This window comes from Protomyctophum bolini (genome assembly GCF_963924005.1).
Source record: "Protomyctophum bolini genome assembly, chromosome: 11".
Classification (NCBI taxonomy): domain Eukaryota; kingdom Metazoa; phylum Chordata; class Actinopteri; order Myctophiformes; family Myctophidae; genus Protomyctophum; species Protomyctophum bolini.
The window spans coordinates 27444774-27516862 of NC_137872.1; the positions used below are offsets into that span (position 1 = coordinate 27444774).

Genomic DNA, 72089 nt, shown 5'->3' on the forward strand with positions numbered 1-72089 from the left:
TGACACTTGCCAGTGTGCCAGTGAGCCTCCCATCCCGCCTTTAACGGGTTGATCTGATGCCAGCATGTGATCAATGAAATCGTCAGTTACTTTAATAGCCAAAGCAATCTAATAGCACACACACACACACACACACACACGTGCACGCGCACACATGTGCACACAGTCGCACGCTCACGTGGTCCTTCCTTGGCAACCACACAGTTACTAAGAGACTGATTGCAAAAGAGGCAAGGTTTCCATGGTAACACTGGTGGCTGAGTCATCTGCACTGCAGTGCGTGTCCTTGTGTGTCAGTACACAACTGTGTGTGTGTGTGTGTGTGTGTGTGTGTGTGTGTGTGTGTGTGTGTGTGTGTGTGTGTGTGTGTGTGTGTGTGTGTGTGTGTGTGTGTGTGTGTGTGTGTGTCATTCATCGCTATGATGCGTGACAGCGTGTGTCACCAGCAGTGATGGTTGAACTTCAAAGCGAGTAAATTGCAATGTTTTGAATGTACTGTAGCTTTTTGGGTTACACTAGTACAGTAGCTTGTAGATCGGCTATTTCTGGCAAAGAGATTTAGGTGTAGAAGGAAGCAAGAGCAGACCAAGTAAGTAAGTACTCATACTCTAAGTATGAGTCAGAGTTGCGACATTGAGGGGGCAGAAAACTGAGCACTCGAGCGCTGTTCATGCAGCTTGATCTGGGACAAGCTGGAGTTTGAAATTCGTTGTTTTCAATTCAACGAGGGCGGCGCAAATAAGAGCAATTTTAGGCATGTGTGCCAAATATTGTACAGTGACAACTAAAGTCTCTGTAATGTTTATATTGTATTGTTACTAAAACAACAATCTAAACTAAAGGGATTTAAGATCATTAAAGCTGGACTGTTGCCTGAGCTACGCTCTTCGCCAATACAATATAAGTCTATGTAGAAAAGCCGCCATTGGACTGGCCCCCATGAAGTGAACAGAGTTGTCAGAACTCTGTCTTACTCTATGGCTCTGGTAAATAGTAGTTGTTAGTCAGGCCTATTCCGCTAAGAAATAGAGGTTTTATGTGTGACCCTATAATCCCTTCTTCAGTGTGTTCAACACTTGAGATATAAATTAGTGGCACGGTGAAATAATTAGTGCGGAAACATTGCAAATCTACAAACTTGCTACGACACATTCTGAGCTTGTAAACTGGATATTTGTGCTTTTTTCCCCGCTTTTGTTTTGCACCATTGTACAACGACGTATAAAAATAGGTCTATAAGTGGTTTTAACTCCAGGAGTGGACAAAAAATACGGACAAAAGCGTTCATTTGTACACTGCGAGCGCTGTGGCTGAGCACTGTGTGTAGAAAGCAGTCATTATCTATCATAATGGTCCAAATCTATTTTAACTTAAAGCGTTGGCATATGATGTAACTTGTGCTATCTGTGTGGAAACCCACTTTATACGGTCCAGTTTACAAACTAAACCGCATAAACACCTCTGTACTTAGTAAAAATCACACCCGTGTGAACTGAGTCTCTCTCTCTCTCTCTCATTAGCAGGCAACAGTGCAGCACTATCTCTCTCTCTGTTTCTGGCACAACAGCGCCACTTTTGCCCCTAGTGGTACTCATAGTCACATAGGTAGGTTAACACGGACATTGCTGTTCTTTGGAGTGGTTGCACCACTCAAAAACTGTCCTGAGTTGTCTCTGTTTTCTCTTCTTGCTTCCTTCTAGACTAATCTATTTGCAGTGACGGAAGAAGCACTCACATTTTTTTACCTAAGTAAAAGTAGCAATACCCTATTGTAGAAATAGTCAGTTACAAGTTTGGTGTTTACTTGAGTAAAAGTACAAAATGATTGGCATCAAAATATACTTATAGTACCAAAAGTAAAAGTAAAATCATTTTGGAAACATCTACAAGCTTTGCGACGCATTGTGAGTGTGTAGATTTGCAAGTTTATGCAGGTATATAGGTCTGAAGTTGTTAGTGTATGTTTTGTAAAAAGTACAATATTTTCCTCTGAGATGTAGTCGAGTAGAAGTATTGAAAATTGGAAATTCTCCAAGAAAAGTAAAAGTACTTCAAAATTGCACTTGAGTACAGTACTTGAGTAAATGTATTTGGTTACTTTACACCACAAATAGCAGATCTACGAGCTCACACGCTTGTAGATCGTCTGTATCTGGCGAACACTCCCCCCAGTATTGGTACTGCTAGTGTTCAAGTGGTTAACCCATCGGTGCTGCGCTACGAGCTTGTAGATCTACTATTTTTGAAAAATCATGAAAATGTGGCACAATCTTATATTTTACATATACTGTATTTTTAAACAGCAAACTTTTTGTTTTTTTTACTCAAATCTTTGCTTCTGGGCGTCCCTGGTACAAAACATTTTCAGATGGGGAATGGGGGTCGGCAGGCCAATTACATATCATTTTGGGGTCCTTGACATTAAATAGTTTGAGGACCACTGATGTCGAAACTAAACTGGTCTCGGTCTCAAGTGGTTAATCGGTCCTCATGCTGCTAACACTGTGCTTCATTTATAATGCTGCTTAATGCATGTATGTATATAATATATGCATGTATAATATCTCACTCAGTTTATACTGCCTCGTTCAGTAATCCTCTGCTAATCTCAGGACAATCTTTTCTAATGTTCCAATTAGAAGCACGTTAATATTATATTGTAGGTTATTATGTGCTAATGGATAGGACGTGTTAGAATCACGGCATAAGGTCTGATAAGAATGTGCGCCTATCAGGACAATACATGGCCGCTGTCGGGTGGAAACCGTCTATGTCCAAAACTGTTACCTTTAAGAAACGACACGTGTTCCAATTGATCCAGTGTAATTATTATTTTATAGTCACAAGGCCTTGTTCATATTTTGTATATGTTCAGCATTCATAGAACCCACACACCTATAACCACTTTCACTTAGCAAAGAAAATACTAGCGTCATATATATTATATGACGAAGTAAGGCAGTGGTTCCCAAACTTCTTCATGTTAAGGACCCCCAAATTGACACTAATTGCATTTTCATAGCGCTTTTCTATGCACTACGTGCCTACTCAAAGCGCTTACAATGATTCATTCATTCATACATTGGGAGGTGAAGCGGCGAACAGTCGACGCCAGCGTCCTCACTTCCCACATTCACACACCAATGGTGGCAAGCTCACACCGACGGACTCATTGGAGGCAATGTAGGGTTCAGTGTCTTGCCCATGGACACTTCGACATGTAGACAGGAGGAGCCGGGATTCGAACCGCCGACCCATGGATCATTGGAAGACCTGCTCTACCTCCTGAGCCACAGCCGCCCCTAATATGCCAGGGACCCCCATAAGAGAATATTTTTACGGCTCTAGCAGTGATTCTCAACACGTTTAATTTCAAGGATCCCCAGTTTGACATGCATTAGTATTAGCCTACGGACCGTCCAACCCCCATTTAATGTAATTTCTATCTCTGGGACCCCCAATTTATATTGTAAAATCGATGTTAATTTAACTCTGAGAGTGTACAAATGGAACCAAATGGACCATAACAACCCTGTGTGTGTGTGTGTGTGTGTGTGTGGGTGTGTGTGGGCATGAATGATTCTGCTGACGTCACCGGGGGGTGCCTGACACAGAATGGCACAGAGAGGCCCCAGCCGCCACCAGCGCACACACACACACACACACACACACACACACACACACACACACACACACACACACACACACACACACACACACACACACACACACACACAGAGAGAGAGAGTTGAATACACCACCATGCATACTGGGGGGGTCGTGGGGGTTCCTCTTTGATCCTATGAAGCTCTACTTCCCAGTGGTCGTACTTGGATTGTTTTTGGTTTTTGTTATTAAAGGGATATAGTTCACCAAAAAAAAAAAAAGGTTCTATCGATTACTGATCTCATGGGTATTCATGGATAGACACAAAGAGTCTCCTTTGTGTCTCCATAGGGAACCACTACTGGTCATCAGATTATTGCCTCAGGAATGCGACAAAAACAAAAAAATATATATCCATGAATTCAAGCCTCCATATTGAGTAATTCATTTTGGGGGTGAACTCTCCTTTAAGTTATACCACAATGTATAAATGGTAACAAGTCCTGTGTTCAAACATTTATTTGAATAAAAGTAGGCAAAAAAAAAACCAATGATATACAGTAGTGACATCATAATATCATCCCCTCCCCTAACCCCTCCCCCTTTATCAGGCTTACTTAATGAACTGGTGGGCATGTCCACATAAAAACAATATTTTAACAAATACTGTACACTTTTTTTGAAAAGATTCTTCCTCCTCCTATAATATTAATACCTGATGATCATGTTTTAGGGTGGAAAAAATCACGGCACTCCATTCTCCTGTGAATGAGACTAGGTTTACAAATACAGTAGTGTTTTGTCCTTTTACGGCTGTTGCTCTAGTGGCCCACGATCCCAGGAGAGACATGAAGTTGGATCTATTTATCTCTTAAAACCAGCTCAGAGTGGCCTTCTGTTTATAGTGTCCGCCCTGAGATTGGGAGGTCACGGTTCAATCCCCGGCCGAGTCGTCCCAAAGACTATGAAAATGTGTCCCTGCTTGGCCCTCAGCATCAAGGGTATGGATTGGGGGTAAGTCCCTGTGACATACTAGTGTCATTTACAGGAGGCGGCCATAGCTTAATGGTTGAAAGCCCGCCTGCCGGGAAATATAATGCCTCAGGTTTGATTCCCGGCTTCAGCAATTTATCGAAGTGTCGTCCCTGAGCATGACACCTAACTGCTCCCGAGGGCGCTCGCTGCCCCCCTAGCACCCACTGCTCCTGTGACTATATGCAGATACCTCTTTTTTCACTGTGCATTCAAATAGTTACACTGTGACAAATACCACAAAGTAGTGTCAACTATTATACTTGTACACACCAACCCATGCCTCACACTATACAGAAACTGGAGATAGGCTTCTGACCTATGGGCCACATGGCTCAGCAGGCTACTTAATTATTTATTCTGATGAGGACTCTGTGTTGAATTGTTAGGGCCGATTCATACTCCTATTTTACCGCTGTAGTGCCGGGATGATTTCGGCTCGTCAGAAATTTTCAGTAGTACCGAAGAGACGACTTTATGGTACCCGCCCCCCCGAACCTCAAATGACGTCACATTGTAGGCTCTACAGAGCCGAACCGACTTTTATTCGGCTCTAAAATAGGAGTATGAATCCATTTTTTATATTACTTACTTAATTATCTCTCATCTAATTTTGTCTTATCCTATATCTATATTATCAGAAACATCATCTATACTTCATGAACCCTAGTATCCCTATTCTGAGCATACCATAATCACATTCTGGGAAAACATCATCTACTTCATGAACCCTAGTATCCCTATTCTGAGCATACCATAATCACATTCTGGGAAAAACAGGATCTATAAAATCACAACGTGTTGCAACGTGACGTGCATTTATTTTGGGTATAGGTATCTAAACTGATGGAGGGGAAAGGAACTGGTTGGAATAACGTGTTCCCACCACGCACTATGTTCCGACTGGGGAAACTCCTTCCTGTCAGGTGATCAGACGCGGCCTGCTCACTGCTAATGCATTGAAGGAAGCATGAGCTCAGTTCGGGGCTCTCCCCAGCTTGGCAGAGGGAGAGTAGCGCCCAGGATTACAGTTTAGGCATTGGCACCGGGTGAAAAATGGGTTAAAAATTATGGAATAAAATGTTTACCTACCTCACTGAAAAACACATTAAACAGAGGTCTACCTCATTGAAAAACACATTAAACATGAGGTCTACCTCACTGAAAATAACATACATTTCCTCCCTTAAAAAATATTTTTGACGACGCCCAAATTTAGACAAGGCTTTTTACGGGTGTGTGTGTGTGTGTGCCCCCCCCCCCAGCCATATCCATCACAGGGGACGCTCCCCCGCCTTCACTAAAACTATCTGAATTATTGATGAAGGGGGGTGTCTCCACCGTTGCTCACACACACACACACACACACACACACACACACACACACACACACTGCACACACACACACACACACTACTGTACGGATATGGTTTCTCCCTGTGCTCTGTAAAATTCTGATTTTAACCACTCTAGGGTAGCGTCCCTATTTGGGGGCACATTCACTGAAAATAGCTTACTATACGGCTATTTCCGATAAAGAGATTTGATGTAGAGGAGGGGGAAAAGGAGTCGACCAAGTATTGCACCCCGAGGTACCCCGGGCAACTAGGGTATTGGGCAAAGCAGTAGTTCAGTAGTAATTTTCTATTTTCTATTATACACCCCATGAAGCCTTGAATTCATTCACAGATTAATTGTCACACAAATGATGGGGATTAACGATGTATTCTGTACTACAGATTCAAGTACAGTTCTGTATGGAAACGACTATATGATGTACAATATAATCAGTATAGCATCCAAATCGGCCATATCGGCCATAAATATGCCATATCGGTATCGGATCGGTCTCAAAATAATCCAGAATGTTTTCACAGATGTTGATGACGCAATTAATAATGTGGCCATCAATGGCTCTGTCGCTTTTGTTTTGTGTATTTCTAATGTTTGAAGGCAGCATATAGCAGAAATGACCCTGCAAATAATCTGAGATCGGATATCGGCCATACAGTACCTGTAACTGTTGAGATAAACTGACACTGACAATTGTACTGCTTGAGTGCGTGTGCGTGCATGCGTGTGTGCGTGCGTGCCAGAGTGAGTGCGTGTGTGTAGTCTGTGTACACAATTTGGCTTCATGAGTTATCCTCTATTATGTCAGTTCTCTTCCTTGCACTAGGCATTCTATGCATGTGTTTGCATGTATACGTACAGTACAGTGCACCCATACGTACCCGTACGTACATATGTGGGTTGTTTACAAGCGCTCCTTTGTGTGCCCTGTCTCTAAATTTCATGCATGTCGTTTGTGTGGAAATGTATGAGCGAGTGCACACTGAAACGAAGAGTGTTCCTTTAATTCTCAGAGTCTAAAATTGGAAGCCCTCTTTTGGGTTCTTTTGTGTGGGTTCCTTCATCTGCACTTTTATCTCTCTCTCTCTGTGCGTGCGTGCGTGTTTATGGGTACACATTCAGAGCACGTGAATATTAATGCATCTTTGTGTGTATCTGTTCATGCACGCGATGCCTCCATGTAGGCTGTTCGTGGATGCTTTGTGTGTCTGTGTATGTGTGCACGTCCGGATACGCGCGCGTGTGTGTGCATGTGTCGAGAGGGGGTGGGAGTCTGAACAGGCGGCTAGGCCTCTATAAATAGAAAACACGCTCCCTGGATCTTTGGAAAGACACATTGAGATACAGAGAAACAGATGAGGAGAGTCAGAGGCTGTGTGTGTGTGTGTGTGTGTGTGTGTGTGTGTGTGTGTGTGTGTGTGTGTGTGTGTGTGTGTGTGTGTGTGTGTGTGTGTGTGTGTGTGTGTGTGTGTGTGTGTGTGTGTGTGTGTGTGTGTGTGTGTGTGTGTGTGTGTGTGTGTGTGCGTGCGCACGCCCTGGGCAGATGCATAACAAGTGCTGTAGAAGCAGAAGGTTTTGTGCATCTGGGATGATGTCCGGAATAGAACCTCGTGCAGTAAACATCCTGAGTGTTCATTTAACTCTGAGTGAACCAGTAAGGGTTGTATATGCTTTAAGGTGCAGTACAATACCATATCAGGCTCTCTATACTTATATGAACCAGTAAGGGTTGTATATATGCTCTAAGGTGCAGTACAATACCATATCAGGCTCTCTAATACTTATATGAACCAGTAAGGGTTGTATATATGCTCTAAGGTGCACAGTACAATACCATATCAGGCTCTCTAATACTTATATGAACCAGTAAGGGTTGTATATATGCTCTAAGGTGCACAGTACAATACCATATCAGGCTCTCTATACTTATATGAACCAGTAAGGGTTGTATATATGCTCTAAGGTGCACAGTACAATACCATATCAGGCTCTCTAATACTTATATGAACCAGTAAGGGTTGTATATATGCTCTAAGGTGCAGTACAATACCATATCAGGCTCTCTAATACTTATATGAACCAGTAAGGGTTGTATATATGCTCTAAGGTGCACAGTACAATACCATATCAGGCTCTCTAATACTTATATGATAGCTGAGCTCTAATAAACAGGGAGAGAAAAGACGGCAGCCAAAAGCCCAAATATATAAACTGTATAAATAGATGGAAAGGTGAAGCCACTTGAAGGAACAAGTACAATAATAGCTCAAATTGTGCACAGATTAGAAGTGCATTAACCACTTACACACCCTACTTCTTTGATGGAGTACCCCAGGTCTCTATTCTTGGCCTGCTCATTTTCTCCCCTCCTCTACACTACTCTGTTCGCCAACCAATCTACAAGTTCACCAAATGTACACCCAATAGGGACACAAGGGTGCATGTGTTTTAATAAAGGCAAAGAGCACGATACTGTGTACACAACAACGTCCTCACTGTTAATTTAACTCTGAGAGAGTACAAATGTAACCAAATGGCCCGTTACAGAGTCACTCTAGTCTAGGTCGCATTTTGAGCTTGTAGATCTGCTACTTTCAAAAGATTTGTATTAATTTGAAAACTTGAAGTTGGACATTCTGCATAATAAGTACTTTCTGCTTTCGGTCCTTTTGTTCTTTTACTTGAGTACATTTTTAATTCCGGACTTTTACTGATTGATACTTTTACTTAACATGTGAGTGCTTTTTTCCACCACTGGAAAATAATCAGTGCCAACAGACTGCAGCTTTCTTGATGGATTCAGCTCTTCCTTCTGTAATCATAAGCCCCATCGTGCCTTTGGACATATTCCCCCTTTCCCCTGACAGCGGGCGGACGCCTTTAGTTTTTCCGAACAAAGCTTCGCCTGGGACAGCCACTCAAGCTCTCTGCTGGACTTGCCATTCAAGTGAAGCCAAGTCAAGCTTAATATACTGTGTAGCATATTGCGTGCACTGGCAAATTAGTATGCCTGACATGAATTGAGAGAACTAAAACAAAAAAAGGAAGACATACCAAAAATACCAAGAATGTGTATTTCAAAACAAATGTAAGAGAAACTACAAGCCACCTCACTACAAATGTTGTAGGCCTATCTGCCTGTGTATTTGTGTGCGTGCGTTGCGTGTATAGGCCACAACCTCCCTGCGTTCACAGCTCACACACACCTTCCTCTCCATCTCAGGATCAGGAACATCTTTATTGCCACTGATACATTAGCTTTTTAGTAGGAGCTTGACTGACGTGATCTGGCAGCAGACGGAGCGAGAAGATGAAGAAGAAGCCTGGTTGAGGAGTGATTACATAACTGATGATGAGCCATAATGGGCAACAGTGGTACCGTGTGGCCCTGCAATCTCCCCCGAGGGCTTTATAGGAAGCAACACATGAAGACACAGATGAACTGCCTACACACCACCAGAATATTATGTGTAGACCAGTGGTTCCCAACCTTCCCAGGATCCGGGCCCTAGACTCTTCTCCCTTCTGGCTCCCAAACTGTGGAACAAACTCCCCATTGCACTTATAGCAATCCTACATAGGTTAAAATATAATTTAGAAAGCATGTTATGTAGACGGATGGCAGGGTCATTGTTGACCTGGCATCTTGGTATAGTTTCAATGTACAGATTATTTATTTTTGAGGGGCACTATCCCCTCCTATGTCCAGCTTTTAGTGTGTGTGAAACACAAACTTTGTCCTACTGTCTCCTACACAAACATTACATTTCATTTACAATGAATGGACATTTTTGAGTGTTTGAACATTGCGTAACACAATTGAAGACGAAGGTGAAGACGCAAATTGTGGTTGGCCGGAATGAGATGATTTATGATGATGTACGATGATAAGAGCGCCCCTCACTTCACACGGTGTGATTTTTGAGGGGTGCTAGCCCCTCCTATATTTATTTATTATTAGTGTGGTTGCCAGACTATAGTTATTGTCACACTTTATTATTATTCTTCTGGAGTAACCTACCTAACTTCCGCTGTCATTGGCCGAGCTTAATTTGCATAACGTTTGTAGCAAGCTAAGTGGCTGTTGTTGCTTAGTATAACCAAACTAGTCAAGAGAGTCAAGGAGTCAAGGAAAATACAACAAAGGTTGTAGCAAAGGGTCAAAAGACCAATTATTTTAATTATTATATTATTACAGAATTTGTACAGTAATTGGCTGACAATATCTGTGGGAGGGGCCTATGTAAGCGACTGCGGCAACCACACTTTGTCATTTTTCATAATTGCTTTTCTAGTCAGCTATTAGTGTAGATCTCTTACACAAACATTACATTTCCATTGACAATAAATGGAGAATTTACTGAGCAAATCGGCTTAGTGTCTATTTTTGTCCTATACACAAATTCCCATGGACAATTTTACGTCATAGTGTGTGAGCAAATAGGCATAGTGTCTATTTTTGCGAACGCAGTGAGCACTTACTATGAGACCTAGCAGATCATGTCTGTGTGTCTGTCTGTCCGTGTGTCTGTCCCGCTATCCAAATATGGAGTGTGTTGCATCAGCAATCACTCAGCTCCATATATGGGCACAAAAGGGGCCAGGTCCACTCAGCTCCATATATGGGCACAAAAGGGGCACCATATAAGGAGTCCCCAAAGCAGCTATACGTCCAAAACCCAAATATGTACGAGCTGCGTTCGCTTCCCGCGTTTGCGCGTCTTACTCATATATCATGTGTAGGACACAAGAAACACTTTCCTGTGGGTTTTATGTGTAACTAATGTGTTTTTAGGTATTTTAGTCATGGTGCCATGTTCATGACCATGACAATGTGGTCTCACTTCCTTTCTAACGCATGCAGTACAGCAGTACAGCAAAGCATTATGGTCATTGTAGGAATTCAACAATCCAGTCACACCCAATAGTCAAAAACACAAACTTCATTATTTTTCTGGCCATAGGCTATAGGGTACAAATTTGAAATTGCACTAGCCTACTGTTATCTACTACAAATTATATTAACACTGAGTGACTGCAGTTTCTTCCAGCAGTGAAATGTCCCTTTAAGCTAAATGAAGCAATTTTATTCAGTTAATAAGATTCACTAATCACTATAGGCTATACGAATCACACACCCCTGGTAGGCTATGAATCCGTTTTTTGTATTTGATCATAACTATCAGTATATCACCAACAATTAAATCAGTCTGATTGATGATGATTTTGATGTGCAGCATAATTATCAGATGAGCAGTTATAGTTTTGCACTGATTTCCAAATCAGACTATGTATTCTAGATATGGCTGACAATGACATGCAGTGAAGAGCTCAGCCAGTTACCACCAGTGTGTGCCCATCAGGTTACATAAGAACAGAGAGCCCACAGTTCCGATCGCACTGCGGACTTCAAGCTCCCTTTAAAATAGACGCCCAATTCAATGCTCAATAGCCCACAGCGATGCGTTACAACTGAACTGATATTCCAGTGAGCTCGTCTATACTATCTCTTTAAGTGGGACTGGTCTGCCTGTGCGTGTGTGCGTGCGTGTGTGTATGAGAGAAAGGGGGGTGAAATTACGAGACACACAGAGAGAGAGAGAGAGAGAGAGAGAGAGGCTGCTCTTTATACAGAAAAGGAATCAGGACTCAGCATCATCACACAGAGCAGAATATTGAAGGGAATTTTTTAAATACAGAATCTGGGAATAATATAATAATTTAGCCCTATTAAAACGCTTTGTGCACGCCTCGCTCTGAGCTTTCATTGGATTGAAGGCTATACGAATTTATATCCCCCAGTATGGAATCGGCAGCAGCAGTCTGTCGTCTCATCCCACTGAAGAGAACATAACGGGGCTGGGCGCTACTGTGCTGCTCCCTGGCTTCCTCCTTTATCATTTATTTATTCTCATAATATACGCGCTGCCTGCGCCTGTATAACAACGTTGGGAGAAGAATAACGTGACACTGGACGGAACACCGGGGACCGAAAAACACAAAACATCGAACCGATCATGGATTAATGGCTCGTGTGAACATCTTCTGAAAAGGTAATGGGATGTGCATCATGCCACAAAAAGGCCGACAGTGACTGATGATTATTATTGTTAAACCGTTCGTTTCTGTTGTAACGGCGGAGCATCTGCGGTTACAGTTGGAGTGGCTTGTGAGGTAACTAGCAGCGAAAATAGCCGATCTACAAGCTCACCGTGAGCTTGTATATCGGCTGTTTTCGGTGCGCGTATGTAGCCAGCCTACTATGGCTGGACTCAAGGAACCCGTTGCGCACTGGATCGTTTCTATCAACCGAACCGATTCAAGTCTAATGTGGAAAACATCAAATATAGCCAGGCCTGGCTAGAGCTTACACAGATCCTCCCCGTGTGTTTGTGTGTGTTTAATGGGGGGAACATTCAGTGAGAGATAGATGGCTCGATCACCGCATCGCTATAATATTATAGCAGTCTCAACGAGGAGTGCATTTTTGCAAATAGAATGACGTCTGACGTGAACGTGTTTCAATGACGTAACCCACTCTCTCTGGTTCTCATGCATTTGTGCAGCATCACTAGTAACAGCGTCCAAATGATCTGAGATGCAGAAGACATCATGTCCTGCAAGACAAGACAAGAACCAGGAGATATGGCTATTTAGCCTTATACTTTCATTGCTTTTTTTAGACAGTGTCATTCCTTTTTTATGGTTATCTCATGGATGGTTGTCTATTGTACAGTCAGTGGCAGTGTATTGTGGTCTAATTATATCCTGTGTGCGTGCGTGTGTGCGCGCGTGCCCGTGCACATGTCCAATCTATACAGTATAGCCTATATCTTATCTATCTGTCAATCTATCTACACATTCTACAGACATAATATATCTGCTATTGCTACTGCAAAGTACATACAGGATACAGGTATAACATTATTACATAATTTTGGCTAGTTGAAGACCAGGCGTGCAGCAGAGGCATGCTGGACTGGCTTAAAGGGAGCATGCCAGGAGGCTAGTAGGGATGGAGGTACTATAAGCATGGGGATGTTGGAGGCCTGGATAGCGGGGCAGACTCCTGGCTGAGGAAGGGTCTGGACCTTCAACAGGAACAAGTGGCCGTTGCAATTTACAATTTAGGGCGGCATTTAGCAGACGCTCTTTATCCAGAGCGACTTACGGCACCAGTAAGATGCCTGTGGGCGAGAAGCGTCGCGCCGTCGCGTGCACTGGCCATATGGAGCGTATCTTGAGTGTACAGGGTGTGATGAGGTCAGATCAACATATGGAATGTCAGAACATAGGTCAGCTCCATATATGGAGATATAAGGGTGGCAGCGGGGGCAGTGTATTGAATATGCAGGGTTTGATGAGGGCCCAGGTAGGGCCAGGCCTTTATTTTCTGGCCTGTTGAGAACTCGTTTCGCCGGCTGCCGGGCACGGCTGCACAAATAACTTTGGGGCAGGCCCGTCTAGAGTTTTAATGGACAGGTATCAGTCAAAAGGGAGAATGGATGGGGAACGATCAACATATGGAATGTCAGGTTCTGACATATATCCTATATCCATATACTAATATTGATGACATCAGGGATCTCCATGTATGGGCTTAATTGTGGCAGCAGGTCGCATTTACTATGACATCAGGGCTCTCCATCCCTGATGATGTCATGCGATGTCACGAGACCTGGGCACCATGTATGGGGCTTTCCCCATGTATGGGGATTTTAAGTGATACACTGACTGACTGACGGGAAATGCATGATTCAATAGTTAACTGTGACCTTTGCGGCAACCACAGTGGTTATCATGAGACTGTCACAATATGATCATATTGGCATTCCCATGGGCTTAATATTGATCTCCATATATGGGCATAACAGGGACAGCTGGGGGTGCCCATGTATGGAACTTTTTCACGTGATGTCACGATGATGTCACGATGACCTGGGCACCTGGGGGCTTGCCTGGGGTGAGCGACATGGATTTGAGTTAGCTGACGTGTCAGAGTGACAGGGATTGTGAGTGAGGTGACAAAAACGCAAGGTTTCATATAGTTATCTGCGACCTCCGGTCGCAATAAAGCAAGTTAAACACAACATCAAATGCATAGAGACAGATATAGTGATACAAGACTACGTCTAACGCATTGTGAAACAACTACATCTCCTCGAACAGATGACCTATTCTTTAAGACTGCAAAAAGAGCTGGGTGAAAGAAGATGGGAGAAATGGATAGAGTATTTAGCTGGGAGGGCGGATATGGAGTGAATATGGGTATGTGTCTTTCCTGTTAATGAATGTAAGGATTCCAAAAGTCTGTAATATGTATTGTTGTTGCTGTACATCCCATGACCTCTTTTTGTTTTTTTTGTTTTTTTTATTCTGTTTTTTCTGTTGATGTTTTTGTTTTATTGTATGCCTTGTTTGTCTTTTGTGTCTCGTCTTGCATATTCAAACATTCTAAAATAAAGAGTAAAAGAAAAAAAGACTACGTCTAACGTAATCAAGACTAGGATTATGTAAGAAACCATCAGCCCATCTGAGCATGACCTCGTCATACATAATCTCATTCCGGCCAATAAGAATTTGCGTCCTCGTCTTCAATGTTTACGCAAAGTTTGTGTTTACACAAACACTCAAAATTGGCCATTCATTGTCAATGGCATTCAATGTGTGTTGGGACAAATCTTGAAACTGGCCATTCATTATCAATTGCATTCAATGTTTGTGTTAGGACAATGTTTGTGTTTACACAAACTCTCAAAGCTGGACATAGGAGGGGCTAGCGCCAGGTCAATAAATGAACCATCTTTCTAAATAACACCTACCTTTGCCATGTGTGCCTTGAAGGACAGCAGACTGTCCTGTCAAGGACAACACCCCGGGGCTCTTCTTGGCAGTTGGAACAGACGCAAGCAGGGAGTTGTCAATGGAAATGTCCTGCATGGGGCAGGACTTAATTGCTGCTGCATGCCGCTGTTGTGCTCAGTAAATGGAAGATCTACAAGCTCACAATGCTTGTATCTGCTATTTACTGCATGGAACACCAGCATGTTGTTCCATATAAATCAGGCTTTACCTAGGAAGAAGAGAAGTTCAGTCGTATCTCAGTTGAGCTCGAGGAAGACATTCACTGTGAGATGTCAGCCCAGTAGGCTATTGTATTCTGGTGGGAGCAGGTCTAGTATTCTAGTATAGGATCACACTTGATGGGTTTGCTCAAATCAGTGAGTGGTTGAGAGACATACAGTATGCTCTATGACCTGCTCTATTCTCAGTTGGTTATTGCTCAGCCAAAAATATATTCTCCTACTGTACTTCTGAGGCTTGTAAATATTATGTAGCTAGAAAGTTTGTCAGCAGTGATTTATTTCCCCCCTTCTCTCTTCCCTTTGTGTGTTGGACTTACAATAATCTTATAAGGTTAAAGTCATTGACTTTTGACGTTTGTGCTTTGGTGCCAACAGTGGGAATATATATATTTCCACTGTTGGGACTGAAGCAGAAACGTTTCTTAATGTCACTGCCTGAAACTTTGCACCAATTTTCCCTCAACGACTATGTTACCAAGTCATCATCATCATTTTTCGACCGTGGTCGAGATCGTGGATTTCACAATGTCAGACTTCCCGGTCCTTCATTGCCACCCCCAGTTCCTGCTTACTGATGCATGTGTCCCTAGCGATGACATCAGGGAACGACAGTTTTCTACCTCTGGTCTGCTTTGAGGCAGGACTCCAGAGAAGAAGGAAAGATATAACCTCATTGTCAGCTCTGTAGCAGTGGCCGGCAAACTGTGTTCTTCTGGATTGGACTAGTGAAGAAACACAGGGAAGGTTGCCGTTTATTAGATTAGTCGGTGGGTGGCTCTTCCAAGACAGATTTTGCGCTCTCATTAGAAGGCGGTGTAAGTGCCATCAAACCGTTTCTCTAGTTTCTTTGAAGGTGTCCATGTCTCGGAGCCATAGAGTAGAATCGTCTCAACGATCGTCCTGAATATTTTTACTTTTAACATCTTACTAAGCTGGGATGACCAGATCTTATGCATGTCATTGCAGGCTGACCAGGCCATACACTTCCTAGTTTGTAAGTGCTTTTGGGAAGAAGATATATATGAACCCAAATACTTGTAGTCATCAACCCGTTTCAGAGGAGTGTTAAGTGTTTTTATAATGTGGTTATTGTTGGATTTTCATATATTTACGTATTCCGTTTTCGTCTCGTTGAGATAAAGACCAACTCAGTTGGAGGCCTGCTCGAGAGACTGAAGGAGAGTCTGAGCGTATTCCAATGATTGACTGATAAGCGCGATGTCATCAGCGAAGTCAGTGTCGGTTAGGTATTTAGCAGGATGACGAGAGCTTCTCCTAGGGTGTAGTTGGTAGCCCTTATCATTGATAGTATCAACTGACATACGAAGAACATAATCAACAACAATAATGAATAGAAACGGGGTGTGTCACCCTGGAGAATGCCAGCAAGGATGGGGAATGATGGTGTAAGGATGATCGCTGAGGTATTTGTATATAGAATTTTTATGGCATTGATCATTTTGTCTGGGATACCATATCATTTAAGAATTTCAAACATTTTGGCTATGTCCACTGAATCAAAAGCCTTTGAGAAATCAACAAAGACTAGTGTGCGATGTTACATAGCTGTGATTCCTCAATAACCCTACGTAAGCATAGGATTTGACTCAAAGTGGATCTACCTTACGTCTAAATCCATTTTGATTGTTTCGGAGTAGAGGCTCAACGAGGGGGATAAGACGATTAAGGATGAGTTTGTTGTAAAGTTTTGCAGCAATTGGCATTAAGGAAATTCCTCTATAATTATTGGCTAATGAGAGGTCTCCTTTCTTAGGTGTTGGGATGATCTGGTTACCATGTAACGTGACACATCTCGTTCAATGTCTGATTTACAAAAATAATATATATGGACCATTAAAGGCTAATAATATCTACATTGCTACTGTGCATAGCAATGCACATCATCCAACTGAAAATGGCAGAGCCGGTTACAAATTACTCACATTAGAGCTGGAGAAATGCAAACATTGGCTACAAATTCAAAGGAATGCAGTATTATCATGTGCCTATTTATTTTCTCAGTATCTCTCTCTCTCATCTCTGTAGTGTGCATTGTATATTACATATCGTAGAGTTTCTAGTGAATCTATTATAAAAGTAATATTGTAATTTGTAAAGTATCTATTGTCTCTGATTGTTGTTTGTAAAGTTCTGTCAATTACTTGGGCCTTATCATAGACTGCACAAAACTAGTAAAGAACAATGTGAATTACATTGTCCAGTAATAAACCTTCAGTAGTGAAAACCTTTGAGGCAACTAATTTACAATCTTTGTATTTTTCCAGTTTTTCATGTGTCTATGAGGTGACAGTATACTTCATTAGACATTATGTGCAATGGTGTATTAACATTGTATTTAGGGTTTCTTCCTTGACAGTCAAACGGGCCAATGAAATAAACAGTATTATATTATACCGGTAGTCACATCACATTATCAGCCCCTCCCCTAACCCCTCCCCCTTTATCATACAACTACAGCTGTGGGTGCGGCTTCAGTTCAGGTGGATCACCACCCATCACCACCCACCAGGCAAACCATGCATACTTAATGAACTGGTGGGGGTGTTCACATAAAAACAACATTTTAACAAATACTGTACACTTTTTGGAAAAAATTTATACCTCCTTATATAACAATAAGACCTGATGATCATGTTTTAGGGTGGAAAAAAGCATGGCACTCCATCTTTAATCTTTAAATCCTTCCACAGAGCATACTGTGATGAGAAGTTAATAAAGAAAGTTATTTTAGTTGTTTTAAGTATTAACAAGCATGCATGACCAAGTAAAATGCAATGATACATTTCAGCATTGCATAGCACTTATTGAAAGCTATTGTGTATGCTACAATAGCCCACAATAGCAACACCCAACAAATGACATGTGGGCTAAAATACTTGGCTAAACTAAATCACTAGTTGGCATGCATATATTAATCGATGGGAAAGGTTTCAATACTGTTCCAATCCTAGTGTTTACAACACCAAGGAACTCTATTAACCAAGATGCAACAGGAAACTCAGGTAAAGTCAATACTATAGTTTTGCACTCACGATGTCACATTGACTCTGCTCATATTATAATAAATCAATCATTCATTACATGAGATCGTAGACGTTGGCCATAAAATTCTTGGCCGTGAGTTTCATGGCATGAAAGGGCCCTAGTAAATGATCTGAGTCACTGCTGTTAGATAGGGGTGAAAGTTGACTTTTATTGCTGTTTAATACATATTTGGAGTGCAGTGTGAAACATTATGAGTCATTATTTCACTGAGCACCACCAACAAGTGGGATATGACAGATGGGCTCAGTCTGATAGCACTAATCACTCTTCCTAATCCCCTCCCCCTGCCATCCTGTCTGTCTGTCTGTCTGTCTGTCTGTCTGTCTGTCTGTCTGTCTGTCTGTCTGTCTGTCTGTCCAATCGTCTCCTCTCTTTGTCCTCTCTGAATAAGACAGAGTGAGAATACAGAGACACAGGACAGATGGAGAACTGGCCATATAGATGCCACTGCTACTGCCAATCATCATTAAGCCTAATCTTTAAACTGTCATTGTCAATCAATTCCCACAACTAAATGAAGTACAAGACTTATATCTCTCTTTCGTCTCTGGTGTAATACTTGTCTGGTGCGTGCATTGTATACTTGTAGATCAGCTATTGTTGGTGATGTAGAGTGAATAAATCACACCTGTGTGAAGTGAGGGGCGCTATTATCATCTTACAACATCGAGGAGGAAATTCTAACTCATGTTGCTATGATTAGGTGATGTAATGATGATGTAAAACAAACAGTGACAAAACAAACATTACATTCTCTTTATTGTTAACAAACATTAAACCTGTATACAGGAGGGGCTAGCGCCCCTCAAAAAGGAGGGGACCAATTATAGAACCCTGTGGAACCCCGGTCAAAAAGTATACTGTACAGTCGGTTTAACCGGTTTAAAACAAATCCATCCAATTTATCTATAAATCCAATAATCTCTGTCTGTCTGTCTGTCTGTCTGTCTGTCTGTCTGTGTGTAGCCTACTTTTTGACCATGGAGAGCTCTAATCTTTTCCAAGACAGACCGCCTCCAAATACTCTGATAACGGGTACTGCGCTATTTATTTAAGTTTATGACTGACTTTATGGCTGACTGGAGGCTGACAGATAATGAACTCTTCAAAGTGGTCAACAAACAAACCCAGTATAAATGGCCTAATCATCATTCCTTCACCAAGTCCTCTGTGTCTGAATCTGGTACAGTACTGGCATCATTATTAATTAATGTGCTGCATGCTGTTGACCCCGATTTACCCGACTGCAGTGGCAACATCTTTATGAACACCCTTCCCGTTTCACCAGTGACTCCTACATTATGCTGGCTAGGTAACATTTGCTAATTAAAAATTAAAAATAGACAAATGAATAAAGAAACAGTTGAAGATGACTATAACACGAACAGTTTTGACTCGGCACTCCCTCTACCTGACTTCTGAATCCATAGTACCATAGCATATGATGCTCTGACGGAATGATAGGTCACCTTTTTGAATAATATTACATTACAAATAAGAAATTGAGTTAAAGAGTTTTCTGATTTCTGAGCAGAATTATTTTAAACAGTGGGTGACCTTAATTTTCAGTAAGTAATTCTCAATGTTTTTTCAGTAACAGTAAAATACTTTCACCTTGTCTGCCCCCTGTAATTTGAGAAACACAGATCGAGTACTACACAGTGAAATGCTCAGTGTTAATTTAACTGCGGAAGCAGGTACAGTATAGTACTATGTACATGAGGTTAGATAATACAGTAAGCAGAAAAAATGGAGGTTACATACCGTTGCTGTCGGGCAGAAACCTCAATCTTCATATTTTTTGGTGATTTTTCATAAATGAATGCCCTAATTGTTCACACTACAAAGTCACACTAAAGTATAGAAGCGACTGGATCTGCTACTTTTTCCGTTTTTGAGCAGTGCCTAACCGCTCCAATGACTGGGATGTCTGTCTGTCTGTCTGTTTGGCGTACAAACAGCTGCAATACCACTGGCAGCCAGCCAGCTGTGTTTTGAGCAGCCTGCACCGCTCAGTTCACACAGGTGTGATTGTTTTATTTGAATTAGGATATATGAGGTTACCACCCTGACCCAACAGAGACGATATTCATTAAGATGCAAAATAATGACCACACATTGCTATACAGTAGGTCCACATGACCAGCAGTTATGTACGGCAGCATAAAGGTTGCCCGTATGCTGCAATAGTCAAACGTTGGAACAGTATTCATCCACTGTGAATGCAGCTACCTGTAGCCGGGGACACCTGACAATGATAATAGGCAGCTGGATGCCACCATTGTGTTGTAGCTTTGTGTGATTAAGGAGAGATCAATTATTTATGTCTTCAATACATGGTTTGGAGACCATGAAGGATGGAAGACAGGAACATGACTATGCCATCTGTCAGTGGCATAGTGACATTTTTGTACATTCTTTGTACTTCTTTTTTTTTTTTTTTTACAATTTAGTTATGTCAAATAACCACTATGTTAATTCCTGTCACTGCTGACCTCTACTGGTTGTTCTGGGGGAGGGAGTTACAATTTAGGCATTTAGCATGATGCTCTACAGTGATTTACAGTAAGCAAGGAAAAACAGCTTCCCCCAAGGTAATAAATACATCAATGCATAGAAATAGTAATCTAGGATAAATTGGTAAACCAATAATCACTACATACCACTTGTGTAAACATGTGGTTGCTAGCTGAGGGTGTAATATGTAGCAGTGAATCACCGCTGAACGGGTAGGAAGACACGGCCAACCTGCAGGAGTCGCTGTATTGCTTAGGCTCTTTGCAAAGCAGCCATGCATGAAGTAATGTTTCCTTACTTCCTTCATAGGTGTTACCAATGATTCTAATGAAGGCTCTGTTCCCTTCTGGTCAAACAGGGTCGGGGTGCTGATATTGTGCATGTTGGCTCAATGGAAACACTACTGCTACACTCAACGCTACGCTGCGTCTCAAAGTGTGGTCCAGGGAACCTCATGGTTCCTTGAGGGGGTTCCAAAATTGAAATTGCCCCTTACAGGTGTGTAACTCTGAGAGTGTACTTTTGTACTCTCTCAAATGGACCCGACCCGTTATGTAACTTTCACTTAAGTATCATAAGTGAATCCCCTTCTCATGCACTACTGCATGTGCATGTCTGTCTGTGTTTATGGAACTGTGTACATAACATGACTTGAATTTGATCCATTGACTTTTCTGATGATTCCGCTCTTATACAATGTGTTCTCTCAAATCTGTTGAACAACACAACCCTATGTAGTCTCTGTCTCACCATGGCTGGAAACGTTATTGTACTGATCCATTCATTGAGATAGATGCTGGATACTCAAAATTACACGTATTAATTCTTAGAATAAACTTTTTTATTTCAGGGTTTTTGCTGTCCAGAATAACATAACAAGTGTCACCTTAGTAGGCCTGCCGCCTATACACAGTATCCTGAGCATTGATGTATCCATATTCCATATATAAGCTCCATAATCCATAATGTTAAGACTGAATATCTCTCTCTCTGTCTCTGTCGGTTGCACAACAAACATCTCCCTTTTACCCTATAGCCTCTGCCAACTCCCCTCCCTTGCCCTACCTCTCCTTTCACACCTGCGCCTCCTTATCTCCTCCTGGATGTTTTCAATGAGATGTTTCCGTATCCCCATGAGAGAGCCATGCACACAATTAGACCAGAGGTGATTAGACATATTGTTTGTCGAGGAGCTCGCGCTCTGCATGGGCCTTTCAAACAGGAACTTGTGAATGAAAGAGGCAGGGGACCTTGGCCTATTCAGTACACACACACACACACACACACACACACACACACACGCAGCCTCAGCATCTGTTGCGTATACGAAAGCCTTCAAACAAACAAAGGCGAGGCTATACTTTCTTCTTTTAGTCAGGCTACTATTAATCATGTTTTCTCTGGGATGTTGTGAAATAAATGAGTATGTCTTGTCGTTGTATTTATAGGACGTAACTTAATTCAGTGGGTTGGTACTATTATACTTGGTGAATGAATTTGTGGCAGGATTTGAACAGCAGCATTAATGTGGTTCACTGGTTTGAAGGTCTGGGATATTGCTTCCTTTTCACATTTACAGTATTCTTCAAAGTGTGCAATTAGCTATAGAACAGATGTAGATAGAGGCCTATGCAGAGTGAACTCCCTGATGTTGAAGAGTAAGCATAAATTGCTACATACAGTAATGTGATGTATTTATGTAATGCATGCCTCTTGATTATTTGATTAATTGTAAAAGTAATTGATCAAATAATTGCTGAGAAAATCAATAGTTGATCATAGTAATCGATAGTTTCCCTTAACCCTAAAGTAAGGTTGGAGCTAGCACATTAACTAATGCATCGAGACCTTCATCTTGGCACCAATGAGCTCACTTGGAACAAAGCAACATCCGTAGAAAAGAGGAAATTAGTGAAGGAGCTTAATGTGTTGGCAGAGGAAAGAAGCTGTGCTTGTGGAAGCAGTTTTTCAATCTGAGCGCCGGGCAAACGGGGAGTGCAAACTGTGGAGAAGAAGAGTCATAGCTGGACAGAACTTAACATGAATGCAGAATTATGGCCATTATTTCGTTGCTGTCAGGCAGAAACGCATCATCCCAAAGCCTATACCGCTTGCAGCTCGTGGCTTGAGACGGCACGCCACCGTCACGGTCAAAAAATATCCTTTTATAGGCCACAAAAGTAGTCCGCAGTTGTTCTAGGCGAGAGGCAGTTCTGTTTCGTCACAGTAGCGGGCCGTGGTTATAGCACCAGTGGTTTAGGCTTTGGTATGTCGCGGCAGAAACCGCTTACTGTATCTCCATATTCTAACTGTTTGTGTTTTTAACGGCCTGCTTGATCATACTACAGTGTATTGATCATACTACAGTGATCATACTACAGTGTATTGATCATACTACAGTGATCATACTACAGTGTCACACAAAAGTATCGAAAGTGGCAGATGTGCAAGCTCGAAAACGCTTGTACTTTTGCTGTTTTTGAATTTGAATCCTGGAAAGTAACAGTTTTGGACATAATATTGTCCAAAACCTCATATTATGAGGTTTCCACACTACAGAGGAGACTTACAGACAGTACCTTTTCATGTCAAGTGAATGAGTATTTGGCCACGGGCCCACCATTTGAAAAGATTTTGTGGCAGGGATCTGCATGCATACGATAAATTTTGTGTTATAATGTTTCATGTAAGGACAACAAAGGGAATTGTGGGATTTAGAGACTGGACTGTATATGCGAGCAACTGACATCTGTCTTGGAATCATGGGCCAAAACCCAGTGGACAGTTTATTTTGTTGAGCTTGCTATTCCTTGGGTTGAGTAATGGGACAAAGGAAGAAGCTTCGAGACACTGAGCTAAAGGCTGAGGCACAACAGTCTGTTGCACACATCGGCTGTGTGCAGATGTTGGATTTGAATCAGTTGCCACAGTTACCTCAGTGCTGCAGTGGCTCTGCTTCCAGAAACAGAAGGTTTCTGGTTCGATCCCTGGCTCCCCCTCGGTTAGTGTTGAAGTAGTCTTGCGTAGCCAGACAACTATTCCACAATCTCCGAAGTCTGGAGCTACACCTCCTAAAATCCGAGCAAGGAAGCTGGCATTTCCGTTCACAAAAATCAATTTAAAAACATCTTTACATTGAATGTTTTAATATCTGTATGACTGGAAACATTAGAAATTTGTGGGAGGCAACAGTCTGGCCACGCGAGACTAGTGTTGAAGTGTCTTTGAGCAATTCTGAACCCCCAACTGCTCCCAATGAGCAGGTTGGTTCCTTGCATGGTTAACAATGTATTGTCTCCTCAGGGATATTCATCTTCACAGTCTGTTCAACAGAAAAACATAATAGCACAGAACAACATGGCACGGTCATACAGGATACACAAAAAGTCCCATCAGGGGCGCAGTTTGTTTAATGCTGCAATGGCTGATGGGACAAAACTTCTACACCAAAACAAACTTTTTGTGTAGTTAAGTTCAGAGTTCTGTATCTTCGTCCAGATGGTATAAGTTCAAAATGCCTATGTTAGGGATGATCAGTCTCACTTGTCATTGTGAGTGCACAGTGTGTGATGGCATTATTGTTCATATCAGAAAGTGTTGTTGTGGGAAGTCCTATAATCTTGAAGGCAATCTGAAAAGTTAGTTTTTTGTTAGACATGGACAATATAGTGAAAAAACATATGGAACAATACGACAGAACAGGTTGAATAATGATTCTGTACAGTAATTACAGAAGGTGAGGGTTTCCTCTGCCGTCGGTGTGTGAAAGGGTGAACGAACGCACATCGTAAATCGATTTGGATAACGGATCTATAAAAGCGTTTTTAGGATTAGTCACAGAGTTTAGGATTCGTCACACAACAAAGGTAGTTGCTGAAAACATTTACCATGCATGGCTATTTTTGAGTGGTGCAACCACTCCAAGGAACAGCAATGTCCGTGTTCACCTATGTACCTATGTGGCCATGAGCACCAGTATATGACTATTAGTACCAGTAGGGGCGCTGTTGTGCCAGAAACAGAGAGAGAGAGAGAGAGATAGTATTAGTGCTGCACTGTTGCCTGCTAATGAGAGAGAGAGAGAGAGAGGAGAGGAGGGGAGGGGGGGGGGGGAGAGAGGGGAGTTGCACCACTCAGTTCACACAGGTGTGATTTTACAAAGAAATATGACACCATAGCTTTGATCGAAGGTATGGAAATCCATCCTAGAGAAGATGATATGATGGCTTCAGCTTAACTAGCAGAAATGGGCAGATATACATTTCCATTAGTTTCTTGTATTGCTTGTTTTTATTCAAATTTGAGCTGCTCTCAACAAATCCTTTGGTTATTGCTGATATATATAAAAGGGGGAAAAAAAGGTTTTGGTTGCCATCATTTACAAGTACTTTTGACATTCTGCTACTGGAGATAGCCGAGCCATGAAGCGGCACAACATCCCTTCTGTCTGTCTGTCTGTCTGTCTGTCTGTCTGTCTGTCTGTCTGTCTGTCGTATAGCTTATATTATCCACATGCGAGACCTTAAAAGACCATCAGTGGTCCATATGGACCACCACTTGAAAACCTTGGATCCTGTCTGCACATCTGTCCACTAGAGGGTGCTGAAAACACTACATCGTGAAAGAGCTAAATGTGTCAATATACTGTATACTGTAGACATGATATGGGCGTTGTTTTTTCTTCTCCAACTTGAATACAGGACTTGTAGGAGAATCTAGGCCTTGAAGCTCATAGCATGATGAAAACTGAAAGCATGCAGTTTATTATTTTCTCCATAGACACATTCAGCTACTACGGAAAGACTCTTGAGATGTATTTTAAACCGTTAAAAGCGGCGAAGCATCTGTGTCATTTTAGATTTTAGCATTGGCCATTCAAACGTCTAATTGGGTTAAGGATAAGGTTGTCTTTACATTATGAGATAAAGGTCATAAAATGAGAGATAATTATAAAGCAAATCTGCTTCATTACATTGCAAAGCGAGGGGAGACATCACAGTTCCTGGATGTAATTGAAACCCTGGACATCATATTTATGACTTATATATGCTAGATCAGCCTCCGTTGCTATATGCTATATGCCTTTGGCCTCTACAGTACATCCAGCAAGCAAGCACCCACTTGTAAAAATGATTAATGATCTTGTAGCTGCTCGCATCTCAATTTTACTCTAAATGTATAAGTTCAACTGTCAAAAAATAGAGAGAGGACCGCAACTTGTTTGGAAGATGAGTAAAATCTCTTTGGTACAAATGTGATGAAGCTATAGCTGATATGGAACAGCTCAATAGGGACATTTACACTCAGTATAAAATTGGAATTATATACCGTTGAACCATTGTAGCCTATATACAGTATATAGTACACTATAGTTCTGCCAGCTAAACACATTTGTGGAAAGCTGACCCTTGAGACACAACAACACTCTGATCAACACTTACCACGTAAACAACACTTAATCACACACACCACAGGAAAACGGCTGTGTTCTCACGCTGCTGGGAAGGTAGATGAACGAGGCCATCAAAGAGAGTCCATATAAGCCGGTTTGTCTAGTGCTAAAATGAATCATTCATGTCCGGAGCGCAGACGTGTGGCCTTCTACTGTCCGGTGTCAACATCATACACCGAGATGTAATTAATAAGGATGAAGTGTTCTGAGAGATGCACAGCATAGTGTGATGGACAGCCCGCTCAAATTCGGCAAACATGTAACAGCACGGCAATGTAGACATGTTACACGTAAAGGCAATCACAATTCACTTATAAGGTACGTAAAAGTGCACGCAGTATTGGCATCAAATGCTGGATGATAAAATAAATCATTTGAAAATGGCAGCTCTACAAGTTCACAACGCATCTTTTAGGTCTGCTATTTTCAAATAGCCAAAGTTTAAATAGTGGTTCATGTGTCGGCCCTATTTAAACTTACATACTATATGTTTTGTAATAATAATCAAAATCTACACAGTACAAAAGTATCAGAAGCAGATCTGTTACTTTTTCTATTTATTTTGTTTATTTGAATCCTGAAAAAGTAACAGTTTGGACATAATGATGTTTCCACTTGACAGACGATATACAATAGTGAAAATAGGCAATCGATAGGCAAATAGATCAACTATTTTTGTTATCTTTTAAACATTTAAACATCCCAAAATACTAAATAGGGACAGCAGCAGGTTTTAAAAGGATCCTAACCAAACAAACGGAAAACGATTTGACTAAATGTAGCAGACCTTAAATAACCCTCTGCCTTTAATCACTCTATTGCTTTAGAGTTGCTTTGTGCACTCGTACACAAACATAGCGCCCATTGTCAAATGAAAATGAGTCTCATAGAAAATAATAATGGAATTTATGGTGCCTAGAAATACTGTGGTCGTGGTTTAGTCACTTTAGGCTTCCTCCTGGCCTGAAGTCAAATCCTACTAAAGTTATTTTTTATAGTTATTAGATAACTTCAAGCTCACACGCTGTGAGATTGTAGCTCTGCTACCTTTGCTAGGAAAGTCAAATCATATTTGAACTGGGGACCCTCCACCCTGACAAGCACTTGAAATTGTAGAAGTTGAGGCATTACATTTTAATTATTGTGAAAATAGCCAATCTACATGCTCACAATGCCTTTTGTTGTGCCTGAGACGTGAGCATTTTTTTGCCTTTCTCTGGTAATCTTTCACAATTTGGCCTATGTTTTGATTTTGATTATGTATTGTATAGTTTGTTTATTACGTTTGACGCAGTAATGGTCATATTTTCATTTAGTGGTATTTAAATTGTCACTGTCAAATATGCAGATACCCTGCACATGTGTACAGTTATACTGTACGCTGGTTTGTTTATTGTTGAGTGAGAAAACAATGTTGCACATTAAGCAAATAATGTCGCAACCCCTCAAAATCATTTGGTGACCTACCTGGGTATCCCTACCCACAGGTTGAGAACCATTGTACTAGTCTACAGTACATCAGCATCTTGCATATGATGTCAGAAGATCTTTGACAGTACTGTTTACTGTATACTTTGGGAAATTGTGACAAAATGGATGACAAAGCCGGCGAGGCATATGGCTGACAACCACCACCTTGTCTTCTGGCACACTGCCGAGGACAACCAGTTCCTGTCGTCACTCTCAAGCCAAACTATGGATAATTACAAGTTTGTGCATGTGTGTAAGCAACATTAATCTATTCGTGTGTGTGTGTGTGTGTGTGTGTGTGTGTGTGTGTGTGTGTGTGTGTGTGTGTGTGTGTGTGTGTGTGTGTGTGTGTGTGTGTGTGTGTGTGTGTGTGTGTGTGTGTGTGTGTGTGTGTGTGTGTGTGTGTTGTACTAGATATTACATCTAATTGTTTGCAAATATTAGGAACACAACATTATTATTGCGGTATACCCCCCCCCCCCCCAAAAAAAAACATCCTTCTTTAACTACTTAATCCTGTCGAATAGATCTACAAGCTCATACAGCTTGCAGATTTGACTTTCTTTTCCCCCCATTTTGTTCTGCCTATAATGACTTAATGGATGCCAGGTTGACTTCTCTCCTTCATCATCTCTCCCTCATCATGGCATTCAACAAGTAGAAAGGGTTCTGGTGACCGCCAGGGGACAGGGGGGTCCCCAGCTAAATGATTGGTAACTCTGAGAATGTACCCTCAGAGTTATGGGGGTCCCGTGGCCTCATGCATTACACTAAACTTGGGGGTCCTTGAAATGAAAAAGCTTACGAAACCTGTGATGTGACAAGACTCAACAAGTTGATACAAGTTGAGTCAGTGAGTAAAAAAAGCACTAAACACAATGTTGCATTTATACCACCAGCATTGTGGTTAAGTCTGTCCTGTGGAAAATAGCCGATGCTTCCTACATGTTGTGAACTCTGTATATCTATTATTCTCTATGGCCATTGAGCATAGAAAGCCCCAGACTCTGCAGGCTTTGTGTTTTATTCACAGATGTTGCTACATGATGCCTGAAAGCTGTGTGCCTGTGTGTGCACACTGGCCAGCTCTGCAGCAGGCAGGCAGGCAGACAGGGATCCACCAGGCCTTTCTTTCTGCCTGCGTAGCCAAATCTGCAGCGTTACATTAAAGCTGCAATATTGCTTCATAGACTTGTTTGATGCCACTATTCATGTGAAGCGTTGTGTTGGATTCGTGTTAATGTGAATTTTTTGACAGTTTACCACTTCCATACTAAGATGTATATTTGTTCTGCTCTTTCTTCCTCCTACACCAAACCTCTTTGCCCCAAATATTTATCTACAAGCTCACAACGCCTCGCAGCATGATATGAGGCGCTGTGAGCCTGTAGATCAGACCCTGACATTTGGTGGTACTGCCCGAAGTTCTGTCTTGGAAGAGCGTTTTGGTCTCATACATCGTGTATGAAACAAGTTTTCATGTGTGTGTGTGTGTGTGTGTGTGTGTGTGTGTGTGTGTGTGTGTGTGTGTGTGTGTGTGTGTGTGTGTGTGTGTGTGTGTGTGTGTGTGTGTGTGTGTGTGTGTGTGTGTGTGTGTGTGTGTGTGTGTGTGTGTGTGTGTGTGTGCGCGTGTCGCGATTATGACATTTTAATTGTCACTCAAATAATAGTCGTTCAACTTTATTGGAACATTATGAATAAAATGACATTACTTCTAGGCTTCGTAAACAAAATGTGCACATGCAGGGACAAACGATAATGACAAAAAACTCATGTAACTTTTTTGAGCAGTTGAGACGAATAACAGTCTAAGTCCACACTAAATATCCATAATATATAAATGATGGATACGGGGTCAGGACAGATTCGACCCCTCCCCTTTTCGGGGAGGGGTCAGAATAAATTATGGACTTTTTTCAACGCGGCGGAATCACTGGAAGCAATTTTTGGCATTTACGATTCCCGCATGAACTTGAACGTGCGCCCGGCCAAATATCACATCAGGTCGGGAGGCTTTGTCCTCACCTGTTGTCGTAGATTAGCGGAGCAGCATTGTCTGGCCAGCTGACAGGCTGTCATAGGCATCTAAACATATGTTTTCACTTATACTAAAATGTATATAAAACTAATACATATTATATTTTTTTCAACATGGAAATAATTACAAAGATTATGCAAAAACTAATTGCGTAATCACAATTCGATTTTGCATAATCGTTCTTAGGCGATTAGGCGATTATGTAGCTAATAAGTGACGGGCCTACCGCACCTCTTATTGTCTTCACCATAAGACTGCAAGACTGCATTCCATCCCACACTGTCAATCATCCACCCACATACTGTACTCTCTTCTATTCTATTCTGTACTGTAAAATATATACACACACACACACACACACACACACACACACACAAACAAATGATGTACCAATTCTTTGACTTCTACAGAAAGTTGAACTATTTTATATTCATTTTTTTCCTCTCTGAATTATACAGAATGTCCTTGTGCGAGAATGTGCTATGAAGAAAACACATGGCCAGTGGTCACTGTTTTGACTGCAGTGCTGCTATCCTTGGTGCTGAAGTTAAAGTGAGGATAGTGGCAGCGGCGTTGTAAGGAACCTTATAGCAAGACCTGGAACAGCAAGGGGCTTCGGCACTTTAGGGGTTAATCAAACTCATTTATTTAATAGATTATGACAAATAACCAATAATTGAGTTGTATAATAACACAATAATGAATAATCAGACCCTATTTTGGGGATGTCGTCATAGGCAAAAACGTTTCACAAATATAGGAAATAGTCAATTTACAAGCTTTACAAGCCGTGATGTGACTGTTTTGTGATGAAATATAAAATTGGGTCATCTAAAACATCTCCTCGCTTATTTGATTAATCATAAAAGTAATGGATAGAATAATCGCTAAGAAAATAATCGATAGTTGCAGCCCTAGTTGGCGTCATTCATTTGCAGTTTGGTGTCATGTACATTGTAGTAGGCGATGTGTTGGCCTTTTGGAGTGTCCTTAAAAAAAAGAAAATATTTGACAGTCCTTTGAAATGTTCCCGCTACCGTACCTCCTCCTAAGCCAGTGTGTCCCTCTCATCACCTTAATCCTAATCTGTACTTCTATACTTAACTATGGCTAAACCCACGCACATCAAAGCTATATTCATCAGGATGAATTACTGTATAGAATGCACTATACTGCATGCTAGAGAATTACAGCTGCAGCACATACGCATACTGTATGCATAGTATACTGTATGTTTTAATTGAGCCCCTTGGCAGTCTGTGGTTATTTGTTGTGTTGTTTGCGATGCCCCTCAAGCAAACGGAGCTTACAACTCTATTGCTCAAGCAATTGTACTTATCTGTTGGGTGGAAACCTTGTAGTCCACAACCGTTACTTTCAGGAAATGGGGAAAAAAAGACGGGTATTACCCAAATATAAAATAGGGCTAAAATGGTTAATATAGGTTTTGTATTAATATTCTGCAAAGTAAAGCTGTGTAAAAAGTACAATATTGAGGTGTGAGGTGGAGTAGAAATATAAATGGAAAAAAATTGAATAAGTACTGCAAAATTATACCTAAGAACATGGTTACTTTCCACCACAGAGTGTAGTCCCTGTAGTTTAATAAAACTCAAACACAACTGCATGATTGTGCGTGATGTGCGTGTTGCGGTGATCTGATGGACCATGTGTAATGTACGTATTACAATTCTGTTCTTGTTATCCATTTGTAACTTGGTACAAATAAAACACTGAGGATTTTACTGTGGGAAAAAGGGAATGCTAGAGGTCTGAATCTAGATGTGCACAGCTAGTGGGTGCTCTCCTTAAATCATTCCTAGAGGTGCCTTTTGCACGGTGTTTAACCTCGGTTGCTTCAGTGGAGCTTGTCACCTGATTTATACTTAGTTAGTTGTGCACCGGTGTCTTGCATCGAACACAGCCTATCTACAAGCTCACAACGTGTCGCATTGCACTAGATTAGCTATTTCCAGTGCCATATACAATGCCAGCCATTAACTCTGGCTGCCTGTCACTGTCAGTGGCAACAGTCAAGAGAGTCGAGACTGTGGTTGCTCTGGGCAGCTCCCATGTGTGTTATTGTACAAGTTAGACTCTCCTTCTCATTCTGAAATTCGGCGATCGCTAAATCTGTTTCCAGAAAACTGTATACACTGTGGAAAATTACAAAGACCACGGAATTGTGGAGTAATGCAGGAAAGTGATGAAAAGCACTGCATACTTGCCATTGCTATGCACCTCAGGTGATTGGTTAAATATAGACAACCAAAAATATCAAGAACCCGATGTTCACAGCTAAGTGGAAAACACCCACCCCCCTGTCAAACATAAAAAGTGCAAAAAACAGCTGAATATAGTTTGTCTGGTTATGCCTGATTCATGTTCTGTCATCTGGCAGACTGTGGTGTGTTGCACACCAAAAAGAGCATGCAGAGCATCTGCCTTTATTCATAGATTACAGTGTAGACTGACAGGAAACGGGGAGAGAGACAGGGAGAGACACCGTGGGAACGGGACTCGAACCTGCGATGTCTGCCAGGCCGCTTATGTGCCTAGGTGCCTAGACCGCTGGTCCACGGCCCAGGCCCAGAGCATGCAGTTCTACAAGCTCACAACATGTTGCAGATGGATCAGACTGTGAGCTTGTAGATTGCCTATTTTCAGGGTGCAACACTATCGTACATCAAAGTACATTAGAAGTTTCATTGCAAGGACCAAATAAAGTCAGATGATAATGGTGAAACCAGTGACCAGGGAAGACTGGCCTGTTGCTTAGTGAAAAGATTATATTATCTTAAATGTATACTCAGTTATTTCACTTAATTCAACTTTTTGTTTTAGTTTTAGTTAGTTTTTTTATAATCCTCCCTACTATAGAGTGTGTTGACCATATAAGGAGTTCCTCCCTGTCCCCAGTTAACCCCTGGGGTCAAAAAACCTTAGGTTTAGTTTTTGGCTAGAGAGCCCAGCCTTCATCCAATCAGGATGAGAGGGGCCTTCCTCCAATCATGATTGAGTGGGGGTGGGCCTTGGTGCACGTGCTATTGGCCTGTTGTACGTCCCCTCACTGTAGAGAGTGTGCATGTGCACATCTTGTTACCGGGCGTTTTCCAAATCACCCAAATCACTGAATGTGTGAGCCCTCTTGCCTGGTGTTTAGCATTTAATCTTTTTCTGAGTGGTGCTATAGGCCTACTGTAGATTTTTTCTTTTCTCCTTTTCTTTCTATTAATGTTGCGAGCCAGTTTGCATTGTTGCTTGCTATCTTGTTCAAATGGCATCTTGGCAATTGTGTTTTACCTACAGTAGAGTTGAGGTCTGAAGGCTGACGGCCGAGCTGCAGCGAATGTGTGTGACCTATGCACAGTCCACCAAAAATATACGTGCTCGTGATGCCGCATGCGTAAAAAAATTAGAACCGATCCTATTTTTAGAGCATGCGTATCCAGGGCCCGCGCTATCCGCGTGTCTGGTGTTACCGGTATGATTGACATACTGTATGTTGGATCTTTCCAAATGCGCTGTACGTGCGCAGTAAATTACACGCACAAATGCGCCCGGTGTAGCTTGGCCGTAATAACATGTTATGGCCGAGCTACATCGAGCGGTGCATGATGGGAAGGTGGACTGCCATTACCTAATTCTATGGTTCACAGTTTTTCACAGTAACACCAATGTTTGTTCCCAAACTAACAGTAACTAACAGTAGAACATCTGCAGTGGTTGGAGGGGTAGCCAGAACGATCACCCCAAAACACACTCACCCCGGCCCCATTCTTTTCACAGACCGCTCGCCCCCCAGCGGTTCTTGTATTGTTGTATTCTTTTTACTGGGGTTAATGTTAGGAATAAGGCTAGGTTTAGGCATAGCTTTACTGACGTTAAGGTTAAGGAATAAGGTTAGGTTTAGGTAGCCTATAGTTTTACTGAGGTTACGTTTAGGAATACCTGGAGCTGGAGGTGACCGTTCCGAGGTTGCCGGATTAGACCCGGGGCGAGCGTGTTTTGGGGCGAGCGTTCTTGCATTGGTTGGAGGTGGTCCCCCTACTCATCCATTGAGAAATGTAGACCCTTGTGTCTGGTAGGTCAGGGGTGGGGAACTTTGACCATGGAGAGGGCCACTATATTTCCACACTCACTCCAGAGGGCTACATTGGAAAAACGTGAGACATTTGAACAACACAAATCGTGTATGGGGCTCCCTTTATCGTGGCACAAATGTTTTCTGAATGGGGTCTCATTAATACAATGAACGGGGGTCCGGTTTGGGAACCACTTGTGTAGGTGTTTAATGAATGGACAGTGTGGTGTGTCGTGTATGTCTTGTTTAAGTCCCTGTTTGCTCCTACAATCAGTGTTGCCGCTTATTATAATATTATTATTATTATTAAGCAACTTTTGGCTTGTTTATCCTGTAAAGTTTTTGGGGCTTGTTTTAAAGTTGCTTATTCTGGGATTGCTTCATAAATGTTGTTTAAACCAGTGGTTCTCAAACATGTTCATGTCAAGGACCCCCCAAATAAATATTGTTCACGGACCCCCATCTAGATGTATTTACCACATTAAAACCTTCCAAAAAATATTCAAAATGTTTCACTTTATAAAGAAAAGCACTTAAAATAGAGATCTACAATCCGATGCTCATGTGGCCAGTGGCCTGATACAGGATATGTGAGCACCAGCCAGGGACATCTGGGCACCTTGATATTAACACTGAGGTGCCCACTCTTCCTTGGTGCCCAGCAGTGCCCAGTGCCCTGCGCCTATCCTATAGTATCCTGTTACCTAACAGATTCTCAATTCTTGTGGGCTTAATTTTCATAGACCAAGTTACTTATTTCTCAAACAAATCTGGCAATGTCTATGTTAATGTGTGTTGTTGTGCACGGCAGCGGTGGTTGGAGGCTCGTCTCCTCTCTGCTACCGCATCGCAGCCTAGCCGCTCTGTGCTCAGTGTGCTGTGCTGATGTCAGGCAGTCTGGTGTATGGTGGCGATGCCAGTCAAGTGTCGGCTTCTATTTATGGACTTTCGCCCGTTTGCCACTAGTTGGCGATTCAAAGCAATCGGATATATCCATTTGCTGACGTTGGGGAACGGGGAATGATGATGAGACCAGGTCTCTCTCTCTCTCTGCGTGTGTGTGTGTGTGTGTGTGTGTGTGTGTGTGTGTGTGTGTGTGTCGTTTGGTTTCAACAACAATGAGCTTTACAGTGAAATTAGGCACCGCTGCTGCTGTCTCGCTGTCTGTTGTTGAATAATGGACCGCTATAGAGACGCGCATCGCATCGCAGCAGCATCTTCGCGCACCACCAAACAAGCCTCTTGTTTTCCGCGATCGTCGCCGAATCGCCGATGGATGCCGTCCGATAGCAGCAGCAGCAGCAGCAGCAGCATGGCGATCAGGTCGAGATAGGCAGCCTACAACCACACACCGGGTGTAACGGTCAGGTTCAGTGGTGGTGGGAAGGTAAGAGCAATGCAATGCGGATGATTCACACAGGCTACGCTGAGCCACTGCATGGCTCCTTTTGTGTTACTATACTGCCTGCCTGCCTGCCTGCCTGGCTGCCTGACTGACTGACTGACGGAGCATCTTCTGTGCCGAGCGACCCGATGATACACATGAACAGGCGTTTAGAAATCCCAGCCTGTGCTTTATTTTTATTTTTATTATTATTAAACGACGTAAAAAAACAATAGCCTAAAAAATAGACAATAGCTGCGTTAGTGCGTTTATTAAGATATGTAGCATATTCTAGCATATTCTAAAATATGATTATTATTATTTTGGGCCAAATGCAACGAGGCGATTTCCAAGAACGGTTATTAAATCATTCTCTCCTATATGTGTGCTAATTGTTCGTTTTGGGACTATACCATTAATTGGCTACAGTCTACAGATAGGCCTATTATTAAACCATTAGGCCTATATATCTAGCCTACAACATTGCATTGACATTACATAATAGCAGAGCCTTGAATGATGCTTGACTGCTATAGAGCATACACATAGCCAATATATAGACTGCCATAATATGACACTCTGTTAAGGCCATTCTACTTGGGGATGGTGGGACCAACAATAAATTGCACCCACATTTGACCTGATGTAATTTTCGTACATCTTCAGGGGCGTGTGCTTGTCGCCTGCTGTAGGGATGGGTGGCAAGGTTTACTTGGCTGTGCTGAGGAGGCCTTGCCAGTTGCCTTATACACAGCAGTTACATAACCGTATATGGCTACTGTATGTCAGAGAGCTATCTCAACTGTCCACCTGCTACTGATACAAATACTGTATGTGAGGCCACAGACAACAGGATTAATCTGATTCACGTCCATTTGATTTGTATGGATGATGATAAAGCTGTGTAAAGAGTTGTATAGCACAGGAAGACATGATGAACCCATTAAGAGTTAAGACCTGAATGCATTCTAAATCAGTAGTTCTCAAAAGGCTTAGTGCCAACTGCCAAGGACCCCCACAATGTATTTGACAAGGAGATGTATGCTATTGTTTTTATTTCTTAAAGTTTCCTGAAAAATCTTTATAGCTAAAATCGAAAATGACAGATGCTTGACAGTTTTCATGGATTTTAAAGCCCAGAGAAGAAGAGAAGCCTACCGTATTTAATGAATAGGCCTGTTAGTGGAGGTTACTGGTGGCATTGATATACACAGCTGCTTTATTTTGTCTCAGAGTTGACTTTGTGACAGGTCTGGGCAGTTTATTTTATTATATGAAAGTTTAACTGACTTAATCTTGATGAATACATCGATAAGTCTGATTAACCACTTAAAGCGGCACTATATGTAGACCTAATGAATGAAATAATTGTATCAAATCTGTATAGAAGAGTATGTTAACACAATACGACTTATAGTAAACAATTGGGGTTGTTGTATTTTGTCTCCCTGCTATTCTATCGAGACATTTCAATTGTGGTCAGAGGTCACAGGATCTGACATGAATGTTGAACCTGATGGTCAAGATTCAATCTATCTCCTGAGCAAGCAGCCAGGCTCTATTTGCTCAATGGTAAACATTTATCTCCTGAGCAAGCAGCCAGGCTCTATTAGCTCAATGGTAAACATTTATCTCCTGAGCAAGCAGCCAGGCTCTATTTGCTCAATGGTAAACATTTCAGCACTAGAGGAATGTTATTGTCCCTGTATTATAGTCTGTTGTACAATGGTGGCCTACAAAAACAGTCAAAATAGCTGAGTTTGCGTAGATCTGTGATTTCAGCTTTTGTAATAATTGTATCGTATTGTAATCTACTAACTGTCTCTGCGTACGTGTGTGTGTGCGTACGTGTGTGTACGGTTGTAATGCACGTAACTCGAGAACCGTTTGACTACACCGACTTCACATTCGACACACGCGTTCCACACCCCCACAGGGAGTGCAGAGCCAGGTATCGAGTCGGTCGGACCCACGGTTCTCCAGAACCACCACAAAAGGCTCTGGTCAGGCTCTGCCAGTGGGCCTAATGAGGCCATGAACTCCTTTCACCTGTGCAATTTCCAGCCTCTGCCTCAGCCAATTGAGGCTCAACCAATCAGGCTCTGCCAGTGGGCCGAATTGATTGCCAAGTACACTTTTCAGTTTGCAGTCTTCACACACAGGCACATACACAGATCTTCATGTGGGACACCGGCTGACAGTTAAAACGGGTTAGGGTTATGACAACGTATATCATTAGGTTCCCAAGTTGCAACGTTCTCAAGTAGGCCGGTGGCCGACTGCGACGGGCACGTACAGGTCTAGTCGTATATAATTAAGAAAACAGTTTGAAATAATAGTTGGTGATACTGATTTGAAGTTGTATCATATCGGCCAGCCCTATTGGTGACAAGTTACTGACTAATTGGTTACCACATGAACCCCTGGCGTGATCTGAGCTTGTAGAGGGGCTATAATCGGCAAAGACATTTGGTGTAGAGGTACGTAAGAAAAAAATAGAAGGGGGCCTATAGGAATCTAGGATAGACCGCTGGGAAACTACAAGTAGGGTTCAAGTGGTTAGATACACTGCAAGTCCTATTTGGGGCAGGTGCACTGGCGCGCAAGGCGCACAGTGGACGGGCAAACTGTCAATTTCCTGAGGCGTGTTTGGTATTTTGGGGGCTTGCTGTGCAGATGTGGGGCGGAAGGGGGGGGGGGGTGCAGTATAGGGTGTGTCATTTGCAAATCACCAGTGCACTGAAATTATGTTGTCATCGAGTATCACGATTTTCAACATCCATCCTCATCCAGTCCACCCCCGTGCTTCTTGGACCTGGTCTACCAGATATAGCGAGATGTGCACACCGTCTTCTGTGCTATTTTTATGACTTCAGTTGGAACGGAGGTGCAACCCGATAGATGTCTACAAAATCACACAAACACACTTCATAATATGTTGATGATGCTTTTTCATTTTTATATGAATCCCTCAAACTTGAAGATTGGTATTAGATTAGGAAATGTAAACAGCACGATGTACAGTCAGACATTTAGGATAACGCAAACAAGTCCTGGGGACTTCTTTCCAGTGTGGTCTTATGTATTCAATTCATCAACATAGCATAAAAATAATAAGTAGCCTATAAAACACACTGTCATCTTCTTTCTATGGGAGATTTGAGTTTACCTCCCCTTGTGGTCTCCTGATAGATGGATTTTGCATCACAGCGAAATGTTGCACAATAACAGTGTGTCTGACAAAAGTAATATTTGTACAGTAAATATGGCAGTTGTGGGGAAGCGATGTAGTGCATATGGATTAGGTTGGCGTGCAGGATTTTTTTGTGCATGGAGAGATGTGTGCTAACGGAGTGGTTTGGTAGGAGAACGGATAAACAGCCATGTGCTTGTGTACCCCCTTTCTATTAGGGTAGAAGGATATAGGGGTGATCAGGTCCAGAGCCCGGGTAGAGGATTTTGTGCTGGTTCTGGACAATCGGCTATCCGACGGACTCCATGTGGGTGTATGTGGGTGTATGGAACACGTGTGTCGAATGTCGGTGGGGCGAACGGTTCTCGAGTTATGTGGATTACAGACATACGTACGTACAGAGACTTGTAGAGATAGATGAACCCTATCAGCCCTATTCTGGGCATGTAATAGGTGAACACCATGCGAAAATATACAAACATTCGGCAGAAATAGCGGAAATATCACATCACATTTGCGACGTGTTGTGAGCTTGTAACCCTGCTATTTTCGGCAAAGAGATTTGGTGTAGAGGGGGGAAGAATGAGGGTGCCGAAGTATAGAGACCTTGGCCATGATTGAATCCACCCAATTCAGCCTATTCCAACCCAAATATTATGAAAATAGCCAAACTACAGTCTATAGAAAAGAATACCAGCACTCACGTAGTATCCTGGAAGGATTAAAGCTTTATTGTGTTTCCCCCCAGCAGCAAACAACAATAAGGACGTTTCGGCCCGAGAGCCTTCTTCAGCGTAAATCTAGAGAACACTGTGTACAGTAGGTGTCACTTATAAAGAGGACCTAGGTGTCATGCACATAGCGGTCTGGGTGCACCTCAAGTTATCTCAGTTTACCTCATACAAGACATCATCATTTTGCTGTTACATAGTTTTTTTCTACTACAAGAAGCATGGTATCACACAAAAATAACAGTGTCAATATAAGTATATTGGATCCGTCTGGATCTAAACATTAAAGACAAAACCTAACCTGTGCAGGTCTCTAGGACCCCTCTATAAAGACAGACTCAGATTTGTAACATTCTAAGAAAGAAAATGGAAAAAGTTAATAAAGCACACATCAAAGTAGCTGCTCATTAAAACGGGTGTTCAATTTATACAGTCAGTAACCGGTTAATTCTTTCACGATCCCCATCTCTTTTTAAGGGCTGAACAGCCTCACTACCTACCTCAGAAAGCACACTTATGTCCCACCTCATTAGAATCTTTTGGCTTTATAGGTAATATAGCTATAGTCGTCACCTGCAAGTAAAGTTACAGAATAGAAAAGCACACAAATAGTAAATAGTAGTAAAATTGTAAGAAAAATAACTCGAAAGTAAATCTGACGTAAAGTAGGACATAACCATCTGCTCTCACTGAACACTTGCCCCACAAAGGGATCTCTCAATCATATATATATATATAATATATATATATATATATATATATATATATATATATATATATAATAACCAAACTACAAGCTGACAACGACTGGATGTAAAGTATGGAGGAAGATGAGGACAGTTATATCTGAGAAAATTAGGCCTTCCCTACAAGGGGTCCCTGGCACGATGTGTATGTGTGTGCTTGCACACGCACACACGCACGCATGCACGCACACACCAACAGAAATGTGAATATACTATGTATACAATGACCTATGTCCCTTGATAAGGAGTCTATACCACAGCACAGGACAGAGGCATAGTTAGCATACAATGACCTACAGTATGTCCCTTGATAAGGAGTCTATACCACAGCACAGGACAGAGGCATAGTTGGCATACAAATTGAGCACAATTTGTGTTCATTTTATACACAAGCATCATTCGGTTCTCTGCAGTACAAAATTCACATTGTCTCCCCAAGGAGACAGCAGCAACATTAAAAGTAACGTGTTCATATCATGTTGCCAGCCAGCCACGTAGAATGCCAGACCATTCATGTTCCTATACCAATGCATCCCAACCTGGTGGTCCCCAAATTATTTTGGAGGTTCCCCACTGATGGATAGCTTAATGTTTCCCGTACTAAACAGTAAACAATCAAATTATTATTGTCAAATATTATAGTTTATATTATAATATAGTAAGAAAGAGGCTAACATGAAAATAGCCGATCTACAAGCTCACAATACCTTACAGTGAGGGGGATGTATGGATGGCAATATATCGCTATTGTAGAGTTGACCAAACGGCCAAAGCTAAAAAAAGAATTGGACAAGTCCAGGAATGCATGTATATATATATACATATGCAGCATACAGTGAAGGCATTGAAAAAATGCAAAAATAGTAAAATACAAATATGACTTTCAGACTAGAACATTTTAATAATACTTGAAGGCAAACTACGGAAAATAACCTAATAATGAATAACTGTTCAACAGGAAATGTCCTTGCCCAAAGGGCCCTGGCACCTCTGTTCAGCTTGTTAAAGCTAAATTGACTCACTACACCTGTAGCCTTCCATTTATGTCATCCTACCACATGACAATTTGTACTGTACTGTACTGTACTGTACTGTACTGTACTGTACTGTACTGTACTGTACTGTACTGTACTGTACTGTACTGTACTGTACTGTACTGTACTGTACTGTACTGTACTGTACTGTACAAGCCCTCCTGTGTGTGTGTGTGTGTGTGTGTGTGTGTGTGTGTGTGTGTGTGTGTGTAAGGCATTCCCCCTACGTTGAATGTGTTCACTGACCATTCTCTCCTTTTCCCTGCAGGTTCCTAATGTTGAACATGTCCACCCCCGCTGAGCTCAAGTCTCCTTGTGTGACTCGAAACGGCATGGTGAAACTGCCCCCCAGTCAGCCCAATGGCCTGGGCAGCGCCAGCATCACCAAAGGCACGCCCGCCGCCAAGAACCGCCTGTGCCAGTCGTCGTCGGTGCCCTCCATCCTGCCTCCGCCGCCGGGCTCCCTGCCCTACCATCATCACCATCACCTGGACTCGCTCAATCCTCCCGGCATGCCCCACCCGGCTGCCTCCCTCCTGGGCCCCGACCTGGAGCCTGGGGGGAAGCCTCTCGTGGGCCTGAAGCCGGGCCTCCGCCAGCTGCCGCCCCTCACCCTGCCCAAGCCCCTGCTGCTAGAGCGCCAGCAGGTCCTGGACGAGAAGCTGCTCAACCGCCTGCTCTGGTACTTCACCACGGCCGAGAAGTGTGTGCTGGCGCAGGTGTGCAAGACGTGGCGTAAGGTGCTGTACCAGCCCAAGTTCTGGGAGGGCGTGACGCCGATCTTGCACGCCAAGGAGCTGTACGCGCTGCTGCCCAACGGGGAGAAGGAGTTTGTCAGTCTGCAGGCCTTCGCCCTGCGTGGCTTCCAGTCTTTTTGCCTGGTGGGCGTGTCGGACCTGGACATTTGCGAGTTCATTGACAACTATCCGCTGTCCAAGAAGGGCGTCCGCTCGGTCAGCCTCAAGAGGTCAACTATTACAGACGCCGGACTGGAGGTGAGTCTGATGGTGGGCTTTAGCTGACGAGAGGAAAGTAGAGGATTTTAGATTTTTTTGATTTGCGAGGAGAAACCATAAACCATTTATACTACTTTGTACGACTGTGTCACACATTTATACAGTGCGTTCACAGCAGTTCAAATTATCCCTTAGATTTTGTAGGAAGTCAAGTGGAAATCAACAAAAAAACGATATTGTAATATGGAGAGTTAATATTCAGTGAATCAATAACCCTATCTTTTAGCGCTCATCTGGTATCATCTTTCTTTGCACTTTCTGTTGCAATGTTCGATTGACAACTAGAGGTGCTCCGATCGATCGGCCACTGATTGGTGATCGGCCGATATTCACTCCAAAAATTACTCGATCAGCAATTTACCCGATCTAGAGAAACCGATCTTTTGTACCATTTAAGTGGTATAAAAGTCAATCAAATAGTATAATATCGTTTTGCATCTTTGTGACGGGCCTAAACATTCTCCCCATTTCTGTGTATTAAATGTCAATATCAGGGTTCAAAAGTATAATAATCGATTGACTTCTGCTTAAACTACAGTAGAGGCTCCAGGAGACGACCTCTCATTTGTAAACTGTAGAATGCTACACAGGATGTTGTGTGGGAGTATCTACTGTAGAAGGAACATGTGGAAAGAAAAACATCAGTTTGCAGTTGTACAAATTAACTTAACAGAGAACTTGTTTTGTGGATATGCAGTCATTACTGATGGTTAGGGCTGTCAAATAATTGCCATTAGCAATTTAATCGTGTTACTTTCTGTCTTTGAACATTGGAACATTATTACTGATAATGACATGTCTGTTTTGGTGCACAGGGCAGATATGACAAATAACTTGCGCGTTTGAGATTGTAGATCTGCTATTTCCACTATTCTGTGTGAGTCGGTGATGGATTTATTTTTCACCATGAATTGATCAATACTGCTCTTCGGGGTGTAAAATGACTTGCTCACTGTGCGTCATCCATTGCACCATGCAGGGGTCTTCAACAGGGGCTCCGGAACCCCTAGCCCAGGGGGTCCTCAGAGGTACTACAGGGGTGACGCCAAATCTTTGTGTGATAGGAAAATGTGTGTTACATTAAGCACTTGAACTCTATAGCATTCCTATTCTTAGGAGAAACATGCTCACGGTATTTGAAAGGTCAAATTTACTAATCCAGTGCAGCAGCGATAGTTCATTGAGACATGGAAGTCAGAAGGTTTATTATATAATTCCCCAGACCCCCTTCATTCATTCTCTAACAGTAATTCATTCTGCTCCTTTAAATCAGCTGTCTCTCCACATCAACTCCCTTCACTCTCATTCGCTGCAAGCTAACTCACTCACACCCACAATTCAATCAGGTGGTCCTTTTAAGCAGTCACTACTCTGTGTTCACTCTACATGCCAAGCTGACTCACAGTACAGCCACATATACGCGACAAGGGGCGACAAAAAGCTCTCTTCCTGGTTTTAAGACAGCAGCCCCTTGTCGCATATATCTGGGTGTGATATCTGTTCAGATGTCAGCGTTCAAATTCCCTCCTCCTCCCCGGCCTCCTCCCTGTGGCATTCAGTTCTGTAATGGGTGATTCTGTGATTATAATGTGATTCATGGATTGTATTATGATCATGTGTTAGGTACAGTATCTATGTGGTATATGGAATGCGTGAATCCCGTTTGTGTCCTTGCATAGGCATGGTAACGCCCCGCCTGCCTGTGATTGGCCTACCGACACTGCCCGTCTTGACTGTCCTCCGAGGTGGATAGGCTGGATGCCTGGATAGTCTGATGGGAGGTTATTCCGTATTAGCCTATGGTATGATACAAGAGAACGCTAACTTGTACGTTTTATTTTTTGTAGAAGAGGCAAACTAATATTGTTCATGCCATTTGCTTTGATGGAATAATTGATTGAACATGCTCCATAATATGATTTGATTTGGGTGTGTTCTAAAATAAAGTGTTTGCGTTGAAACATTATTTCCCTTCATCTTTATCCTTTTTAGTGTAATAGTATTAGTTTACTATAATTAGATTAATACACGATAATCAACACTAACACTTTATTTAGCAAACGGCATAAACAATAAGTTTGCCTCTTCTACAAAAATTAAACGTACAAGTTACGGTAGTTACAAGGCTGCATTCTGACGCGCGTGCCAAGCTGTCATTCTCTTGTAGCCTATTATTTATTTCTCAATCTCACCACGGAGTAACCTCGCGTCTCGGAGGACAGTCAAGACGGGCAGTGTCAGTAGACCAATCACAGGCAGGCGGGGCGTTACCATGCCTCAGCCATGCCTATGCCCGGACACAAACAAGATTCACGCATATGGAATGCATTGAAAGTTATGTTGTTGATGTAATGTCTGATGCTCTGCTCTGGGGATTGTTGATATCAGAGCTGTGTCTCGGTGCACAGGTAGTCTGAGATATCACATGAGCAGAGCCACACCGCCTTAATAATTGCAATAGCTTTGCAATAAATGGTTAATGGTCAATCTGAGCTGAAGAGTCTTAAGGGTTTAAGTGGTTAGATGTCTGAAAATACACATTAAAATGGATCTAACATACACTGATGACAGTGCTTTCAAACAAGTCTATGAAGTTATCAGTGAACTCTATGATAAAGTTGAATCTGCAACACAATTCAGCTAAGGGGCCCTTGGCTTGAAAAATGTTATAGACCTGTGCCTTACTATGTACCTGACTATCAATGTGGAAACTGTCAAGCAATCATGTTGCTTCAGTCGTCCTACTTAATGGCAGAAGTAGACTAGAACATCCTACGACAAAAGGCAATGATAAAACATGAGGTCAAAGACTGGAGGCAATAACGCTGACCCTCCTCCACTAAAAATAGCAAAATACCTCCTCAGTAAGCCAGCTCAATCTGATTACACTGTAGACATGTTTGATTTAAGAAAGATAATCATTGCCTTTATAAATGTCTAAATATATATATAATTCACAATGATTACATGATCTTCTAATAGTAATCGCGATTATTTTATCATAATCGTCATCGTTTCCACGTTGAGAAATGTTCATACATTAAAAAATAAAAATAAATAGCAGGTTTTTCAAGCTTACAATGCACCACATCACCACTTGATTTAAAACACGTCACTTCGAATATAAAATTATTAATATGTTGACCGTATGTGCCCGGTGCAATTTGTGATTATGAAGCCTAAAAGGCAAACAGAAATTGTATTTGTTGGCCTGGACGGTTAGCTCAACCGTCTGGGGCACTATAGGCTGCTGAGCCAGCCTGACGGCGTGCCGTGGGTTCAACTCCCGATCCAGATGGACTTTGCCGTGTGTCTTCCCCCCCATCTCTCTCCCCATTTCCTGACAGTCTACTTTCAACCTATCAATAAAGGCAGAAAAAGCCAAAAACAATATCTTAAAAAAAAAAAAAGTTAATTTGAACATGGATATGTTCAATGCCAAAGACACAATCAAAGCGTTAATCGCCAATATTTGTGTGACACTTAATCGTAAACCAACAATGTGTAATGGTGAGAGCCCTACAAAGTTTTTTCTCTAGAAACCTTCTTGACCTTGGTTCTGTTGCCACATGCACCGTACATCACTGGGTTCCACCCCCCAGGGTACCTTTAGGGCTAAATGATTGACAGTTAGGAAACAAATGGAGCCGTATGGGCCTGTAACTCAGTGAGTCTACAAATGCCACATGCGTACACTCTCAGTGTTAAGATAACACGGAGGATTTTAGAGTTCATATTGGGGTCCTAGAGATGAAAAAAATGTGTCGTTGCAAATGAGGGTCCGTACTCCGTAGGCTATAATGCTTATCGAACAGGGGGGCTCCTTGAAATTAAAAGTACTAGTCTGTATTAACCCATTTTGGGCCGGGAACCCCTTTTGGTGTTTTAAACATTATGTTATAATTTAGCTATTGAAAAATAGCAGAACTACAAGCTCACATTTGAAAATGTGGCGCACATCTTTGAATATATATTCTTTCAAAGTGAATGTTTTTAACTCAGGTCTAAATGGGTTAATAATCTGTGCTTTGACCTTGACCTACTAAGTAGTATTATGTTTGATTGGCACAGTTTCATTCCCCTAACAACATTAGTGCATTTATGTATTTTCAGTAAGTTTAGTTTACAGTTGTAGTTTAGGGAGCCATTAATGACTCACCCCGTTAGTCCCCTTGTGTGTACTTTGGCAGAGACCTTATAATGATGTCATGGTTTGCATGGTTGCATGTTAAGCGCTTCCCCCATCCTTCCAAACTGGGTAGGATGGGGTCGGGGGCCCATGATATATCTGGTCATACATTTTCATCACCAGTGGGGATTGTTGCCGTCGGGCAGAAACCTCTTGTCTCCATATTTTAACTTGTTTTGTTGTAAATGCCCCACTTGTCACACAAAAGCATTAGTATATCTACATACTTGAAGCGCGTCGTGACCTTGTCCATCTGCTACTTTTGCTGTTTTCGAATTTGAATCCTGAAAAGTAACAGTTTCCAACCGAGAGACGACATGTTTCATCCCTGCTATTGCTCAGCCTGAATTTCCTTTTCAGAAATGTGGAGATTGATATCAAATGATGAGCACTGCGACCCGTTGTGAGCTTGTAGATCGGCTATTTTTGAGTGGTGCAGCCACTCCAAGGAACAGCAATGTCTGTCCCTATGTCTGTATGTATGTCCCTATGTTTAGGGTACCAACAGGTGCTAAAGTGGAGCTGTTGAGCTAGAAACGGAGAGAGAGAGACTGTTACACTGTTAGACCATGATGGGAAGCTGAGTTTTTAGCAGCCATTACATGATTTTGGCTGTTACAGTACAGTACAGTACAGTACAGTCACACAACGATTTGGCAGCCCCCAGCAGCATATCTGAGGACCCCTAGGGCCTAGGGGTCCCAGACCCCCCGATTAAGACCCCTGATTCTATTGCAGCTGTATTGTCGATCAGAAACAATCAAAGCAATAATGGTTGGATTTCAGTGTGCCAGTTTGAAGCCTGTGAACTTTTCAGGAGGCTCTTCACACCTGCTATGGGGCTGCTATTCTGGGAGCTGAGTGGTTGGTTGCCATGGAGAATACTGTGGCGCGGCTGTGGCCTGTGTTCTTTACACAAATATATTTTATTAAAGGAATAGAACTGGGACAGAACATTTGCATGTCACCCTTACAGCTTTACTGCACTTGTTTAGGAAATACAAATCATAACGCAACAGGCCCCCCATGTGGACACCTGTAACTATCATCATCACACATGCAAAAATACGTATAGTTCATTAATTTATGAAAAACAAAAAGTTAAAATATGGAGATAGATGCCCGACAGCAATGATATCCAAAGCATCCCTCCAATCAAAGAACACTTCCTGTGGACAATGCCTCCACCAAACAGACTATACTAGACGGATTACTGCAGTCTGGCATTCGGATGAAGTCCAGAGATCAGTCGATTGAAAGGTGTGGAAAAAGAGTTGCTGAATGCACATGAGAACCGACAACGACAGACGCCTACTACTGTATGGTGCTAAAAATAACCAATATTTCGGCAACAGACGCCTTCGAACACTTACCGTCGGCGTGGTGGGGAGCTGCCTTTATACGTATTTGCACGCCACTATCGCAATTCGCACAACTACTGTAACTATAACTCGACAGACTTACATCTGATCTACAGATCCATTCCTTCTATTCCATAATTCTTCCTTCATCATTTATGAAAGAACTGATCATTAATTTAGTCCTGAGTATGTATACTGCCTGTGTGTTCTAAAGCAATAACGGTTTTGCTCGTCAGCTCACTCACTGGCTACAGTACATTTCACCATTTCCTTTACTGCTACTATTGCAGTTATAGCGACGGAATGATAATTCAAACGTGATAAAAACGGTAATATAGTGAGTGAGTGGTGCATAAAAAAATCTTAATATCACAGCATAAACCTGAAATGTGTTTTGACAATGGCCGCGTCGTAGACTCATGAGGAGAATAATCGCTTGCCCTGCAGCAGATGGAAACACTGACTGTACACATAGTGCAGGTGCTGTTGAATTTATGTGAAAGCGTTTGTGTGATCAGCATGGATTGTATAATTAGCATGCATGCACGTGCACACGCACGCACACACACACACACACACAGCATAATACATGGGTAAACACAGCACAATACGCACAAACTTTGAGCTCTTCTTGTAGTAGGGAATTAAAAAGAATGATGTTCATGTAGCAGATTAATAGCCCTATACCTGAATCCCAGAAGCCTAATATCTCACTAGGCCAGGAGGATGGGGGGGGGAGGGGGGGGACGGTGTCCCCCTGAGTGCTACAAGTTGTGTTTTCATGTGGGAAGCCCGGCTTTAAGATCCAGGTGGTCACAACAATGAGGATAAATCAGTGTAAATCATGAAGAAAATGTGCAGCAGCACAAGTGGTTACATTTACCTTGAGTATTTGTGTTTTGGGTATGTGATTTCCACTCCACTCCACTACATACAAATGTTGTACATGTCTTCATAGAGACTATAGTGAAAATGGACAATCTATGAGGTGGCAACACGTTGCGATGAAAAACATTTTCAAGCTAATGAAGGCATTTAAGAGTCTGCCTCAGGTCTGAATACGTTTTGTGACAATATTGTTAATATCTGAACTATTCATACCGTCCCATCCACAATGAAAAGAATCCGCGATCCTCACTATGCACTCTAAAGACTGATCAAACCCAGCCTCGTGCACGTTTTCTCTTGAAAACCCATTACTTTTATCGAGCAACAAAGTCTAATGAGGGTCACACACTGTGCCGCCATCTACACAATCAAATCCTGAGTGTTAATTTTACTGTGTGTTCAAGACAAGTGTTAATGGACCCTGAAGAAAAGGCTCCATTTGGTTACACTTGTATAGAGTTGCAAATGGATAAATCGACACGGAGGATTTTGAGTGTGTAGCTACTGTACAACAGCGTCTCAACTAATGACCTTACCACAAGCTGACTGCACTGGCCTGTAACAGCCAGATTAAAAGATTAAAGGAAACAGACCTAATATTTTGGAAACCGCATTTCCATGTTTTGCCGCATCAGCTAAATGAATGACAGGATTACATGATAACATCGTTTTATATACTGTACACGTTGAGGCCAGAATGAATGGAAACTACTTCTTCAGCTCGTTTATACATGATTACATGTAAGACGACCTGTCTCTGTTTTAGATACAAACCAAAGCATATCAATCATAATGTTCCTAGTGTCCAAGTCAAGATGGGGCACGTGTTTGTGGGTGTGTGTGTGTGTGTGTGTGTGTGTGAGAGAGAGACTGTTTACTTAACAGTTTACTTAACAGCTTGGCTGTTACGCTTTGTGAAAATAGCAGATCTACAAGCTCACAACACGACGTGCTGCGATGTGTTGTGAGCTTGTAGATCTGCTATTTTCAGAGCGTAACGCATTGTGAGCTTGTAAATGATCTATTTTCAGCATGCAACCAGTGTAACAACACCTGCCATTATGACGCCATCAAGCCCTGCCAAAAGACATCCTTGACGACAAAATCAACTGTAGATTTAGTCAACTAAAATCATGATCATTGACTAAAACTGGACTAAAACTAAAACCTTTCAGATGACAAAAACATGACTAAAACTAAAAATGAAATGACTAAACTAAATCAAAATGGGCTGTGTGTTTTGGCATGTTGTCGCAGGTGATGCTGGAGCAGATGCAGGGCCTCATGCACCTGGAGCTGTCGGGCTGCAACGACTTCACGGAGGCGGGCCTGTGGTCCAGCCTGAACGCGCGGCTCACCTCGCTCAGCGTCAGCGACTGCATCAACGTGGCGGACGACGCCATCGCCGCCATCTCCCAGCTCCTCCCCAACCTGTCGGAGCTCAGCCTGCAGGCCTATCACGTCACAGACACGGCCATGGCCTACTTCACAGCCAAACAGGTGAGGTGACCCCAGCTCAATGCCTACTTCACAGCCAATCAGGTGAGGTGACCCCAGCTCAATGCCTACTTCACAGCCAAACAGGTGAGGTGACCCCAGCTCAATGTCTACTTCACAGCCAATCAGGTGAGGTGACCCCAGCTCAATGCCTACTTCACAGCCAATTACATTGGCTACATTCACAACACACATGCATACCCTGATGGCGGAAGCAATTGGGTGTTCAGCTTCTTGCTCAAGGATACAAACTCTGGGGAAGCGCGGGATCGAACTGGGAACTTCACGGTTCCCATCCGGCTGTTCTATCGGCGACCCTACCCCTGAGCCACTGCCGCCCCATAGTGTTACTAATGCAGTGCTGGTGGCACTATAATTTAACTCTGGGAGTTTACAAATGTAGCCATGTTAAAATAAGTGTTCAATTGCTTTATATCCTAGTACTTGGTTTAGAAACTACAGAGTTTATTCAGTAACAGGGGTCTCGCCATTAAATACAAAATGCATTTTCAGGTTGGGATATCAATTTGATCCAATCAAGAGAGAGAACCCACACAAGATTAAACAAGTTGTAAAACTAGTTAAGGATCAGTGTGTAGTAAACTGCTGGTTTAATCGGGTGCCAAACCCAGATAGAGAATACCAGAAAGGCCAATACTGTTTAAACTATCTACCGGATGAATGAATGGACGCCGGTTCCATTGAAAGTGATGGCACAAAGAAACGAGCAGACACATTTGGAACTGGAACATTAATTGCAATGGGTACTTTATCCTGATTGGCTGAAGATTGGCCACCCACCTGAACATTTATTTTCTGTTTTATTAAAGATCTGAAGAGACGCACAGACCCCTGCTTTGCTACTCTCAAACACTCAATGATCAGAAAAAAGTTTTATTTTAACAAAAAAAAATCATAATAATAATAATATTTTGTGTTTAGTTCTTAATAATAATAATAATAATAATAATAATAATAATGAATTTTATTTATATTGCACTTTTCATTCACAAGGAATCTCAGAGTGCTACAAGGTTAAAAACATATGATCTATCATAAAAGGTTAAAAACAGGGTTAACAAAAACAGTGCAAAACAGTGCAAAGCGACAGTTCAGCACAAAAAGGCCTTCCGAAACAGGAAGGTTTTCAGGCCTGTTTTAAAACATTCCACAGTCTGCGGCACTCTCAGGTCCATGAGGAGGCTGTTCCATAGACGTGGTGCTGCTGAGCAAAAGGCCCGGTCCCCCATGGTGTGCAGTTTGGTGTCAGGAACATGGAGTAGTAGTTTGTTTGCAGATCTGTCGGGAGGATGTCTTAAATGTATTAAGTGTAAAATGGAGGAAACCTTGTACTAAAAATATATTATTATAGAAATAATAAATAAATCAATAAACATCACACTTTTGCCAGTGTGCCAACCTCCCCTGTGCCAATGTTGGCACCTGTGCCTAAGGTTGCCTACCCCTGTTGTACAGTATCTCTACCATACAGATTGGTTTTATTAATTAAAATAAGTCATGGATTGTGGCGTTAAATCGGGATTTAGTGACTGAAATGGTGCGGCCCGCAACCATGCAGGCGGTGTTTATTTTGTCTTTTTTGCGATGGCAGAATAGCTGCTTTGTATTCTTGTTTCATGCTCATTTGTTGGCTTGTTATAGACCTCCACATCTGGGACCTGGCTGACATTTTGGACATAAATGCTTTTGGTTTCAATATAATATAGTGGATGACAGGCAGAAACCTTGTATGTGTACAACGGTTACTTTTCAGGAAATGTACTGTAGCCTTGTACTTTAGTCACAAGCTTTTGTTGATGCAGATTTAACCACTTTCAACCTGGCGTCCCTATTTTGGGCATCTTCTTATCTTTAAAAAATAGCAAGAAATGGACAATCTACAAGCTCACAATGGGAAAGTATAAAATAGGACATTGATTTATGAAAAAAAACAAACATAAAAAGATCAAATATGGTGATACAAGATTTCAACAGAATAGGAAAATGAAAAGGAATCAAAACAAACAGACGTGCACATATCTAATCTCCTCATGGTCTTGGCTTTGGATTCCTCATGAGTCATCTTTAAGGCTAATCGTTCTGTTCTTTCTAATATCACTCATACAATAATCTACCTAATATATATATATATATATATATATATACACACACACACACACACACACACACACACTGTTAGTTTGTTTTTTGTTGTAATTTGAATTAGTCAGGGCCATGATTCAACATGGTCAGACAAATGTTTTTGAGATTTTTGACAACCTCGAGCTTGTAGATCTGCTATTTTTGAGTGCATTTAGTGTGCTCTTATTTCAAAGAGCGTACTAAATGCACTCTTTACAGGTCAGTTTCATCAAGTATAGAGGGTTTAAGACAAGTGGTGCTGAATTTGCAGCTTGAACTCTTAAGAGCGTAAAATGAAGAAAAACATTACACTCTCAAGAGTCAGATTATTGTTAAACATCTGCATTACTTAATTTACAAGAAGTCTACATAATCAGAGAATGTAGAAGAATTGTTATTTTGATCAACATATGCCTGTTGTCTCTCCTAGTACACCACATCAATACAGCATGGACAACAAAACATATTCTTTAGTTTTGGGTCTGAGAGGATAAATCTCATCAAATGGTGGTCCGTATGTGGCTCAACCTAATGCATGTCAAACAGGGCGGTGCTTGAAATTAAACGGGTTGAGAATCACTGCTGGAAAACCGTATAAATCTTCTCTTATGGGGGTCCATTGGCATATCTTTTCAAATGGGGGTCGGCAGGCTAATTAGTGTAAATTTGGGGGTCCTTGACATGAAAAGGTTTGGGAACCACTGCTATGTAACATACCCCCCCCCCGCACCACCACCAGGGCTACACCACCCACACGCTGCGGCTGCACTCGTGCTGGGAGATCACCAACCACGGGGTGGTGAACATGGTGCACAGCCTGCCCAACCTGACCGCCCTCAGCCTGTCCGGCTGCTCCAAGATCACGGACGACGGCGTAGAGCTGGTGGCCGAGAACCTGCGCAAACTGCGCAGCCTGGACCTGTCGTGGTGCCCGCGCATCACCGACATGGCCCTGGAGTACATCGCCTGCGACCTGCACAAGCTGGAGGAGCTGGTGCTCGACAGGTCAGTCGGCGTGTGCGCGCACGTGTGTGTGTGTGTGTGTGTGTGTGTGTTGATTTTGTCTACTAAAACTATGATGAATAGGATCCGATCACCGATTTGAGCGAGTGAAGTGTGTGCGTGTGTGTGTGTGCGTGTGTGTGAGAGACTGAGGAGTCAGGACACACAGAGAGTTAAAGGGGATCATAAGCTCATCAAACTGTGATAGAGAAATTTAACCAAACATGGTGACATCATGCAGTGACAGCAGTTCTCAATATGGAGATCATGTCATCCAAGGCAGAACACATTACACTGTACAGCTTGGCGATTGTCAATAATATTATGTGTGTCATACTGACATAGCTCGCCAAGTACCAAAATAATACCACATTATGTCATGCCATTAGACCGCAATAAGCTGAGAACAGATACAAACCCAGTGCAATACAGTTGAGCACTGTAAAATGCTAAATGAGGTCTAGGGTCATTCTGACAAAGCGGGTCATATTGTACAGAATTAGTACAATCGGAGTAGAAAACATATCTGACCCAACAAACATGCTATACAAAATGTCCTGACATTTGCAAATTACATCAACGAGTTCATCAATTCCGCATGAAATTCCCCAATATTACCGGCCAAGAGGCCAGCTATGTGTACAGTATATGATCTAAAAGTTCCAGGGAGGAAAGTTGCAGTGCTCCCGTAACGTTGCTCCCCACAGATTCCTGTCATTATAAAATATTGCTGCGCCACACGTGGGAGGTGGCTGAAAATAAATCACGATGCAGAGTGTCTCGCAGAGTAACAGCGCTCTAATAATGATGATGGGGATTGCGCTGAGCTCAGGTAAAAACAGCGTAGGCGCACATCAGTTTTGCACTAGCAAATGTTATCCTTTTATTTAGCAATGAGTTTACAAGGTAGAAGTACAGAGACAGACACGACTGGGACCCCATAATTGTACAACCCTCATTTAGTGTGTGTGTGTGCGTGTGTGCTTGCGTGCGTGCTGTATTGTAAGGTACATAGATCTATGTTTTGCCAGAAACAATTGAACCAATTGACCAGTTCGTGTCAAAGTATTGGAAGGTGCGAATGAATGGTCTGTACTTCAGGGTTGAATGACAGTATTTTGGTCTGTACTTCAGGGTTGAATGACAGTATTTTGGTCTGTACTTCAGGGTTGAATGACAGTATTTTGGTCTGTACTTCAGGTGTGTTCGGATCACAGATACAGGCCTGGGTTACCTGTCCACCATGTCGTCACTAAGGAGTCTCTACCTGCGCTGGTGCTGTCAGGTAATACCACGCACGCATGCACAACTAGGACATGGAACATTCATAGTTCCCATCCTTTCTCACTTACAACCTCTCACTGTGATATCGTCCATGTCCGACAGAAACCTCTTATCTCCACATTCTAACTTTTTGTGTTTTTTCCATAAATGAAAGCCCTATTGAACATACTACACTACTACAGCGTCACTCAAAAGTAGCAGATCCGCCAGCTGGAATTGTGATGCAAAATTTTAGATCTTGTGGATCTGCTAGGTTTACTATTTTAGATCTTGTGGATCTGCTACTGTAGGTTTACTATTTTTGAACATGAATCCTGAAAAGTCAAAATTTCAGACATTATGAGATTCCCGACAGAGACAACATTGCAATTCAGAAAGCTCATCTGTGTGTGTGTGTGTGTGTGTGTGTGTGTGTGTGTGTGTGTGTGTGTGTGTGTGTGTGTGTGTGTGTGTGTGTGTGTGTGTGTGTGTGTGTGTGTGTGTGTGTGTGTGTGTGTGTGTGTGTGTGTGTGTGTGTGTGTGTGTGTGTGTGTGTGTGTGTGTGTGTGTGTGTGTGTGTGTGTGTGTGTGCAGGTGCAAGACTTTGGGCTACAGCATTTATTCGGTATGAGGAGTCTGCGTCTGCTGTCTCTTGCAGGTATGTGCTCTCGTCTCCCGTTTCCATCTTTCTCCTCCTCCTCCTCCATATCCTACACACACACACACACACACACACACACACACTCACACACACACACACACACACACACACAGTCACACAGACGCACACACGCACGCTCATTTAACTCTTGAGTGTGTAAAAATTGACCCGTAACTTGAACACCCAGGATTTTAGCCGTGTACCATTGCATTGAACCGGTCTGGTAACCTGAACTGAGTGAACTCAATGAGCTTGCGTTTCCACCAGTTTTAAGCAGAACTTTTCTAATTGAGGGCAGTATAGCTGAATGAGTGTCTGGGGAGCAGGAATCCCCAGCTGCCCAGGTCCCAAGGTTCGATTTCAGGCCTTGCTAAGCAACGTGTCGAATAACCGGTCGAAGTGTCCAGATTTCATGGGGTAAATTCAATGGTCAGTTCTCACTTGCCATTGTTTATATCGCATCTGCATCTTCCAACCTGTTAAATAGTGGCACTCCCACTTTGGTTCCCAGTTCAAGGCAAGAGAGAGATTTTTTTGGTTTCAGTTCCGAACCAACTTTTGGGGGTTCTGGACCAATTAATGTTTAGTGGAAACACTGAACACAAATTAGGCGGGGGAAAAAAGAACAGAACCAGTTCAACCCCAGTGAGTGGAATCTGCAGCTGCCAGAGAAAATGTGAATCTGCAGGAGAATCTGTCAGAGAAAATAATGTTAATGACCGTACCTTCTTTTATAAAAATACCTTGTCTTATCTCTCCACCCTGATTATTTGTTAATCCTAGTCACCTGTGTCCTCCTGTTTGCCCCAGCCTATCCCTGTGTTGACTGTCAGTTGATTCACCTGGGTCCTGTTAGTGCCGTGTCTATTTAAACTCCCCTGTGTGTGTATAGTCAGTTCTTTCTTTGTCAGTTTGCCGTTTGTAGTGTCAGTGTGAGTGTAGTGTTTAGGCTGTGAGCCTTCTGTGGTCGAGCTTTTATGTTTTATTGTCAGCCCTTTTGGTTAATATTAAACCTTTTGAAGTTAACCTCACCTGCCTTCACACATCCTGCATTTGTGGTCCTATTACATACCCTGGCAGACATTTTTACTACAGTATTCTTTACTTTACTTGAGTATGTAAAATTCTCTGTACTTTTACTAGTACTCCACTCAATTTTAGCTGCAAATATTATACTTTTACTCCACTACAATTATTTGAAAACATTAGTTTCTAGTAACTTTGTAGATTACTACATGACTGTGATTACATGACTATATACATTTCGGTCGTTTGAAAATAGCGGATCTACAAGCTCACAGTGTATCGCGATGTGACGCATTGTGAGCTATGCCATATATAGATTCCTAGAATTTATAGATATAATATGATAGACAAGCTGACAATGATCGATCCTGTTGTTCAGGTTTCAGACACACCTCAGGCATAATGTACAGTATATTATTACTTAATACATCATAATATACAGTATATTACTACTGTAATTTATATATATTACTACTGTAAATTATATGTATTGGCCATGGCCCAGACCCCCTCTAAATAATTTGTTCCAGGGACCTCCAGAAGCAAAGATTTTAGTTAAAGATTTTCCCTTCTTTTTATAGCAGATCTGCAAGCTCATAGTGTGGCACATAGTGATACACTATGAGCTTGTATGTCTGATAGTTTTGAACAGACAAAGTATTAAATTACACAGAATACTTTCCCAGTTTGTTGAAATATCCGTTAGTGTAGCAGTATTTGGATACCCAGCATCTCTTACTGTAGATGTCTGTTAGTAATGTTAATGTTAGTTACAGAAACTTTCTAGGTTTTAATTCTTGTCCGATCTTTGAAGCAGATCGGATTAGCTATTAACAGTATTTAGGATGGCACAGTACCCACCTTAAATTTTATAATGATCTTGCTATTATTCTTGCTAACAATTAAAATGGCAGCTATGTTATTTTAATTAGGGTGAAGATACAATAGGAATTGAAAGCCAATAATTGTACCCTCTTTAAACTTTTTTGTATAATGTATAATGGAATGGAACAAGAACAATCTTGAATCTTAATAGAAAGTCAAAGCTTGAGAGATTATTAAGTGTACTTTTTACCAATGGCTTTCTATCAGTGTCTGCGTTTAGTTTTTTATCAATTGCAGTGATATTTGTATTAGGTAGACACAGTTTTTTTATAATAATAATTTTATCCCACGATTTTATAACCCATTATTTTGTAATCCTGGGGTCTACACTCAACCCGGGGAGAGCAACGGACTGACCTCATGCTTGCTTCAGGGGGAGTTTCCCCAGTTGGACGTAGCGCGTGGGAGGAACACGTCACGTTATTCCAACCAGTTCCTTTCCCCTCCATCAGGCTGCAGTTTATGCAGTGATTCTTTTTTATTGTTGTTCACTATGGCTAAGGTTACCTTAAGTGTAAAGGGGAAAAAAAGAGAATGACCTTTAATGTGGTTAACTTGACTTCTGTTTCTCCCTTCACAAAAAACACACACAAGTGTTGCGTCAGAATCAGAATCAGTTTTTATTGTCTCTTCCACAATAAACAATAGGTTACCGTTCTCCGCAAGTCATGGTGCTTGTCACATTTTAAAACAATAGACATGTTAAAAAGAGGCAAATCCATAAAAGGAATTCACACCTGTGCGCTAATATATTAAAGTCTAACTCATGTTGCTATGATTAAACCATTAAAAAAACCATTAAACTCTCTTTATTGTTAATGGCATTTAATGTTTGTGTTAGTGACTAAACAAACATTAAACTCTGTCCATTGGCAATGGCGTTTTTAATGTTTGTTTAACTAAAAACAAACATTAAACCTGTATATAGGAGGGGATAGCGACCCTCAAAAAAGAAGAGAGAAAACAGACACCATTGGTACAGTAAATTAAAAAAAGAGAAAAAAGGCTGATGCATCCAAACATTCCAAAGTGCAATACAGTACTATTCATACGTGCTATTCATCTCTCTCTAGTCTAGATGATGGCTTTGTAGCCTGGAAACCAGGTGAATCTGCCACAGGGAAAGGCCATGCCAGGCTAATGGTTTTGGGGGCAGTATGGAGTGTTATGGGGATAGTTTCATTGCCTTTCTCCCACTGTTCAAGTTCGCCCTCTGGTGTCTACATCCAGTATCACAAAATGGTGAAGCCATTCTGTTACCATGAGAGTGCAACTAATTCTGATTCCCTCACCAATATCTTCCTCCTCCTCATTCCAATGAGTGTGTGTCTTTATTTATTTAAAGAAACTATAACTGTGCCCGTTGGGGGGTGATCAGGTGTGCCCGTTGGGCACTGGCCTACTTGAAACGATGCAAGTTGGAAATGCATACCCCGCCCAGTTCTGTATCCCTTTTATGCCCATATTATATGGAGTTCTTTGTCAGGCATGCCCAAATAGTTATTATGTCTGTGTCTCTTTCTTGCCCATATATGGAGTTCTTTGTCAGGCATGCCCAAAATATAGATGCTATGGATAATAACTCAATTTTAACCACGTTACTTACCTACCTACCTACCTACCTATTTCATTTTCCTGGGTTTACAGAAATGCCCCTTCAAGGTGTTGTTCATTCTATTCTGATTCCCTGAATAGATAGAGTTCTTCTTTTCAGTAGCAAAGCAGTAGAATTAGCAAGGCTAATCCGTGATTAAACATGTAGGGAAAACATGCATTTTCCGAAAACCTTCATGACAATATTAGGAAAGCGTAATGAGTAAGTGTGTGTGTGTGTGTGTGTGTGTGTGTGTGTGTGTGTGTGTGTGTGTGTGTGTGTGTGTGTGTGTTCCAGGCTGCCCCTTGCTGACCACCACTGGCCTGTCAGGCCTGATCCAACTGCAGGAGCTGGAGGAGCTGGAGCTGACCAACTGCCCCGGAGCCACCGCCGAGCTCTTCAAGTACTACTCCCAGCACCTGCCACACTGCATGGTCATCGAGTAGAACCGCCGACCCCACCTCCACCGCCGCCGACACTACGCCATACCTCCACCTCCTTCCAGCCCACCCCTCCCCCCCCCCCCCCCCCCCCCGCTGAGACCCCACTTGAACCGAAATGCAGCCCCTCCCCCTCCCTGACGTTAACGCTTAATGCCATGAGTTTTATCAACCGCCTATTCCAAACCCCTCGGAACCCTAACCCCGCTTTCGAAAGAGGGGGACAACCTGAAAGGCCAGATGGACAGTTGGACGGAGGGATGGATGGACAGAAGGACAGACTGGCGAGAGGTGGGCAGACACTGATGATCGCTGCGTACTCCCCACACCCAGAGCTATGTGACCAATGGGACAGGGGTTCCAGCGTCGTTTGGGGGAGGTGCCAGAAAGGAAAGCTTCGGTACTGATGAGGGGAGGCGAGCCGCATTCCTTATTCGCAAAAAAAAAAAAAAGTGGTTTCAGAAAAACAACGTTGCGTTTACAGAAAAGGGAATTTCAATACGTTTTATTTTTTATTTTTAGGAGGGGATGTTTCTTAAACAGACTTTGGTGGGGTTCTTTTTTGGGAGCAATCCGCCATTGACCGTAGTCATGAAGATACGCGTGCGGATCGGGACTTGGCATCAAGGAGTGTGACGGAAAAAAATATAATAATACAATTGGAAGACTTTGTGTGGGACATGTTTCAGTTGAGCTGATGGAGGTTGCACATGCGTTGTACACTGTAAACACACACACAGATAGAATTTGAAATAAATTAACTCCTCAAGGCCACGAGGAGTAACATCGCTATTCCCGCCACGTTGTGTAATATAGTTAGTTACCTTTTTTTTCAGAGGGTATAAAAGTTGAACTGTTGCTCTTGCCGTGTGGGAGAGATGACAACCCAGCCAGTAAGAGAGAGAGAGAGACGAAGAGACTTGGCTTTAGTAAGAAACTATTGATGGAAATTGGAGTCTCTGGCTTCCACTTTGGTGTGATGTGTGTCACGGAGCCACACATTTCCCTTTTCAAGATGCCGTGTCTTTTTTCCATTTCTGTGTCTTGCCCAAAACTAAACTAAACTAAAACTAAAACAAAAAAAGAGAACTATAAAAAGGACGGCCACGCCAAGTTTAATTTCTGCCTCGAACTTGTACGCTTAATTCTCTCATTGTCTTCTCTGTTTAATTTTCCACTCGCTCATTTTCTTCGCAATGGCATATCTGTTATTTGATTATTTGATTTCCAGATTCTGAAGAGAACGTATCTGGGGTGGGTGGGTAAAGAGGGATAGGGGGTTGTTTTTTTTCTTACATCATCGAGGGCACACAAGCCAGACTTTAAAGGGCAATCCAACCTACCATGGGAAGGAACAGTACAGTACATTATGGAACTTTACTGGCCCCACAGTGGCTCAATTGCAGATTTGACGCTGAAGACATCATGCGACGCAGCGCCACAGCTGCAGTCTCTGGTTCGATTTTGTTTCAGAACACATTGGAGGAGTGCTGTGTCGGTGCAGCAGTACAGTACATTGCGATGCCAAACTCGCACCACACAGACGGACGATATCACATAAAACATGGCCTTGTTTTTACAGACAGATCGTTGTCATTGTCCTCCCTGCGTAGTTTGCGCACGGTCATGCTTTGCCTCAAAACCCTATATTACTTAGTTGACTTGGGTCACCCGGGGGTCTGTAATTGGGCCCACACCTTTGCCCCTCTACACCCAACTCCTCAGTGAAAACGGCCGATCAATGTCACAATATGATTTTAACGATTCCACGGTTCAGTTCCTTAACGGTTCCCTTTAACGATTCCCTGTACCTAATTCTTTAAATGAGGTAGAGGGAGGGACCCTCTGGGTTACTTGGGGGGGGTTCAAAATGGAGCCTAAAACTCTGAGAATTATGGTAGTCCTTGAATTTAAAACATTTGAGAACCACTGGTATTGTAATTGCATAGCTGACGTGAAGTCCACATACCAGCTCTGACAGTGTGATATAACAGGTTCCGGAAACAGTTCCTCAATGTTGGCTCCTCAACCCTAGTCGCAACTCGCGATGCAATGTTGTGACATTGTAGATCTGCAGTTTCCGCCGAATGTTTCGCCTATGTATGGCATGCCCAGAATGGGGATGATATGATTTGTGTGTTAGTGGCTCATGGGTAAACAGTGATATCTGGGGCATCATTCAACAACAAAAGAAACGTCATAATGTATATCCCCCCCACCCCCAAAAAAAGTGTTACATGATGTTCATAGCTCAATATTTCAAAACTACAATTGCTTACGTCCTCCTGGGATATTACTAATTCCTTATTTTGTAAGCAAAGGACTCACGTGGAGCTAATAACTATAATAACTACAATAATATAGTACGATGAACTTTCATTTCACTTTGTAAGTACGGGAGAGAGAGAGTGGGTGTTTTTTTATGAATGGGAATCGCATTTTGGAATGAAACTCTTCTTTTTCTCTCGCTTTCTCTTTGTAAATGCACACTCAAAACGCGAGGCGGAAGCATCAGCTCCGTGTTTGTGCCGCGTGCGGTCGTGAGGTTTCGGGGTCGGTTTACTTCAGGGTTTTGTGGTAGAACGGAACGGGGAGGCAGGATGGTAATGAGTACCTGCTGCCATCTGGCCTGCGGTCTTCTAGCTTCCACTGCATCACATGGTGTGTGTGTGTGTGTGTGTGTGTGTGTGTGTGTGTGTGTGTACAGGCATACACACACATGCATGTGAACAGATATCCACGTGCACACAAAAACACACTCCCTCTCGCTCGTTGCCTGTCGAAACGGTGTCTACCAAATACAAAATGACAGCTCGGCATTGCTGTGAAATGCAGACCCAATCATATGCTCCGTCAAACGACATTGCCACGTCCCTAAAATAGCAGATCTATAAGCTCACAATGTGTCGCATCCACGACGCAGTGTGAACTTGTAAATATGCTATTTTCGGCACACGACACAGTCTTATGACTAAGTATAAAATGCAGGGCTGTGAATGCATTATTGATCAGTACCAAGAGCTTGGGAGCAGAGATTTGTTGGAAGCTTAATGCCAGTCAACAGTTTGGACTGGGGAAGTGAGAGAGATATATTTACTGGTGTTGCATCACACATCATTTCAAACCATATATCTTAGGGATGGGCCGATAATCCTTATTATCATTTATCTCACAATAATCGTATCACAATGAATTTAGTTCTCATACACTAGGATGAATTTAGCTTTTGTTGGGCTGCAAATTCAGTACCACTTAAACTCTCTATGCTTGATAAAAACAGACCTCTGAGGTCTGTTTTTATCGTGGTGTGAGCTTGTAGATCTGCTATTTTTGCCTAACGTTCCCCAGATAACATTGTTATTCGCAATAATTCTTTGCCACAATATAATCGTGACTTGTCATTTTCATATAGCCCCATCCCTTCTGGCTAGCAGTGGCTGGCTACTGATTTTTGCGTTGTGGCGGTCATCCCACATGACTGTTTTCCTTCTCATGTTTTTGTAATTACTAATGCATTTGATTTGTCAAAACGCGGCCTGAATCAGACAATGCCTCGATGGTTACATTTTACAAGATTCCTCACAAGTAGTCTCAGACTCAGTAGTAGTTTACCTTCAGTTATGTACAATGTAAGCTCTACTTTTCTAATATGATACTCAGATGTACAGTTGTATTCCGTTCCAGAGCATAGAGTCAGGCAGCAGTCTTAACAAAGTCAAACTGAATTGTGTGGTTTGTGACCCTCGTGATAATAATGCTAATGCTAAATCAATGGGAGGTATTGGTTTGAGAGCTGCAACATTTCAGAGTTTACATAAATCCTCCCGCTATGAAGTAGACGAGTGCTGTTGTGGATTTACGGTGATTTAGGGGGATATTTCTCTGGTGTTTGTATGAGCATTGCCAGAGCTCTGATCTGAGCCATGCCTTCCAGTTTTACATACGGTAGTACTTAGTCTGGGATCACATCTAAACCATAAAGCGTTTATGTTGTGCAGAGTTAGATACGATCCCCTGTCTCCAGCGTGTTGAAATATTGAGTGACTATTGATTTCAATATTGGAACCTGACGTTCTTTCTTGCCACTTTGGGTCGGTCTGTTATGAACACTTCATAGCGTATCCAAAAACATGACTGTAAAACCATGTATACTTTTAAATTAATTTAGTGCATTATGTGGCACATATCAGTCAGCAACACATTTTAATCACTTACTGCAAGCCCTTTTTAGTAAAAAACAGACACGGTATACAGTGAAAGCTCACAACGCACTTCGATGCACGAGTGTTTTGATTTGCTATTGTAGCCATTACACCGTAGGTACATCAGGTATCAATATTTATGTCAGGTTGAAAGTGGTTAATCACTTAATTCTCAGTAAAAAACAAACCTGTGTTACAACTGTACTTGGTCCACTTTTTCCTGTCTACACCAAATCTCTTTGCCAAAAATAGGATACTACAAGCTCACATGACGCACTGTGAGCTTGTAGATCTTCTATTTTGGGTGAATGTTCCCCCCAACATACAGTAGGCGTGCAATAGACTGTGGACATTTTCGATGCTCTAGCCCCCCGATGCGAGGCTAGGGCAAGAATGGCTCCCTGATGGTAATTCAGAGCAGCCATAATGTACAGTACTATAGGTTGCTCAGATGTAACTTCAAAGCAAACATATATAATGTACAATATATGCAGATGGTTGCTCAGAAGGGCCATTACAGGGGCTATAGTCGATAGCACCCCCTCCGCTGGCCCTGCCTTTGACACTGATTACCACAAATGATGGCTCATTTATACTTTGGCTACGTCACTCTCCGAAAATAGCAGATTTTCAACTGAAAAATTCAACGTGATCCGTTGTGTTGCACAAGATATGCATTTCGACGAACTACAACCACCACAGTTGTGCTAGTTATGTTCTATTAACTTGCTCTACCATACAGATTGGCCAAAATAACATTTGATAAAAAAGGCAATGTACTGCAATACCTGCTTGATACCAAGCACCCTTTTTACTTACGATATATTATACAGGCGTATAATATCGTAAGTAAATATACTAAAGATATAATTTCTTTAGCAGTGTTTTGTTTCAATTATTTCTTTCCGTAATTTCTTTACCAAATTAGCCAAGCCATGTGCCAGTCTTGTCACATTTTCAGCTGAAGGGTTTGTTGTATCTACCCAGGGGGCTCCCCAGCTATATTATTGATAGTTGAGGAACCCAATGGACCTTTACAGGTCTGTAACTCCAATTACGGGTCCATTTGCTTCAATTTATACACTCTCAGAGTGGCATGGATCCCCATGCATACCATACTGAGGGTACGTTGGAGATTAAAGGGTTTGAAAATGACTAATGTATCTAAACTTTAGCTTTTCTGAAAAGCTCTCTGTGTGTACCTCTGTGGGCAACATGGCACACCAAGCAGGATTTGTTTTTGTGGAGGAGATTGTTCCGCATCTGTGTATTCATTCTGATGTACATATATGTAATTTATTTATTTATTTAACTTAATTTGCATCGTATTTATTTAATCTATTTATTGACATGGCCATTTTCTTATTTTTATTTTTGTCTTTTGTCTAGTGGAAGAGGCCTACATTTCACTACTTGAAAGTTGGACCAGTAAAGAAGTTGTGGCATTGATGTTTCAATTTTGGGATTGGTTGTTTGTGTGTGTTTGGGGGGGGGGGGGGGGGCTTTCTACATACAATTTGCCCTACATGAAGAACACAAAAGACTGTTGAAGCCCTTTAGGTTTTCACAAAGAATCATGTTCCTGGGCCTGGCATACTGTAATTTGAAGCAATTAACCACTTAAGCCCTATATCGTTCCTTGTACAACAAATGGCTAAACTAATCTGCTATTTTCACTATTTTGGACATTTTGGAAAATATTTGAAATGCTTTTGCCTATAATGACATGCCCAGAAATGGGGCCGCCAGGTTAAAGTGGTTACGTGTGCAGGAGGAAAGTGTCTCCTGCTAAATTTGAATCTGTTTGATACGTTCAACAGCAGCAATAGAGCCACTGCCAACTTTTAACTGTCACAAACATTGCAAAGAAAGTATCAGTATAATAAAACATAGCAAATAAAGGAAAAGCATGGCTTAGAAGATGTAAGCAAGTTTGGCCACTGACCTCTGTGATGACCCTGTGACCCTGATCGGCCCACAAATGGATCTTTTCCACTACGAAGGCCCGGTGACCCAGAACCTTCCATAATAATATGAAACCTTGAAGTTCTGACACTGTTCCTTACATTTCAATTATAACCAGAATCAAGTCAAAACAAAAAAACAACTCGCAGTGGAAATAGCTATTGTCACTATTTTTGCAAACTTTTGAACTGCTCTGTTGTGGGTTATGAGTTATGGACTCCCAGAACTTTGAGTTAGTACCACCTAGGGATGGGACAATTTTCACATCGTCCCATCCTGGGTCCCATCCCTAGTACCACCTCCTGAACAGTCAGGAACCCAAATTGGGTTCTGAGAACCTTCTCTAAAACCGAGCCGTAGAGAACGACGCGGCTGGGCTCACCTAGTTCTTGTAGTTGAAAAGGGCCAAAAGATATCCAACTTTTAAGATGTTTGGTAAAGGGGGACGACTAAAACACACTGACGATCACAAATGAAGCAGAGAGGACGAAAATGAGGGACATTTACTGCTAATACGTTTACATTATGTCGTGGACGGGGACATGCATGGCCGTGTCCCGCTAGACTAGTACAAATATGACAAGACTCATAATTCCTGTCAACTCTGTTCCTTTCTACCATCTTTGTCATCTTCACCTGAGGCTAATGTGATGTAAACACTCTTGTACAGCAAACTTTAAGTAAGTGGTCAAATAAATACTGAGATTTTACTGATCGCATTTGGCACAAGGAGAATTATGTGTGATGTCCTTTGTTTCATTGGCGTATAAAGTCCCAGCACTTCCAAGGCAGTGGTTCTGAAAGTGGAGTCCGGGAAATCTCCAGGGGCCCTTTTTAAGGGATAGTTCAGCCCCAAAATGACTTTTTTTCTCTTGGTTACTCACCCCATGAATTCATGAAGATTTTTTTAGTTTTTGTTGTATTCCTATATAAGCCAATCATTTGATGACCGGAGGAGTGAGATTCAAAGTTGAGTCTCCTACCTACCGGAGACTCCGCTGGTTGTGACAAAAACTCAAAATCTCCATGGATTCAAGGCTTCATGGGGTGTGTAATTGATAGAATTCTTTTGGGTGAACTTTCCTTTTAAGGGGTTTCCAGGGAACCCCTTGCAAAATTAATTGAATATAAAGTATATATTTATTTTAAATATATATTTCTGGAAGATTTTAACAACACAAATCTTGTATAGGTGGTCCCTTGCAGCTGGGACAAAATCTCTTCAGATGAGGGGTCTGCAGCCAAATACATGATTATACATGATCCTTGACATAAACCGTTTGAGAACCACTGCTCCAAGATGGCCCTCAGCAAGAAGAGCATATACCGCTACTACTCTGTACGACAAACATCTATAGCTATTTTCACTATTTGTGAAGTTGAAAATAATAATAATCGAAAAAAGATTTATTTAAAAAAAGAGAAAAAAGATAGATGTCGGAAATGTTGCATTGTTTTTGGCTATTGATTTTGTTAATGGAAAACATTTTCCGAAACATATAAATAAAAAAATGAGTAGTGATATGGCTGACTGAGTAAAATAAAACAATCTACCTGAAAATAGATAGCTATAAGTGAAGAGCAATTTCCGCAATTACCATTTCCGCAATTTCCATTTCCGCAATTTCCTCAATTTCCATTTCCGCAATTTCCTCAATTTCCATTTCTGCATTTCCGCAATTTCCACCATTTCCACCATTTCCGCAATTACAATTTCCATTTCCATTTCCAACTATTAATGGCAGCTGGGTTTCATCATTCAAATAAAATAGAATTCTGTCCGTTTAGCTATAAAATTATGTCAGGGAATAGGGATACACAGTATATGTCTTTCATTTGCATTGCATCTCCCCCCCCCCCCCCCAAGCTTTTATTTTCGTTCGAGTAATAGTACAACTCTAATAGTATTACTTATAATAATGTAATTAAAGATAACTTCATTCAGATTTATTTATTTTTATTTCATTTTCCAGATTTTTTTTTTAGATTTTCATTGGTGGGCCAGTCATAATGGTCCCGCGGGCCTGATGTGACCCGCGGGCCTGAGGTTGAGTATCACTGGAGTAGACTATGTCTGGATACCAGATGTAATACATTTTGATCTGACGGGACACAAGCTATTAATGAAATAAACAATCGACATTTGTTGCATCATGAACGTGCCAATGTATTTACAATTAGTTCGAAAGATTGAGAAGTTGCTTTTATGATGTGCACAAGTGACTATATTTGATACGATTTCAATACAAAATAAAGAAGAAATACAATACAATTAATACCAGTCAAAATAAAGAGCAATTGTGTACTCTGCCAAAGAGGCAGAGGTTCAAGCCCCCCCATGGGACATATCTGTGCACGTGCCTGCAAGGGAGAAACCAAAGTCAGCTTTTCACTAAGGTTAGGGTCCATGTTAGGATTCAGCTGATGAACCATATCAGTCATTTCTAAACCCGCCCTCTTTCCCCTTTTCCGCACCATGTCGACCTGTGTCCTCAACATTTCACCTGTGGAGAAACCCATTTCTTCATCACTGTTATTGTGCAGTAAAGAAGTAGGCTTGGCCTCTGAGATTCTCATTAGGGAATCCATCCTCACATTCATCAGCTTATTTTCCATTGTCACGTTTTGCTGAGTTGCAGCAACACCTCTAGGTAGGGATTCAAGCCCCCCCTTGGACCCTATTTGTGCATGTGCCTGCATGGGAGCACCCCAAAGAAAATTAGCAAGGTCAGGGTCCAGCTTCTGAATTGTTTCAATCATTACTGCACTCGCCCGGTTTCCCTTTAACCGCACCATGTCGATAAGAAACCGTGGTCTATCTGGCCTTGTATATTCTAATCCTATTTCCATTTCTCCATCATTAATAACGCTCCTATACAGAAGTGCATCCAGCAAAGACAACAGTGTGGCCTCTGGGACTCTCATAATAAACTTCTTCCTCACAGACCTAAGTTTATGTGCTATTGACATTGTCAAGGGTTCCATTGCCTGCACATATTGCGGCGTTGCAGGCGCATCTTGATCCGGCAGTCTTAAGCGTGTGCAGTTCAGCTGTATGTCAAAGGAAATCCTACATTCAAGCATGTCTGAACACACCTTGTCTCTGACAATTTCCATAATTAGCCGTGCTTTTTCTGGACAGAGGATATGAGCTTTGGCTAACTCAAGTTCTTCATAACTTCTGCAAATATTGCTAGCCAGAAGTTGGCCCTGTATAACTTTTAGGAGGTCTGGCAATTGACTTGACTCACTCTTCACAGACACCAGCAGCTCTTCTGACTCTCCTTGGGACTTGACATTTTGCTGAGATGCAGTACCACCTTGAAGACAAGATTCACTTTTTTAGTATAATAAATAATATCATAATTTATTGTTGGCCAGAAAACTTGTATGTCAAAAACGAAAAAGAACCCTCCAATGGATCCAAAGTAGTTATTATTTAGTCAAACTCTTGTAATAATACTTTTCATTGGTTAACCTATTATATTATAACCATTTAACCACCATTTCAACCATTCCTTTTTATTTCAAAAATTGCAGATATACAAACTCATATTACGTCACTCCGTGCCACGCTATGAGCTTGCCAAATACATATAATTTGGGGGGACAGCACCTAACTGAAACTGAATTCATGCCTCACATATATATATTGTGATCATCAGCACTAATTAGTACAATATGTTGTATTTCATCAAGTGGCTGAGTATAACTTTCTCCCATAGTGTTCAAACTGCAAAAATCTTCTAATCTACTCAGGAACTAACTTTGGCTTCTGACCCTGTCACCTGGGGGGAATGATATTCCATGACAATTTAATGTAATTGAATGTAGCCTAATGTAATTTAAATAATGTAATTACCTTTGGATCCTGTCCCAGTGACAGTGTCTGTAAGTTTCTCCACTAGATCGTTCCGTTGCATGTTTTCCAGAAGACATTGTGTGAACTGCAGAGCTCCATCTGTATATGTTTGCACCAGCAGGTCTGCTGTGGCTTCCCTAGTCAAAACTTTGCTAGTTTTTGGATCTTCCAGCTGGGCTTTTTTAATTTTACCATTGGAATTGTTGCACATATGCCAATGGAATTTACTTAATTCTTCAGAATCAAGATAATCAAGAATCCCTAACAGACAATTGTGTGCCATCACTTAAGGTGGTGCAATGAAGAAAATGAGAAAATCTGGAGAAAAAAACGTTAGATTAGCAAAACCACCAAACCATGAAGGTCTAAAATATTAGTATGACAAACCAATCACTTGATAATATTAGGCCCTATACTAACAATTTAGAATTGACTATTTATTATTATTTATTTCAAGGTCAACACTATTGATCAAGTAAAATTATATAACAATTAGACATTAGACCTACATTTAGACATGTAATCTAAATAAATGATATACTTTTATGAATATTTCTATTGAGTCAATCGCTTATAGGCTATATGACATAAATGTTGGGTCTGCAATAATAATAATGGTAGTAATAATAATAATAATAATAATAATAATAATAACAATAATAACAACAGAGACAACAGTACTACAGATTTTATGAAGCTTTAGATGTTTAACCAAATATAATAATAGGCAGTATAGTTATATTGCATATGATATAATATTATTTAAATATGGCTGTATCCTATAGCCGGTAGGCATTTGCAACATATTCATAGGACATATAGGCTACTGCTTAGCTATACCAAGTATTTCTTATCATCAGACTTTGCCAACATATAGAATATTATCCCACCTTTAGCAAAACATGTCGTCGACCGTCCGTCTCCCACCCCCGTAAGGGAAAACGATTAAACGAAAGTATGCAAGACGGAAATAATGCTGCGCCTGTTATGGCTTCGGACTTCGGTCATCATGGGCTGTAACTTATTTTCGCGTCACCACCAGGCTGAGCCTCGTCAGGACAAGTAGGCCGAGGCCTACAAAGATTGAACCATGTTTTGTATTATTGAACTGTCAACTGTGACAAGAATAATATAGCCAGATTAATTCATCAAGTGCACTGCATACACGTGGCTAAAAACTATAAATATATTTTAACAAAGATTATCACGTATAGAGTCAAGTGTGGCCCGGGTGCTCAGCTCACTCACTGCTCAGCTCACAAAATGTAGGGCCTAAAATGAATGTAATGTACTGTGTAATTAAATGACTTTAATTTGGCTCTCTAATCTCTATGACGAGACGTTGCTGGAAAATATGTTAATATACCGGTAGGCGTGTGCGTGTGTGTGTCGCTGTTCAATCCCGATGGTGCCAGTCCTGCACTCATTTCCGGGCCGGCCGGCACCTCACAGAGAGAATGTCGTCTGCGGTCTGTGGACATATTTTACTATTAAACTAAACCCACGTTTTCTGCCAGAAGTTTCAAATAGATATGAAACTATAGAGGACAATATCTAACTCTTAGGAATTCATTATTGGGTGAGTACACGCGCAGCGCGACTCGCAACACAATAAAGGTGTGTGTATTTGGCAGGGCTATACATAACATCTGCGACTCTGAGCCTCGCCCTCTCTTAATGTTGCCTCCTTTTATTTAACACATAAGCAACAAAAAGCAACCATAACAAAACAACAACACCAACACAGACTTTGAAACAACACTATCAATGATCAACAGACTTGCAGTGAGCTAACACAACTTCCGTCAACACATTCATTGCAGTGCATTTTGGGAGAGACATGGCTGTTGAATCTACCCTCTAGCGGATGATTTGGTGTATAGCTCCTATGCCCAAAAAAAAAGACTTATTAACCGTTTGCAGAATGGGCACAGTTCAAAGAAAGTACAGCCTATAGGTCAATAGTCAATACAAAATCTGCTACGAGGATAAAACCAGAAAATGCACTAAGACATGAGGTTCCTCCATTTTAAATTCATCAGAACATTTGAAGACATACAAATATACACTTATATGCAGAAAAGAAATCATCATATTATACACAGTTAGAAAAAAGGGAAAATGTGTAAGTTTTGAATTGCAGACGCCCGTAACTTATGCACTTTGAGAGCGGTTTTGAAGGAGTCCAGGGATTCACATTTCTTAATGGCTGTTGGTAGGGAGTTCCACATTTTAATGGACGCATAGACCCTATATAAGAATGTGGTTGAATGTTTGTGGAACTTCCTCTAGTGTAGACTTCGTTGACATTAAGGAAGTATTTTGACAGGTACTATCCTCTCCTCTAGGCTTCTTCTCTGTCAAAACATTGTTCTTCTTTGCTGTGATTTAGCACACTTTCCTGAGGTTATTATGTGTGGTCTAACTTCCTTCCTGGATTACATGTTGTATCAGTAAGAGAGTCCTCCCCCTCTCCACAAGGTGCGGCAGTGCACAAAGTATCAGTAAGAGAGTCCTCCCCCTCTCCACAAGGTGCGGCAGTGCACAAAGTATCAGTAAGAGAGTCCTCCCCCTCTCCACAAGGTGCGGCAGTGCACAAAGCATTATGGGCATTGTAGCAATCTAGCAATCCAGTCAAACCCCAGTCAAACACACAGACTTCATTATTTTTCTAGTCATATAGTGCAAATTTAAAATGATGCTATTTACTATTAACATTGAGTGACTGGAGTTTCTTCCAGTGGTGAAGTACTTCAGCCATCATCTCCCTCTATCAGACAGCCTGTTATTGTGATGGTGTGTTTCCCTGCCCAAAGACATCTCTCTGGCCATATTTTGGTTTTGTTCCACTTTTTATGTTGATGTTCATTCCTGTGGACATTATTCTATCGATTAGTTTGTTGATTAATCAAGTAATTGAGAAGTGCAATTTTGTTTAAATATAAAACGAATCGATTAACCACTTAAACATTATTTTATATGGTTGAAAAATGGTGTAATTTCAAAATAGTGAAAATAACAGATCTGCAACGTGGCTATTTGCACTAATTTCACTTATATAATGCCCAAAAAAGGGAATGATTATATTTGATAATTGTATGAATTTATCCATTATCGTAAATGTTTTATATAGATTAAATCGGTTTGTTTGATTAACTGTTGTGCCCAATCATGCAATAGTAAATTCAGGACACACCTGCATAAATCGTGGTTCTCAAGCAATGGTTTGTGTTTTGGGCGACGTCAGACTAGAGCTCTGTAAGCCTTCATAATGGTCTGTAGGGTGTACATGAATATAATTTCA

The 72089-nt window shown here is 41.8% G+C and overlaps 1 protein-coding gene across 1 annotated transcript; it reads left to right on the top strand.

Annotated features, from left to right (window-relative positions):
* Positions 1 to 11949: 11949 nt before the first annotated feature.
* On the top strand, positions 11950 to 58762 carry fbxl16 (F-box and leucine-rich repeat protein 16; the record flags this gene model as incomplete). The annotated part of the gene is made up of 7 exons (XM_080775778.1): positions 11950 to 12044; positions 41061 to 41787; positions 49504 to 49746; positions 52625 to 52890; positions 54088 to 54172; positions 54745 to 54808; positions 58614 to 58762. The coding sequence occupies exons 2-7, from the start codon at positions 41068 to 41070 to the stop codon at positions 58760 to 58762; spliced, it is 1527 nt and encodes a 508-aa protein (XP_080631904.1). The 5' UTR covers positions 11950 to 12044; positions 41061 to 41067.
* Between the last annotated feature and the right edge of the window lie 13327 nt (positions 58763 to 72089).